Genomic DNA, 72,089 nt, shown 5'->3' with positions numbered 1-72,089 from the left:
CATTTCAGTTTGATTGTTGACAAACTGAACGGTTTGTATTACAGTCTAGTCCAACTTAACTGAACGCAACCATCTGGTACAATTATAGCTATTCTGAACTATGCAGTTTATGAAAACTATGCAGCCCCTTCAGCAACTGAAGAATTTGAAAGTAAATTAAAATTAAAATAAAACATGTCTTAAATTAAAATAAGTAAACTGTCACATTTGGACAGTGAAGGAATGTCAGGATTCTTGCTCAGAAAAAGGATCAACATGCTCTGAAGTCAGAGCACAAAAACCTTTTTTTGTAACAAAATATCGATTTCTGCTGTCCCTGTATCGATACATTATTAGCAGACAAAATATCACCATGCTACACAGTATCGATTTTTTCCCCCACCCCTATAGGTCAGCTAGGTTTTGGCAGTACTCATAATCTAGCAGACAAGTCTCTACAATGCAAGAAAGTGAACACGCTGAAACCACATTGCTCTTCCCTCCCAAACCTCATGAAAGAAACCCGGACTGTACAACAATGCAATCCACCTCTGTGACCATGAGGACAATTAAAGATGGGTAACTTTTACAGTTTTTCTCCGTTGCTTTGCTGCAGTTCTCCTTCTCAGTATTATTACACTCATGCGTAAGTTCAATAAGTCCAGTCTTCCGTCAGCATTCATGCCACATGCTTTAAATCTCATTACACATCTTCTATTCTCATTTGTAGACGCCGTCGTGCATGTGTGTCCTTGTCTTTGTCACTTTTGTGTACGCAGCATCATCATTGCATTACATCTGGCTAAAAACATGCTCCTCTCTGCAAATTCTCTCAGCAATGCCAATCAGCACCATGTTTTACAGGAGCCTTAACTTTCTGTCTCCTAGTTTTAATGAACACAACAGCACGTAAATCTCTCTCTCCCCAGGCTTCCGTTTCTCTTCATTTTGCATGCAAGAATTGAAGAATATGCAAGGTGAAGTCCAATTTAAGTCGTCTCTTGCTGCCAGTATGTAATTCACACACAAAAAAGGTTCTGAAATCCTCAGAGCCCTTTCTGTCCAGGGTTTCACATCTCAGTGAATCCTGGCTCTTCTGGAATTCCAACCAGTTCACCCAGAGCATGTGGCAATGATTAGTCAGCTATCTACCACTATGTAGTCATCCTCTTCATTTTGGTTGGAATTTTTTCTCCTGTCAACATATCTCAGTCAAATATGTTTCAGTTCAGTTCAATACTTGCTTCAGCCAGCCAGGCCGCGTTACCAAACTCAAATTCCCAGTCTGATCATTTACTTTCATCTAGAGTAAAAATCTCCAGCAATTCTGCGAAAACGACAGCAGTTCATCTTTCGCAGCTTCCTCCGTAAGCTCGCAGAGCTTCCAGCAACTTATTCAAAAGTGAGTACATTCAAATTTCATTTTCTCATGGGTTACATCTCAACCCTATAATAAGAAGGTAATGATTTAGTCCTCCCTTCAGCTCAGTCTTAGGATGGCAGTAGACCACACGTTCCTTATTAGTAACCAATGCAAAATGGGGAAATTTGGCTCACAGATACAGTGAAATCTATCTACAGTTATAAAAGTACAGGCAAAACAAAACCCTGTCCTACATTGTAGAGGCAAGCAGGAGTCACACAACAGACACTGTCTTGTGTGCAGAGTGGCCTTTTCTCACTAGAGTAGTTACCTGTGTCCAGTTTTTCTTTAGAATTGCTCAGTCAGGCTTTAAGCTACCTGCGCAGGTGAATGACCTTTTAGAGTCTAAGAGTCATGAGGTGTATTTCCCAAAGCCTGACCTGCACAGACCCAATCCACCACAATAACTTATCGGCGCTAAGGGTTTTACGTTTTTTCACTACCACGTTACACAAATTAGTGTAATTTATAGTCAAAGTTTATCTGTGGAATTGAATCAGTGACTTTATCAGGTGGTATATCATTCAGCCGTCACTGCTTCAGCTCGTCTTCATATCATTGCGTCATCCATTAAACATCAGCTGCCCCCCTGCTCGGCCATCTGAATTTCATATTTGTCACTGTATAAGTCATGTGTATTTCGCCTGATTATTCATCTCAGCTCTTGACTTCTGCTACTTTGTGCCAATGAAGGCTGTCTCAGAGTGAGGTATTTGCCATACCTGCTCAATAATTTGAATGGTATGTTCTTTTCTGTGACAAAGACAATAAGCCGACGGACCAGTTGCAGGAACCCAAACATGGCAGGTGTGTTTTATCATGATTCATATAATACTGATGACAGATTTTTAGGCTAACACACTTACCTCTCATCTTTTCTTTCCTCACAAAACCGATAGATCCTCCACTTCTTTTATGTGTCTCCCAGCGCAATTGTTAGCATGTTTTTGTTCCTGCAACTGGTCCGTCTGGTTATTGTCTCCCCAGAAACACTTCCTTTGTGCTTTTGGAAATCTGTTTTGTGTTTTGTGTACTTTTGCAGCGTTTTTTCTTATTGCCGGTGTTTTCTTAAGTTGTAGTCCGTTGGGCCTCTTAGGGCCACCGTAATTCACCCACCCTTGACAAAATGCAGTTACACTTCTCTTCATTGAATGTGGACTAAAGATGCATCTTTAAAAGGGTTTGTAATTATAACTAGTGTAATTATAACTACCTATTTAGTGTCGAGCTTTGAAACTCCACCGTGCTTAACAAACACAAGTACAGCTTTAAAGCTGATTACATTGATTACTTTCATTTTCATATTTCTGTGAATACACTTTTTACAGTATTTCATAAAGCACTCAGTTGAATGAACAGTACAGATAGCGATTCACTAGTTTTATATATATATATATAATATTCTAACTCACTCAAATCTTAAACTGTGTGGAGAGGGTCCACACCTTCTGGTTCTTTGTTGTCCTCATCTCCGCTGACATCTCCTGGACAGACAACATCACAGCGGTCATCAAGAAGGTCCAACAGCTGCTGTACTTCCTGATGGTCCTCACGAAGTACAAACAGGACCTCAACCTGTTGCCGACTTTCTACTGCTCAGCCATTGAGAGCCTGCTGACATACTGCATCACAGTATGGTACGGCAGCTGCACTAAGGCAGACGGAGCGTGGAACAACACCTTTTTCTCCTTATCTTTGCTCATGTGGTGCATTTTCCATTGTTATACCTCTCTGACCTGTCTTCCCCATGTGATGTTTGTGTAATGTATGTATGGTCGGAGGGTAAGATGGCGCCGCCATTGCATGCAATAGGTCGGCAGCCTTAACATGAAATTTCGCCTTGTGGGAATAATAAAGGTATTATTTTATCTTATTCAGAGAGTGGTCAGGACAGCACAGAAGATCATCGGCTGCCCTCTCCCCTCCCTGATGGACATTTATTCCTCCCACGTCCTCAGCAGAGCAGCAAACATCATCAAGGACAGCTCCACCCTGGTTTCAACATGTTCAGCCTGTTGCAACAGGTGCATCAGCGCAAAGACTGACAGATAAGCCATAACCTCCCTGGACTCACACATGCACTGATAAACACAGTTTCACCCCCCAGTACATGATTTCCCTCTTTAAACCAGTAGAAACCACCACTGAGCAATAACCCAAACTGGAAATACACAACACTATTTATTTAAGTATTTATTTCCTTTTTTTCTCCAGATTGTTGTTTCTCATTGTATCGTCTTGATGCATTCACAATCATCCAGGTAAGTAAATCTCCAAAGGCTGATTCTGTTCATCTGGACAGAATCAGCCTTTGGAGTTTTTCATTGTACATCTGTAGAGTGACAATAAACGCATTCTATTTTATTCTATTTTGCAACTCTATCTTAAAGCAGGCCCTCTACTCTCCCTCATCCCATGTTCTGGCTTTGTCTTGGCCTATCACAGGCTCTCTGCTCTGTGCTGCCAATCAGCAGCCTGCACATTAGAGCAGGCTCTTCTCACTCCTTGCACATCAGCTTTGAATCTATCAAAGGCTCTGCTTCTCTCTCTTAACTTCAGCCTGTTTTAATGTTTTATCTCAGTGTCTCTGTGCCCTCCTGGCCTCCAATGGCCCTTGAGCCTTTTTGCAATCTCTACTCTGCTTTGAACAACCCCTTTGCTTTCCAGACCTCTTGTAATACTGCTAACATTCATGGGTTCCATACCTGTAGGTCAAAATTTCCTGCCATATGTCTATGTTTCAGGTTGAGTCTCCACGATCTTGGGCCTTCCCAAGGTGTGGAGGCCTGTCTCCACCCACCACACTCCCTGCCGGTGGCTGTTGCCCACAGCTGTCGGTGCGGTGCTGCCAGCAGAGCCCACGGGCTGCTGGGTGACCCCACGTCTGAGGCTCTCCTCAGCTATCAGTCATGCCGTAGTAACAAGAAGAAAATGCAGCTGCTCTTTCTTGACAGCATGAGTCTAGCTCCAGCTTGACAGAATGTGTGTTGCTCAGGACTTTTGTTCCAATCCTGCTTCAGCAGGAATCATGTCCATGTCCACCTGCAACTCAGAGAAACCAGGGCCTTCCCATCACATTCTCTTGGAGATATTGTACCCTACAGGAGGCTGATCCACTGCTGTGGGATTTGCTATGTCAGTGTTACCATTTGGTAGAGAAAGATGGGATACTCTATTGCCGGATCTCACTTCCTGATGGGGGAACTTGTCCTCCCAGAGGCTCTGAAGTCAGAGACTCTGAGACAGCTGGATCAGGAGCTTGTGTATTGTGCTTGTGTATTCACAGAATAAAAGGCTGCAGGGAAGGCTGGGGGTCGGAGTCGTTTGAGTACAGGTGCAGAGTTGCAGCCTGATCCGATCGGCTTCCCTTGCAAGTTAAAATGTTTGTCTTGCTTTGTTCACGGGTGATAAGTCTCTGAACCAGCGGGGCCTGCAAGCGCAGACCCAACAAGTACTGTTACTGGCCAATGACGTCCTCTGATATCAAGCAGTAGGTTCAGGGTTATGAGCATTGTCAAATTGCAAAGGATTCGGGGCTGGTATCACATAGCTATATGGGCCATTCCTCCAGCAGTGGGCTTGAGAATGTCCTGGTTATGACTGATGTTTTCAGCAAATACACCGTTGAAGTCCTTACTCGAGGTCAGCGGACTTCTACTGTAGCCCAGGTTCCTCTGACAGAGTGGTGTTCCTAGCCGCATCTACTCTGACCAAGGCAGGAATTTAGAGTTTGTTGATGCACCAGTTGTGTGAATTATACCAGGTAGCAAAGTCTTGTGCAATTCCATATCATCCAGTGAATAATGGTGAATTGTTTAATAGAACCCTTCATAACATCTTGCACACCCTTCCATCATCCCAGAAACGGGATTAGTCTGTGCGTTTATGCACACATGCTCTTTTGTTATACCAGCACACCCCATCAGGGCACAAGGGAGTTGCCATTTTTCTTGTTTGGCTCTCATCCCAGGCTCCCCATTGACTTTCTTCTGGGTTGGGCTTCACTAGTGCCATCACCTCTTTACTCATTATCTACAGCTACATTTAATGAGCAGTATGGTGGCTTATTCTCAGCCCTGATTCACTTATTTTCAGCTGTTGTGGATAGGGCACCTGCACTTCTAGCAGGGGTAAGCAGCATTTGGCACTATTTTGCTACTGACTCCAAATTAGAATAAAACAACATGCTATATCTATTGTTATTTCCAGGATCTGACTGTTGCCAGCTAGAGCCTCTGTTCAGCGGTCAGTGTTGATTGTTTCAGTCCGGTCAAGTTGAGCGAAACTCCTGCAGCAGCTGCTGTTTTGGGCACATCCTTTGGTTTTGTTTTGTTATTATTGCATCTTTTTATTTCCTAGAGGTGAAATTCATGCAACTCCCTATCATAGCCTCTCCCTCCTCACTCCAGGGGGTCATGCCCTCATCACTATCACCGCTGGGTCAGCGTGTAAATATCTAAATACCAAATACCTCAAACTGAATTCTGTACATCAGTGAATCATGTTCAATTCCTTCTAATGATATTTCCTTATTGAACTTAATACAGTTCCTAAATCTGCACCCACCCATAACACTCTTTCTCACAGAGGGCCTCACTCATAAAAAATGAAAAAAAAAATGAACTCATAAATGCATTTACATTAGCAAATTAATTGGCAAGTTTTATTGCACAAACCAATATTGAAGCAGAAAATTCTTAATATTGATGCACGTTGCTCCTCTGGTCCTCCATATTGTCATGAATTCGACTGAGTGCAGGTAGGAAAGGACTCAAACGGAGGCAAAAAGTAAACTAAAAAAAAAGTCAGCTTTATTTGCTGAATGGCAAAACAATACAAAACTAGACTGGGACATATATAAACTGATACAGGTAGAGGCACACAGGGAAACACTCAGCCATGAGGGAGAATGCAACACCGGACGGAGGGAGACTCTGACCTAAATACACATGAGGGTAATGAGGGAAGAGAGATCACACAGGGAACACAGCTGACGCCATAGAGGAAGCAAAACAAGACATGCTGAACACGGAAACACGAGACCTTCACAATAAAACTGCAAACAGAGGAACACAAGACTGACACGAGTTTGACAAGGGGTGGAGGAAAGGCAGAAGAGAGGGAGCAAGGGAATATGAGGGAGAGGGAAGACATGCCGGGGAAACATGGATAAACATGGTGGACTGAAACCCAAGGAGGTCACAAGAGCTTATACAAGCACAGACTCACAGAGGGCAAAGACACAAGGGGAAAACACTAAGTAATCAAGCAACTAAACAGGGAATATAAGAAACTCAAAACAGGATAACTAGGCACAAAAGGATAAAAGGATTTTTTTTTTTTTTTTTCATATTTATATCCTGTTCATAGCCTGTACATAGCTTGTACTCACTACAGCCTGTACATACTTATAGTTATAGAATATTCATAACATACTTCATACCGTGTACATTATAACATACCATAATAGACCCATTTCTGTAACATACTTACATATCTATATTATTGCTAATATATATTGTAATATATCTATATCACTAAAGCACTTCTGGATGGATGCAAACTGCATTTCGTTGCCCTGTACCTGTGCATGTGCAATGACAATAAAGTTGAATTCTAATTCTATTCTATTCTAATTCTATAAACGTAAAACTAAAAAGGTGAACTTGTACATAAATCATAAGACAAAATGACAAAAACAGAAGAAAACTCAAAATGCTGGGTCAAATGACGCAGACCATGACACATATATTCCACACTGGTGACTGAAGTGATGCTATAACTATGGAGCGTGTGATTTGATGTGTGAATTCTTGAGTGTAAATGCAAAGCCAGCATCCCTGTCAGGGCTCTGTGTGCGGGCAGGCGGAGAGGAGGATCCAAACACAGGACTCGAACACTGAATTGTAACTCAAAAAAAAACCCCGCTTTATTTGCTGGCAGAAAACAAAAGATGAAACTGAGCAATGGTACTGAACATGAAAAACTGACACGAAAACACACAGGCATGATCTGATGGTACGACGCGACACAGAGCACGGGAAAACACAGGGCTTAAATACACAGGGTAGTAATGAGGGAGTGGGCAACAGAAGGGAGACACAGCTGGGAGAGATCAGGGCTAAGGAGACGGGGGGAACCAAGCTGCACACACTAACGTAAGACAAAGACTTTCACAATAAAACAGGAAACATGAATTACTAAACAAGAACGCAGACTCGACACTGAGAGACAAAATAACATGGAACTCAAGCAATACATGAAACCACAAATCCTTAAGCACAGATAAACAGAAACAAGAAACTAATAATAATCATCATTATCACTACAAGAGAATAAGAAAACAATCCATGAAGCAGAATTAAACCAAAATATAATAAACTCAAAATACTGGGTCCAACGGACCCAGAACCGTGACAATCCCCACTTGTCACTGTCCCACTCATTGGTCCCACTCATTACCATAGCTACATCCAGGATTCTCACACATAGCAAAGCCTGTGTATGAACTTCTCTAGCATGTAACTAGCACAACCTCACCAGAAGAAACCCAAAAGCAGTCAGCTGTCCTCTGGTACTCTGTGGAATGGGCTGGTGAACACCAGGGGTCACTAAAGCAACACACTGACATACTCACCCATCCTCCAATCTTAGCCCACCCAGACTTCCACTTACCTTTCTTGCTACACACAGATGCCTCAGAACAGATCCTTGGTCCTTGGTGCGCACCGCAGATGACGTCAGTGTGCACACTGTGTCTGAGGAGGATGTGCGGAAATGCTTCAGGAAGGTGAACGCACGCAAAGCTACTGGTCCAGACGGGATTCCCGGCCGTGTCCTCAAGTCATGCGCGGCTCAGCTGGCTGGAGTGTTTACACACATCTTCAACCTTTCCCTCTCCCTGTCTGTAGTCCCAGCCTGCTTCAAAATGGCCACCATCGTCCCTGCACCCAAATCCTCCACCATCTCCTCATTGAACGACTGGCGACCTGTAGCCTTGACCCCCATCGTAAGCAAATGCTTCGAGAAGCTGGTCAGGGACTTTGTTTGCTCTGCACTACCCGACTCACTGGACCCTCTACAATTTGCATACCGCCACAACAGGTCCACTGATGATGCCATAGCCCTGACACTACACAGCAAATCCAGCATGTCCAAATTAACCCTGTCAGATTTGATTTCAACACTATTAAAGTGTCTATATGGGTCCACACCAGAGAGTGTTAATTTAACTCTTTTTGGAGAGTTGGTATGTTAACTCTGATTTAGTGTTAAACACCAAATCTCTCTGGAGTTGATAATTTAACACTTGGTGTTAAGAGTTTATATATTAACTCTCAAAGAGTATTTTAGTTTAACTACGTAAGAGTTATCTTCTAATTAATTCTAAAAAGCAGGAATTTTACTGTTCTGAACTTCTAGAAATTTCTTTTGGAAATAAACATTTACTAAAAAGACGCAATGGTTTTTGAAAAACATTTATTCTGAACTGTGCACCACAATTTCAAAACATTTTCTAAAGATGTAACAGTGTACATGTTCTCACTTTCATTAGAATTTCGTTTATCAAAAGGTCTGACATAGGTGAGCTGGTAAATGCAAATAACAGCATTCTCATCACTTATTTCAATAAATACAAAATACAATATGCATGTCCTTCATTCATCACTTTGTGGAACTTCAACGCACTTCTGCTCTCCCCCATATTCCATCTTCACAAGCATATCCTCTGTGGAGATTGAATAAAAATTAGTTGACATTAATTAATGGCACAAATCAATTGCAGCACAGTAAAAAAAAAAAAGGAATCCTTTTTGAGACATTACTTGTGTAAAGTATTTTCCCAAAAGACAAGGACACAGGCAACAGGTAATACTGAACTAAATGTAAAACCTCAACCTTTTTCATTTTTACCTAAACCGTGTGCACAAAACTCTGGAGGAATCTAAACGCTAACGTAGAACCAGTCAGGACGTCTGCTACTGCTGTTTGCTCGTTTTTTATGGGAGATCATTTTCAGGCTTCAAGTAGCACCATTATACCAACATTTCACATTCTAGACATTGTTTTAAGTGTATTTGACCAAAAATTTAACTGAAAATTCACATGCAAGCTTTTTTTCAAGGCTGTGGTATTTGCCCGCAAACAATACCTTTCAGCTAGCTAAAACAGAATATTATGCTATCAGCGAGCAACATGGCTAATACCTTTCAGCTAGCTAAAACAGAATATTATGCTATCACCGAGCAACATGGCTAATGCCTTTCACACAGCTTTGTCTCAACTCCAAAGAGCCACAGAAGTAAAAGCTAATAATAATAATTGAAACAATCTTTGAAAACATGACTTACCAAGCATGGCAAACAACTCAAATATGTAGAGCAAAATGTTCTGAAACGGCTTCACTTCAGCTTCGATTGGAGCCTATGGTGCTGGGGGCGGAGTCTGTGAATTTACTCTATTAGTGTCATAGCCCCTGTAGGAGTTCAGAGTTAAGAGGTCAAGAGTTAATGTTTCCATTGTAACACCTCCAGATTTGACATAGAAACACTCATTTTTAACACTCGATTTTAACTACTATCATTTTACACCTCAGAGTTACATTAAAAGAATGTGAGTCTACTTAGAGTAAAATTAACTCTAAGACTACTAACACCAAAACATTTAACACTTTTGAATTTGCTGTGTACACACTGCCCTGTCACACCTGGAGAACATAGACACGTATGTGAGGATGCTGTTTGTAGATTACAGCTCAGCATTCAATACCATCGTTCCCTCGAAGCTGGACAGGAAACTGCAGGATCTAGGACTGAGCAGCTCCCTCTGCAGCTGGATCCTTAGCTTCCTGTCTGACAGACGCCAAGTGGTCAGACTGGGCAGCATCACCTCATCCCCCATCACACTGAACACTGGTGCACCACAGAGGTGTGTACTGAGCCCTCTCCTGTACTCACTCTACACCTACGACTGCACGGCCACTAACAACTCCAACATCATTGTGAAGTTTGCGGACGACACTACAGTGGTGGGTCTTATCACCAACGGTCAGCGCCCTGACCCAGTGGTGTCAACCAATCAATCAATAGGGGGTCATATGATTGTTGAGTGCATCACCACCTGGTATGGCAACAGCACCGCTTACAACCGCAAAGCTCTCCAGAGAGTAGTGCAGTGGGTCGAAAGGATAATTGGAGGTGAGCTTCCCTCCAGGACATCTACAGGAAGCGGTGCCTGAGGAAAGCGGGGAGGATCATCAAGGACTCCAGTCACCCCAGCCATAAACTGTTCAGACTACTTCCATCAGGAGGTTCTGCAGGTCCCGAACCAGCAGACTGAGAGAAGCTTTTTCCACCAGGCCATCAGACTGCTGAACACTTCATAGACACCTCAGCTTCACTACTGGAACTTCAACATTATGCACTACATACTGTATATAAATGTCACTTGTTTTGCACAATATCCAACTACCAACCTCTGTATATTTTATATATTTATTTTATTGTTTACTCTATTTAATTTGTAAAATATGTACACACACATATACACACACACGTAGAAAAGCATATTTAGTATACACATCCAGTAATGCATACACTCTTATATTGTACATATATTTATTACTCTCAGATTTAGCCATTCTTATATTTTGCTTGTTTTATGTTATTGTATTTTTTGCACACCTCTGTTGCTTGTGAAGCTCGCACACAAGAATTTCACTCGCATGTACTGTACCAGTGTACCTGCACATGTGATGTGACAATAAAAGTGATTTGATTTGATTTGGTCCTGTACTCTATCAGCAGCAGGACGGTATGCTGACTTTCTGACTGTATGGTTCCAAACACTATCACCAGTGAAAGAGGAAACCAGCGGATGTCGAGCTAAACAACAGCAACACGTTCAAGCTTGATCAGCTGTTGTTAGAATTTATTTAATATTAATTTCTAGTATCAGCTGATGTTTGCTGGAGCCACAGCTGTAAAGCTGCTGGTCATGATGTGGGTTTGGATATGTGGTGAGAGGGAAACATGAAGATGAAACCAGGAGATGTCCTTACTGAATCATCAGAGCTGAACAGGTGATGGAGAAACAGGTTTACCTTTTAGGTGACATGAATGAGTTGAAGGGAAGTTACTGTAACTGTGCAGGGGCGGGTCTAGTTCTGCCAGGGAGGCAGGTAGGACATTAACAGGGAAAGGAGGGCACAAAGAAATACTTTTATTTTTTATTCTCATTTAAAATGTCTCGCTTTTAATAAATAATGATCTGAATCTTACAACCAAAGTTTTTATCTGATATAAAATGTATAGAAATCACACATATACCAACAAGACTGTACTTCACTGTCACAACAGCTTTTCTGCTTTTGAAATGCAGCTGATTGAACTGAAAAGCTCGACTCTGTGGGGTCAAAGTTTGCAGAACTACAGACGCAATCATATGGCACACTGACTTCTGAGGGAATTTTAGATGCACTCATCATCAGAAAGGTTGCCGACCACTGTAATAGGCTGTGTCCCAATTCAGGGTCTGCACGCTTGAAGTACGCGTACTACGTACGGTGCGTACTATAAGTACGAGAAGTGCGGAAGTGAGAGGCGTGTGAAATGGAACGGTCTAGCCTTCGTCGCGTTGTTCAGGTTGCCTAGCAAACATGATACTAACCACGAGAAACGTTACATACAGCTTTGTGTGACAGAAATGAAGGAGAAAAAAATGTTTTGTTGGTCATTCATTTTTGTCATGACATCACTTTGATTAGTTGAGTATCTGAGGCTGAGACCACAGGACTGTAAAACATGATTGTTGGGCTTCATTTCTGTACCGAACAGTCATTTAAGATTAGCTAGTAAATTACAATTAGCTAATGTTGTTCATGAGACCAACGTCATCTCACTGTGGTAATGTAAATATAATATGGCCAATATTATAGCATTGACAGATTATTATGATATATATTTTTTTATATACATATATATATATATATATATATATATATAGAGAGAGAGAGAGAGAGAGAGAGAGAGAGAGAGAGAGAGGCTTTAAAACCAAGTAAACGCTGAAAGTACAAACATCACTAATGTCACACAACTTTGCCAACATATGGCCAACAGCAATGTTTTAATGTTCTTCGTTATTAAACATTCGCACATAATTAAGTGACGTCATATTCAGTACTTACTTTTGACAGTTCACTCTTCGGCCGCTCCCTTCTGTCGTATTTTGCGGCAAAATTATCCACACCCACCGCCGCGCTATGAATTGTGGGATATATGGGACCACGAAGCGACCACGCTTGATATTTGGGGAAATCGACGGCGCATTTGGAGTATGCATTTGAAGTACACTTCGAATTGGGACAGCCGTCGTCGCGTGGCGGTGACGTAATCGCACTTGAAATTAGTGATGGGCAGATGAAGCTTCATGAAGCACTGAAGCTTTTCATCCAATTGGTTCACCCCAGCGCAAAGCTTCTTCAAGCTTCATTTGCTCTAGTAGGACACCTACTGGACATAAAAATATTAGTTGGCATGAATTTGAAGAGTGTGGCCTTTTGCACACAGCCTGTAAATGTCAACAACAAAAGGAGTGTGTAAAACATCTATATTGTAGTGATGCAGTATACTGTGTATATTTATACTGGCAGTATGGAAAATGATCATTTACTGTGAGGTGTGGTTGGGGTGTGGACAGTAGTTGTGCTTTTGTAATGTTGAGGTATGGACAGCTACACCTGTTCACATTTTATTCTGTAAAAACTAAATTTTCACTGCTTTTATGACCTTTTTAGTGGGGAGAACATAGCTAGGATTTAATGATTTAACAAATCTTTTTAAATCCTTTGTGCTCAAACACCTACATTTTGAATGGAGTCTGAGGGGTTTATATCGCTGTCACAGCTCGCGGCAAAGTTCGAACCGCTTCATGAACCAGTCACGTGGTACAGCCGGGCAGCGAGGCTTCGGATGTCATCATTTTCAGCTCCTCCCATAAATGAAGCAAGCCTCGATACGCGCATCGTGGAAACGCCCCCTCCATTACTCGGCACAAGCTTCGAAGCCTCGATACAGAACGTCACATCACTACTTGAAATGCGTACTTCAAGCATGCAGACCCTGAATTGGGACTATAGGGATCCGTACACTGATATATATATAACGGAACAAAAAGTTCACCTGCTTTTCTAGCCGGAACTTTATAATGTGACACACAGAGGAAACAGAAGTCCTGGCGCTACGTCTAAGTTAGCCGCTTGTTGAAGCTGGAAAACGGTTGCATTCGCGTATAACAGAGAAATATTTGAGCTGTCAAAGTAACGATGTGTTCCGTTGAGTATTTGCGAGAGTTTGTTAGCGAGAGACTAACGGCTGCTGCTGAAGAGATATTCGGAGTCTTTGTTAAAACGATGGTCCAGAATGAGGCCGAGATCAGTCAGCGCAGACTGCAGGATATCACTGTGAAGTTCCCCAAAATAAAGTTACACAGAATCGGTAGGTAACGCTCCGATGGTGTTAATGAACCCAGAGTGGCACTGCTATGTGTTTGAGTACTGGTGAGCTGATGGACGGCGCTACCGAGCATGCTCACGTCTGTGATGTGATTCTTAGGTAAGCGTTAGTGAGGTTTGGGGTGTGTCCAAATTCAGGGGAGGCATCATTTAAAGGACCCGGCCTGCCCGTGCACGAAGGCCGGGAAGACCGGAAGTTAGCGGCTTCTGTAGGTCTAACCTAAGACGCGCGCCTCCTGTTGCCTAGCAACCGTGACAGTACCTGTTACACCCTTGGTGACGAGCATGCTCGACAGAAATAGAGAAAATCTTTATTTTATTACTTTTATTGGAGAAAATTGAGATGTTTCAGTGTCCTGTGATGATTCACCACAGCCATGGGCTGAGTCCCTTTACCCAACGGTAATGTTAACTTCCTACATTATTAAGCCTGCAGCTATTGATTATTTTCTAATGATTATACCATCAATTAATTCGATTAATCTGATAAGAAATACTTTTGTCATATTAATGAGCAGTTATAAATATTTAAAAGAGAAAAAAATGAATAGAATAAACTCCTCATTGGTTCCATTTTAGAAATTGCAATGTTTTAAACTACATACAACATTTGTACGTGCCATATTTAATAAAAACAATTCTTGAAAGAAAACATTTTCTTAAATGCAAAAAAATATAAATAATCTCAAGTATGGTCAAAATCTGTATGCAAACTAAACGCAGGCATAAAAAAAATTTGTGTCGAGGATTATTTATGATCACATTACTTGATGAATCGTAGTCCTTCGTCTCTCCCCTTGCAGCTGGACGCTTGCAGAGGGAAGTCAAAAATGGCAGTTGACCAAAAATAGCAGCAAACATTTATCAAGTATCAGTAAACTTGCAAGGTGAAAACACAATTTTGAGTTCGAATTGCATGGACTTATTTTATATGTTTTAAACAAAGAGAAAGGGGAAACGGGACATGGAATCCTGCTGATATGTTCAGGTTGTATGATATAAGCATGACAAAAACAGAACAGAAACTGGGTCAGTGCTTCTCCATTCACTGTCAGTCTTGTTATTTGTTGCTCTATGCAGGATGAGAGCACATTGAACTAAAACACAGCATGGTTAAGTTAGTCCTTTGTTTTATCTTGGGATAAGGTGGGGCCACAAACCCGAAATCAACTCTTTAAAGGGCCACACATTACACACCACGTTTTAGTTAGGATCGCTAATATGATGAGTATCACAGACACTCAGATTCATCCCATCACTGTCACTGACCACTAACACTACCATGCAGTGGTTTCTATCTTTTTGACATTACTCTAAGAAGAAGATTTCTTAATCATCAATCATCCTCACGATTTAAATTTGTAACGCTCTCAACCCCCAGAATTAACAAAATTTGGACAAACTGCCCGAAATGCATTGACAGAGACATTTCAGGGATATAGACCCAGTCTGCGCTCCATATGGGTTAATTGTTAAACGCGTTAGTTGTGATGACGGCACATTAACGCTGACAGCACTAAAAAAATTTGGGGATTTGGGACCCAAAAGTCCCCAATTTCGGATTTCTTTGGCTTTAAACCAAATAAAAGAGGTAAACCTAAGTGGTGTGCCGCTTGTGCAGACATATAGTGCAAGCAAAGCTCTCAAACACGACTAACTGGCATGAGCATGTACATGTCCACCATCCGGCTGAGTATGCCAGGCTATCATCAGCTTCTGCAGCTCCATCAACAAGCACTTGGTCGCAGATTAAAGAGGGTGCTGTTAAAACAGCGCTATTATTATTTTTTGTTGACTTCTATGAGCTCCATCATGATTAGCAAACCTAGTCATGGGAAAATAAATAAATAAATCGCCCTTGTAAACACTATCGTCAATAGTCGATATATTGGTCGTGTCCAAATTCATGGGCTGCATCCTCCTGAGGACCCGGCCTTCGCGGTCTACGTGGGCCGGGTCCTCAGAAGGTCGGGTAGGCCGGAAGTAAACGGCTGGGGAAATTGGACGGTCTAGCCTTCTGATTAGCGTCACTGTCACTACCCGATCCGTACCGGAAACCCGATCAGTACCCCGCATGCGCGAAAGGTGTCTACTTCCGGTCGTAGCGTTTTACGATAGTTATGGGTCAGAGTATCTGTTAAGATGTTAAGAATAATAAGTATCTCTTAAAATGTTTGCGATAATGAAGCATTTCAGTACAATGCAGACAAAACAAAAAATAAAAAGATAGTTATGGATCGGGACTCCCCGATCCTTACTGCGCATGTGCAAAGTCGGACCGTACAAATCGGGTCTACCCGATCCGTACCGCGCATGTGCAGGGGTTTTCTTCTTCTTCTGTTCGTTTAATGGCAGTTTACTCCCCAGTGTACAAGGATACTGCCACCTGCTGACTGAGCGAATGAACCCTATTGTAAACTGAATTGGCGTCATTACAAACGTGTGTTAAATTTGATTTAGTGATAGTCGAGTGTGTTTATGCTTGTCTGTGTGGAGAGGATTGTTGGAATAGTGATGATGATGTCCGCTATCACTGTCAATTGTCAGTAAACACTTAATCTGGCTGCTGAATCTTCACGTGACATATTACAAAGTCTGTATTATTAACTATGTAATTAGGCGCCATTCTTCTTATTTTACGGCGCTGTTGTTCAATCGGGGAACGCTCTCTGTTGAGGAGAAAAGCATGAATTTGTTTGTATACGGATTATCCATTGTTTAAATGTCCCGGTAGTCGGAAAGGAGGCAGAGCTGCTGAGAAATGCTAGGAGCTAACTGGGCGCTAACCGTATCATTCAAATATATTGGATGTCGCAATGTTGGCAAAGAGAGGAAGTGACGTGAGATTTGCGTGTGCGGGGAACCGATCGGGTTTCCGGTACGGATCGGGTAGTGACAGTCACCGCTGTCTCGGTGGAGTTTAATAAACTCTGCCGTCTGCTCGACCATTGTCCAATTGCCCAACCCTAGGCTGATCATTTTCATTTCTATCACACGACGTGGCATCCTCTTGGTCCTAACAGTCTATATTCCTTATCAGTATACATCAGTGTTTCAGTACTAAGTATGAGTGTTTTTCTATCATCACACATGTAATCTTGTTTTGTCCCTTTGTCTCGATAGACCTCCCACAACAACTTGTCATTAATAATAAAGATGAGGTTCTCATAGAGCAGCAGCAGCTCTGTAACCAGGAGAGGAACTCCAGATTGGTCCAGGAGGAAGCAGAGCCTCTCCTGATAAAAGAGGAGCAAGGAGAAGACTGTTGCAGTAAGCTGCTTGTATTAACAGGAGACCAGCACCTTTATGGTGACTTTAACTAAATAGGAGTGCTTGATGAACCCGACCCAAACGTTAACCAGTTCCTCTCTCAAACTTCTCCTGTAGTGGACCCCAAAGACCAGCAAGGAACTAAACATGTAGAAATGGGATCAACCACCAATGAGGAGCTGAAGCCAAAGACGAAATGTCACAGAACCAAAAATTACAATGTGGACATCTCTCCCATGTCAGGGAGTCACTGTAACATGGACACAGGTAAGAAATTTGTACATATAATGATCACTCCCAAAGCCCGGCCCCGGACAAGCAGCAGCAGGATTATAACCATGTTTAAGCTCAACTTTTTAAATATCGAGTATTAAGTGTCTTTGGTGCCTGGATGACAATCAGTCAGAGTGTAGCAGTTAGACATTTGGTGCTTTTCTAAACAAATGTTCTTGCTGTTCAAGAATTGGACGACTTGTTCCTGTAGTGTTTCTCTCTAAATGCTGCGTCCTCATCACCAGCTGTAGCCCTGGCATAGCTGCAGTGTGTCCAACCCAGTGAGGATAAGATCATCAGGATTATTGAACGGGAATATTGTTCATCAATCCTTTGTTCAGTTCAATCCACTGATCCCTTTGACCGTGGCCTCCTCCGTTAGGCTCATGAGGTTAACCTGCGGGTTTACACTGTGCTGACCACAACTAAGAAGCTCACGTCTTGGTTTCTTAGACATGTTTCATTTTGTTTTTCAGTCAGAGAAAACAAAATATCTACAATATTAAGTCAGGGTTAGAGGAACATTTCTCTGTAGCCACCACGTCACCATACGCTTCCCAGAAACCCCAAATGGTCAAAAGTAGAATTATAACATCACCGTACTCTCAGCAGTACTCAAATTTTAAGTAGATGGTTCAACAAAACTGGCAGCCATCTTGAAAACCCATCTTGTGGTTTGTTGTAGGTTCATGTTCGAATTTCTACATTTCCACAAAGGCTACGTTCACTCTGCAGGTCTTGATGCTCAATTCAGATTTTTTGATCAAATCCGATTTTTTTGTCTGCTCGTTCACACTACAAATAAAATGTGACAGCAAACGCGCTCTAGTGTGAACGCTCAAAGCGGCCGCATGCACAAAAGAAGACGTCACACACAACGCGCTCTGTTTAGACCCAGAGCAACAGTATTGTTTGACTGATGGACCTTAATATAAAGACTTCAGACTTCACGTTTCCCAATTTTTGCTTTAAGTTATTTTGTTATTTACATAATAATGTAAATAACCTAATAATGATCCTTATTGCTGTTTTAGAGGAGCGCTGCTTCAAAGGATAGTTGCAGATTTCTGTCAGAATCTGCAGATTATACAGAACAAATAAAATGTTCACGTTTCTCCAACGTTGTCTTCCCAACAGTTTCACTGGATGGACAGGAAGCGTTCACGATGTCTTCTCCGGCTTGCTGTCTGTCTTGTGTTGGTGACGTAAAAGACGGATTTAATGCGACGTGACCATCAAACAGCAGCTTTCTAAAACATCGGATATGTATCGGATTCAGCACCACATACGAAAGTGACCCAGATCGGATTTGAAAATATCAGATTTGTGCCGTTCACACTGTCACACCATGATCGGATATGGGTCGCAGAGGGTCAAAAAAATCGGATTTGATGCGCTTTCGCTTGCAGTGTGAACGTAGCCTTAGTGTCTCTTTGTAAGTAGTAATTAAGTGAGGTTTATTTATTAAGCGCTTTTCGTGGACAGGCAGTCACAAAGCGCTGCACACAAAGGTTAAAATAAAGAAAACATTAAGTAACAAAATAGACAATATAAATAATGCAAATTCAAAACAATCCAAAAGTGTTGATTAGCAGAAGGCCTGTTTAAATAATAAAGTTTTAACTGCTTTTTAAAGGATTCCACAGAGTCAAGCAAACGTAACTGTGGTGGTAAACTGTTCCACAGCCTTGGTGCCACAGACTGAAAGGCTCCGCCCCCTTTCGTCTTCAGTCGTGTTCGGGGAGCAACCAACAAACTCTGAGCCTGTGAGCGAAGACAACGAGCAGCAGAGTGTTTTATAAGAAGCTTGGATAAATAATCTGGGGCCATTTAGTGCTCTGTATGTTAAAACAAGAATTTTATCATCTATTGGGAGCCAGTGAAGAATATAAGATGGACTACAGTTAGCCAGAATTCATTTGTTTACATGTGACCAGCTGATAATAGTTAAACTTTAAACATAAAAGGAGGTGTTTCATACAGATTACTCCAATCAGAAACGTTATCAGATGAAAATAATAAAATGTTGATTAAAGATCTGTACAGAATATAAACAAATGTGTTGCAAATAAGAGAAAATTCATTCTGCAGGGAGTCATTCATCTTTGAGCGCGAAGCAGTAAAATAAATATTTCAACTCAAGTTGATTGTGTTATTCCTGCAGTTTATTTTTAAAATGACAGCTACACATTAGAGCGCTGAAGTTTGAACTAAAACATCGACCATAACCTGGACCTACAACATACTGCACACCAAACAGCTGAACCTTAAGTGAAACCTGAACCACTGGTGTTAACCATCCGTCGGCCATCACTTGTGGTAAAAAAAATTGCTTAGATGTTCATTTGTATATGAATACAGTACTGACTGTTTTTATGTGCCACTTTGTCTCTCCAGACCAGCTCCAGCAATATGTCTGCAAGGAGGAGGTTCTCGAGGACTTGTACCTCTTTAACCTGGAGAACTCTGGTCTGGATCAACAGGACGTTGGATCGGCTAAGATTAAGGAAGAATGGACGGAACTTTGCACAAGTCAGGAGAGACAGGAGCTTGTAATTGACCAGGAAACCAATCCATATACAGTAATTTATGAGGAGAAAAACTACGGCCAGCCGAAACCAAGCAGTCACCTGCTCCTCTCTCACAACTCTCTACATCAAAAAAGAACGTCCACAGATGAGAAACCATATTCTTGCAACACGTGTGGGAAAAGATTTAAATATGCATCAAAGCTAAAAATACACACGAGCATTCACACAGGTGAGAAGCCTTTCTCGTGTGACGCATGTGGGAAAACATTCAGGAGGAAGGATAACTTGTTGGTCCATATAAGAACTCACACCGGTGAAAAGCCATATTCCTGCAGCATCTGTGGGAAAGCGTTTAGAGACAGCTCAAATCTGATATATCACATTAGATTTCACACAGGTGAGAAGCGATACTCGTGTGAAACATGTGGGAAAAGATTTTACCATAAAGGCAATTTAACGGTGCACATGGCGACGCACACAGGTATAAAACCTTACCACTGCAAGATTTGTGGAAAAAGATTTGCTTGCTTAGCAAACTTGAAAATTCATGCAAGGACTCATACGGGTGAGAAGCCATATTCTTGTGCGACATGTGGCAAAACGTTTAGTCAGAGTACAAATCTGAAATTCCACACAAAAATCCACACAGGCGAGAAACCGTATTCCTGTAAAACATGTGGAAAAAGTTTCATTCAAATGAGGGATTTGACCGTGCACATAAGGACTCACACGGGTGAGAAGCCCTACTCCTGTGTAACCTGTGGTAAAAGCTTCAGTCAGAACAGCCATTTGAATGTCCACATGAGAACTCACACAGGTGAGAGGCCATATTCTTGCAAAAGTTGTGGTAAGACTTTCAGTCAAAATAGTCATTTGACTGTCCACATGGGGTCTCACATAAGTGAGAGTTCTTGCAAAGCATTTGCGAAAACTTTTAGTCAAAATGAGAACTCGCACAGCTGAGAGGCAGCACATTTGCAAATCTAGCAAAGGTTTCAGTTTCATGTCAGCAGTTAGCAAAGAACCACATTAAACTGGATCTCTACACCGTTAGCTTCTTTACTTGAATCTGTGGAACATGCCAATGACAGCAGAGTTTGACAGGCATAAGAGTATTTTGCACCAACAAGGAGCTATTAGCTAAAAACGTAGCATAGTGTGCAGTGTGTCCTTAAATAACTTGAAACTACACAAAGTGTGGCAGTAATAGGGTGACTGTCGAGCAGCCATTCTTAGAAAGGAACACTTCAAGGATGCTAAATTACACAAGAACTAGACTGAAAATCAGCAGCAGGGCATTTGGGACGAGACTCCAAATCTTGGGTCAAAGGTCATACATACATACAGGAGAGGGTAACAAAAGCCAGTTTATGCAGCCGTATGTAAAACAGGGTGGAGGCTCTGTGGTGATTTGGAGCTGCATTTAGGCAGTGGTGTAAGGGACCTTGTGTGGGATCATCTTATAAACCTTTTAAAACATGGCTTCAGTGTATATATGCATATACACTGAAGCCATTGTATGTAAATATGTATATACATCTGTATATACATATGTATATACCAGTATGGTACATGTACTGTATTGTCCCAGTGTAGGTCATAGTGTGAGTTGTCACTCACACTTTGTACTCAATTTGTACTCAAACACTAACTGAAAAGTGTGAATCTTGGAAACATTTATCTGTTGAAAACCTTTTGTTTCTGTTTTTCTGTGAGTTCTGAACCTTTTTGTCCCACTTTGTTCCAGACTTTGAGTATAACATTAAAACTTCCTTTTGTCAACGAGGTTTCAATATTTACTTCCTTTTCTGATGGACTGACTTCAAATCTTTCTTTCTGTGTTTCCAAACAACACTGGATACAAATTCATGTGACCATTAAGTTCTGTACGGTCAACGTACACTGATGCAAACGTAACATTCACGGGGTCCAATAAAAATAAACACTATGTAGGAAAATCAAGCAATCTGGGATTTATAATAAATCATCCTGAAATAAACCCGATATGTGTGATGATGTTTGTGCAAATCTTCGTTCAGATTGGCCGTTAAGGAGGAGATGGGGTGCGTACAGATGTGTACGTGCATACATTGTGATTAGGGCCGGCTCTACGCTGGGGCAAGAGGGGGCAGCGGCCCCTTAAACAAACATCCTGCCCCGTTAAGTCAAACTTTTAGAAGTTGAAGGAAAATAATAGATTTCCCACAAACTGAATATGGACAAGATTTACTACAGTAGCTCTCATTCGCTCTTTTCCTCCGTACTCTGTGTGCAGGCTCACACAGCACTCAGCAGAGATCCTCCCCCCAGCCAAAAATCCAATCACTGTCAGTATGCAAATGAGCCTGTGCCAGGTTTCTCAGTAGGCAGGGTAGAGCAAAATGAAGCAGCAAATCTCTGTCGTCTCGTGAGATAATTAACTAAAAAATACATCTATGTTTGTACAGTGTGTGACTATTGTTTGAGTACAGAAGTGTTTCTCTCTGTGAGCCTGTCTGCTGCACAGACGACTGGAGGACCTGTGTCTGTCAGACCCGACACAAAGCTGCCCAGCTTTCAGCTCTGCAATCAACAGTTCCCTCATTTCATATACTAAAGAAATCACAGTAATCACACACACACTTCCAGCAGCTCACAAAGGGAAGTTAAACCCCTGTCGTCACACCATGTCACATACAAGGAAGAGGAACTGGGTGATCTTGACCCAGGACAAGTCCGTGACATATAACTTGGATATGGAAGAGACATGGTGATTCGAAATTTTATTTAATCCTATTTTATTCTTACTTTATTTTGCATATTTATTTGAGAATTAGGCCACCCAATGAAGATAAATTTTATATTGTTGGTTGTAAAGATCTGGATGATAGTTTTATTTTTCAAGACTTGGTGAATTGACTTTATTTTTATAAGTTGGCCCTTTTTAGTTTTGTTAATATTGGGTTTGCATATATTCGATAGAGGCCATCCAATTAAAGTAAATGTTTTTAGTTGTGATAATCTGATGAAGAATATTTTGTTTTAGTTTTTGTTGTTTTATTTTTCAGTTTTCCTCCTGAGGGATTGCTGCCTTAACATGATCGGGGGTTTGCGAGCCTCAGTGACCCTGAGAGCTAGACCAGCAGAAGCTTAGCCTTCAGGTGGGACATGCAGAATGGTCAGGATTTTAGGTTAGAGGCCTGACAAAGTGCAATCCAATTACATGACAAAAACACTTATCCAAAGCACCCCACCCATTTTCCACCTCTGCCGCCATTTCTGTCTGCGCCCTCATATATGCCTGTCTTCAATCTATTTTTTTAATAAAAAAAAAAAGTTGCCTAAAATCACTACAGACTAAGCCGTCAGCACGCCCTACTTATTGAGCAACAAGCTGCAGACGCACCTGCACGGCATCCGCAATCACGGCCACCGTGTTAAAACACGGGACTCAGGGGTTGTGGTGAATAAAGATGGCTCAAAACGCAGATCTGTGGTCCCGTCATGCCTTAATCCCACCACACTGCTCTTATGCTGAGAACTAAAAAACGGTATAGGACATAAATGGTAATTTGGGATTATTTTTTTTCATTTCATTTAATGAGTTCTTTTTCTAGAGTGGAAGGACTACCTACTTTCCCAAACAGATTTGGGTGCACAAGTTTGAAAATTTTTTTGGTTGATGATGAATTTTGCAGTTGTATCATCTGATCTGTGGCCTTGTGAACCATTAAATAATTACCACCTGGTGCTCAGTTAGATCAGTTGGTGGGGATAAAATGCCGGACAGGCCTGGCACACCTAAAGCTATAGTGAGGATATGCTGGAAATACCCATAAAATTCTTTAACTCCCAGGACTTCAACAGCATTCCGAGGGAGGCTGGGGACATCGAGTCCGAAAGGACCAGTTTTCTAACCCTCCATTGCTGAGGCTGCTGCAAGGAGCTGCAGAGGTGGTTGGTGCCTGGTGGTTATCCCCGAACCAGATGGTGGAGACCGGAAGTGAAAGGAGCCATCAAGTGTGAAGTGAAAGGACTTCGGAGACAGCTCATGGGCACCAGCAGGCCAAGCGAACCGCAGCTCGGGCAATGGCTAAAGCAAAACTTGGGTTTGGGAGGAGTTCAGTGAGGCCATGGACAAAGACTTTTGGTCTGCCTTGAAGCATTTTGAACAAAACTTCAGGCAATTCAGGAGGGTGCTCTCCCCCCACATGCTCCAGTGGGCAGTGGAAGGAATCCTTTAAAACCTCCTTAACCGAACTGACACATCGTCTGTAGAGGGTACGAGGTTTCACTGAGGTGACAACAACTCTTGGGTTAACTCTTTGGTGGATGAGCCCCTGCGGTCGATCACTTTCACCCTGAACTAACTAGGATGACTCTTAAGTGATAAGCGAATTTACTCCCCCCTCCCCAAAGGGAGTAAAGTGATGATGACTCTAATGGTCAATGACTGACAAAATAGAACAGTCAATCAGTCCGTTTTTGTACAAAAGGTGCAAACCTACTGCCATAAAAGAGTGTTATACTCTTATTACTTATATTTTTTTTCTTAGCATTAATTTGTTTTTCTTTTTGGCAAAAAATAATAAAATCCCATCAGCCTCTACCACTTATCCAGAACGACACTGTAGGATGGGACCATGAAAAGAAAAGTTGGGGTTCCAAAGAAAAGACAAAAGAGAGAATGACACAATTTTATTTATTTATTTTTTTACCAAAAAAGGTTGGCCTTGTCTGTGGGTGATAGAAGTGAAACTCATAGCCAAGTCCACATGAAAGAAAATCTGTGACTTTTATATTTAATATTTTAATTTAATATTAGTGAGATTACTTAATGTGTCTCTTTGTTATTTCGCTGAACATCTAATCAATGCAGGCAAACACTGTGTACATGTGTTTATCACCTTTCCCTGCATCTGCCGACTTGGTGCCAGGCAAAAAAAGATCAAGCTTCTGGGTCAGGCTTAGCTGTCCCACTCCCATCTCCCCACACCCACAGTCCTGACACTGAACCAGCCCCACTGATATCTGGAGAAGTAGGTGAGTGGGGAAGTTGTTTTGATTCTAGATATTGTTTATTTGTAAATAATACCTTATCACTGCATCCCGCATCAACGTTTCTGGAGAAGTGTGCATTGCTCTCTGTATATGTTGCACTCTGCCCATGACTTGCATGTGATGAGAGAGCCTTCAGTGGGCTAAAACAGCCCCAACTGTTTGAGGTCCACTCTGTCTCAGAGGACAGACACGTTTCTCTTGGCTCTACTTTAAAAATTGATGTCCAAAGTTAAATTGTTCCTAAACTTAATTTTAAAAGTAAAAATGTTTAAGCTGTAAAAAAAAAAAGTATTATCTCAATTATCGTTGAGAATTTAAATTGATTTCAATCCAAAATGCTAGTTTATTTGTATTTATGTATTTGATCTGATATATATTTGATCCAGATAATGATATCTTTATTTTTTGGATAAGTTAATGTTATGTTAATTGTGGCCTGTATAGCACTTTACTAGCCCCTAAGGACCCCAAAGCGCTCATCCACACACTGGTGATGGCAGCTACATTGTAGCTACAGCCACCCTGGGGCGCACTGACAGAGGCGAGGCTGCCGGACACTGGCGCCACCGGGCCCTCTGACCACCACCAGTAGGCAACGGGTGAAGTGTCTTGCCCAAGGACACAACGACCGAGACTGTCCAAGCCGAGGCTCGAACCGGCAACCTTCCAATTACAAGGCGAACTCCCAACTCTTGAGCCACGATCGCCCGTATGGTGCATATGGACATGATGCTTGTGTACTGAGAGTCAGGCAACATCGTGGGTTAATTTACTAATAAGTAATGACCCTTTCCTTCTTGTTTCCTCTCCCCATGACCTGGCTCACACAGACTCCAGGTGTGTTGGAGGTGTGGGCGTTTGTGACACAGCCTCCCAACACCTACCACTGGTCCAGGAGGGACATAAGGTGCCAAGGGGGTTGTGGCAGGGGTGTGATCTTTGGCTCTGCTGCAGTGGAGGGGTGGAGCAGTGGGCTCAAGGGGAGGCTGAGGTGCAGGTGGAGGTAGTTAGGTTGATGAGCTATCTTCCCTTTTCAGTGCTGAAGCATATCGTGTGTGTGTGTGTGCCTGATTGAAAGTGCCAAAACAGCCAATTAACGCCGTGTGGTGTTTGAATCATGCACAGGGGTATATGCTTTGGTGGACTCAGGCAGCACGCTGACCCTAGTCAACCAAACCCTGGTTCGATCAGAGGCATTGCTGGACACAGAGTAGGTGGAGGTCACCTAACCTTGACCGTATGTTTCTTCAAGTGAAGAAAGAAATACTGACATTTATTTGCAGATACATTCTGGTGCATTTTAAATGTGTAACTTTTCACTGTCCTTTACACTTTTTACTTAAGAGACATTTCTCAGTACCGTAGTAATACACAGGACAGCTGAATGTAAATTGTGCCACATTTGCATAGCGTAAGCTTCTTTGTTTTACTTTATCTGCATATTTACCAAGTGGCAGTGGCTCGTCATGGTCACACGTGAAGCCCATTCGTTCAGCTACAGGACTTTGTAGTTTATCCTCTTTTTCATGGATGCCTGGATGTTAAACTTTACATCTGGGAGTAGAGCCACACTGATCATTTTATTGAACGTGAAAGAATTTGGACCAGTTTTAATTCTCTGTGATGACACAGCTTTTGTTTGAAAGTTTGGACAGTCGTTGGTTTGGACCTCAGACTTAAGAAGTGGATATTGTTATATTAACAGCTTTTCAACAACTAAAGTAGCAATGCCAGTATTAAGATTGACAGAGTGGAAAAATGGTAGTGGTGCAGAGAACAGAAAACCAAACTAACACCCAGAAAAGCAGGCAGATGAGTGATTACACATCTTCCTTATTGAAATTGCACATAAGCTTCAAGAAGAAGAAAAAAGATATGTATAAAGTTTTTCTATAAATTATATATGGCCTGTTACAAATGCTGTCATGTGTGACATCACTTAAATAGGACCTGCCTGACAAAGTGGAGTAGACTTAAAGATCCTAGAGAAACACAGTAACTGAGATCTCTCAGTCTGGATAAGGTTATAACACCATTTCTAAAGCTGTGGGGAACCATAGTGAGAGCAAAAAGGAACATAAAGGCTCATCTCGGTTTCGCAAAAAAACATCTTGATGATACCCAAGGCGAAACAAAAGTTACATTTTTGGAAGTTGTCCTATTACATGTGGTGTAAAAGTAACACAGCATTTCAGAAAAGGAACATCATACCAACAGTGGTGGTAGTCTGATGGTCTGATGAGTGTGTTTTGCTGCCTCACTTGGTCATAGTGCTGCATACACACCTATTTAGCACAACGCTGTGGTAAATAGGTGTGTCTGCACACCTATTTACCACAGCGGCTGTCTGTCTGCCAAAACATCCTGAAGGAGAATGTGCAGCCATCTATTTCTGGCCTGTAGCACTTGGGTTCTGCACCAGGACAACGATCCACAACAGACCAGCGAGTCCACCTCTGACTGAATTCTTTCCGTCGCTGCGCTTCACAAGAAACAACCCTTTCCTACCAAGAGCTCATGACCATAGGTAAGGGAAGGCATGTACACTGACCAATAAATCATCAGCTTAGGTTTTGTGTTTAGCTCTCTCTTCACCACGACAGACTGGAACAGTGTCTGCAACACTGCCACCCCAATCCATCTGTCAACCTCTTGCTCCCCTCACTCATGCACAAGACCCCCATACAAAGAGAGATTTCCCTTCCCACTGTTGCCAAAGCACTTGCTCATAGGGGCTCATATGGTTGTTGGGTTTTTGTCTGTATGTATTATTGTAGGGTCTACATTACAGTATAAAGTTCTTTGAGGTGACTGTCGATGTGATTTGGTGCTGTATAAATAAAACTGAATTGAATTGAGCCTTAATGCAGGCTCTCTCCTTCGTCTGTCCTTTGCTAGCGCGCAGGCTCTTGCAGGCTCTCTGCTTTCTCTCCCAGCCTTCACTGGCCTTGATCTCTATCACAGATCATGAGCTCGGTCTCAGCTCCTTAATGCTCTTCTGGCCACTGATGGCCCTTTTACTCTGCCCGCTCTGTGTCTCATTTACCACGATCCACTTCTAAGCTTAGAATAGAATAGAATTATTGTTACAATAAAATTGTGGAATTGTTTGATTGCTTTCTGTTTATCAATAAATCATGTTCCGTTCATCCTAAAAATCTCTGCTTATTGAAATGAAGCTTACACATGGTTCAATAAAGAAAGATCTGTATCGCAGATCTGTCTGTGTTTGTTGGCCAATCTATCCTTTTGATCACTTCCACTTTCCTGTCAAGCTCATTGCTGACATCACTGGTCTAGTCCAATTATCTTTCTGCCCAACTCATTCGAGCCGGCCCTCGCAGTCCTTGTGCAGACCAGCTCTTCCTCATCTCAGCCTCTCACATGTTACTCAGAGCTCCATCCAAGCCTCTTCATCTTCTTTGTGAATGTTTTGTCTAACTTCTGCCTGTTACTCCCAAATAATAATTTACATTATTTGCAAACACTGAGTTTAAAACTAGTGATTTTGTATTATTATTTTGTACACACTCATTTCCTGTTATGGCATTAAGTTTCTTTGTATGCACCACTGGCTGTATAAACATCACTGGATAACAGTCCTTTCTATAGAGATTGAAAATGTGACGTCATTCAAGGGTAAAACCGCAAAGAATTCTGGGAACTCGTGGCAAGAGGTACTAGCGCACGCAGGCTTTCAATTGAAATCAGTTACACAGCGATAAAAAGAAACAAAAAACTGTCAAGAAGCTGTTGTATTATTAACTGCAATAGCCGGTCGCATGACAACCACGGGAAGCCGACGGGTAAAGAGATCGTTTTTTTATCGGATTACGTCGTTGAAGAGAAATTATTCGAGCCATGTTTCTGAAGTAAAAAGAGGCGACAGATCGCCTGGATTGCAGCCATTCAAAGACCAAATATAACGTCCCAGAACACTCCAGCTCACAGGTTAGTCTGCTCCAAGCATCTCCACAAAGGTCAGTGTTTTGTAGTAGTTAATACGTCATTTTTCATAACATAATTGGTGATATAGGTTACAAGCCAGTCTGGTGCTGAACAGAAATTGTGGCGCTATGCTATCACTAATTGCCCCATACGATTACAGCGTACAGTATTATTGTCACTGCTACATTTCTGTAATGCGAACCAGAAATTATTTCCACTACTAATTAATTACCGTTGAGCTCAAAGGTCCTATTAATAAACGGTTAACGAATGTGTATTATGAAGACGATTTGTGAGACTGGTAAACTTATGATACGTACGATGGTCTTTCGTTCTACACGGTGCATTTCATGGTCCTGTACCCATCCGTCGGTAAACTGTTCCTGGGCTTGTTGCAGTGACCTGAAGTTACTGAACTTCATGAGTGTATGCACTCACTCCAAGAACCGTATAATTATAAATATGAGCGTGGTGAAAGTTGGGCAGCACGCTAACGTATTTTGTCCACTCTGTGTGCTCGTAAGGGTATAAACCTTTCACTCCTTTGATTTTTTCCTCGTATCTTTTCTTTGCCTTTTCATCAAGTCTGTCTTTGTACGGACCGGAATTGTTCTCCTTCGTTTTGTACATAACTTTTTTGGGGGGCAAAGAAAAAGCAAGAAGGTATTGGAACCGGAGAATGAACGTTTTGCGGTGCTGCAAATGCTTGCATTTGATGCGGTACTTGGATTGTTTTGCCACGAGTTACCGGCATGCAATGCGCGAAAGTCACGTGGTCTGTCAATCTCTATAGTCAGTGGTGCATAGGTTGTCATTTTTAAATAAAGCTTGTTAAAAATGCCGATGGGTTTTATTGTGAAAGGAAGGAACAGGAAGAAGTTCTTTTGCACATGCGTAGAACGTTTCTGGCTCTGCTCGGTAGTCGAAGCTGAAAACGGTTGTGTACTTTATAGCAGATAAATATTTGAGCTGCTGAAGTAACGATGTGTTCAGTCGAGTATTTGAGAGACTTTGTTAATGAGCGACTAACGGCTGCTGCTGAAGAGATATTCGGAGCCTTTGTGAAAACGATCGTCCAGAATGAGGCCGATGCCAGGCAGCGCATACTCCGGGATATCACCGTTAAGTTCCCCAAAATAAAGTTACAGAGAATAGGTACGTAACAAAACCACCGCTGCATGATAAAGCTGCGAACTAGTGGCTCAGTAGCATTTAAAGGGGTGAAACGGACAGGTAGATGTAACGAGGTCACGGAAATGCTGCTGTAAACTTCACTGGAAATAAATTGATGCCGTCGGGTTATTGTGAAGGAGCGCATACCTGAAACGGTTAACTGCAGGTTCCAGATGGCGTGGGAAATTGATTCACATTTCAGGCGTGGGTGTAACATAAAGAAGGTAACTTTATAGTTTGATATCGATCACATAACGCGTTTCTTTTGTTAGCAGTGCGTGTCTCTTTGTGTCTCTGCTTTTGGCCACATACTGATTTATATAACCCCACCCCCCATTCTCTCTGTGGGATACTACCACATCTGTCCTTTCAAGTTGTCTTTGTGGTAGCTGCGTTGAGAAATCTGGAGAAATTATAAAGTTAATGGACAATGGAGACATTTAAGGAGCAGCAGAAACAAGCACAGCGAGCAGGAAACACAGTATTATCCCAGTTATATTTTCCCAGTGCAGTAGTGTGTTTATTTCTAACATGACTGCAATGAAACTTCAACTGTATTCATGTAATCAGTACACGGTACTCAGTTTGTTCAGGTCCCAGTTGTCCCTTAAGATTGTCCCACTATTCAAATCAAATCACTTTTATTGTCACATCACATGTGCAGGTACATGCGAGTGAAATTCTTGTGTGCGAGCTTCACAGCAACAGAGGTGTGCAAAAAATACAATAACATAAAACAAGCAAAAGATAAGAATGGCTAAATCTGAGAGTAATAAATATATGTACAATATAAGAGTGTATGCATTACTGGATGTGTATACTAAATGTTTTTCTACGTTTGTGTGTATATATATACATATTTTACAAATTAAATAGAGTAAACAATAAATAAAATATATATAATATACAGAGGTTGTTAGTTGGACATGTGCAAAACAAGTGGCATCAATGTACAGTATGGAGTGCATAATGTTGAAGTTCCAGTAGTAAGGGTGAGGTGGGACCTCGCCTCGCCCTATCATGTGACTTATTTAGATCAACTGACGCAAGATGTGAGTAGGGGTTGAGGTGCCTGGGAAGGGATCTCAAAACTGGGATGTAGGTAGCAGACAGTTGGTGTCGTAAGCCCCGCCCTCTGTTCAAGGATGGTTTCTTTCACTCTTCTTTCAAACCATCTGTTTGTCCAAAATGTGGTCATTGGCATCCTCAAAGACTGACCTCTGACCTTTAGATGCAGATGTACAGCCGAGTCTTGTCCTGTCAAGGTGGCTCTTCTATACTAAATTCTTCATTGCAGAGGTCTGAGCTCTCCTAGTTGCACTCCACAGCATACACTGTGTTGCTTAGCTTGTGTTTGGGATGAACCAGTTTGTGTATGAGTGTGTGGCTCGTTGGTGTCTGACCTTCTTTACTCTGCATCTGTGCTGGTTGGATGAAGGCCCAGCTGGGATAACCACATATTTTGAAAGCTTTGTTTACGTGTGTGTTCCATTTCTTTGCCTCCTGCCCTGGGCGTGTTTTCTGCCCAGTGTTGTAGGGTCCAAGTTTGTGTTCCAGACGGTGGTGGGAGTCAAAGAGGAGGTAGTGGTCTGTGTGTGTGGGCAGCAGCTATACTGCCGCAGCGTCCTCTGTTGTTGTGGTTGTGTCACATACAAATGACATCACAGGACTTGCAGTTGCGTTGCTGTGACGTCCGACACACATTGAGGTGGTATTTAGTAGTAATTAAAAACAGTAACGGAGTCGAGTCAGGCTAAGTTGGTAATAACGGAAGATAAGCTGTTGTGGTGCAGACGTACGACTGTGTTGGTTTTATGGTTGTTTTATTGATGTATGAGTACAGAAGCTCAGAGCTTTACAGATTACACAGAGACACAAACACTCAGATGTCTCTGTGTCCAGTTTTTAACTTCTTCCCTTCCTCTATTTTTAATTTAACCAGGAAGATCCCATTGAGATTAAAAACCTCTTTTTCAAGGGAGACCTTGAAATTACACAATTAAACACCGGCACACACACACACACAAAAGCACTTCCTGTGTCAGTGCTTATGTGCTCGTATTGTCTGACACATGTTGTTGAGGACAACACTCCAGCAGCTTCCTGCGCCCTGACAGCAGGCATACATGGACGTGACTGTGTTGTGGTGGCCTGTGTTTTTAACAAGGCTAACACATATCCCCTGAACTATCACAGCCCATTCTTCTTTGGTGAATCTTTCAAGCCCCGGCAGATTTAATATTCCTCTGTTTCCGTGTTGCACTATGTTTCTTTGTTTCACTGTGTTTCTCTTTATGTTTTTCACTGTGTTTCTGTGTTTCACTATGTTTCACTGTTTCTGTTTCACTGTCTTTCACTGTTTCTGTGTTTCACTGTGTTTCTGTGTTTCTCTGTGTTTCTCTGTGTTTCACTATGTTTCACTGTTTCTGTTTCACTCTTTCACTGTTTCTGTGTTTCACTGTGTTTCTGTGTTTCTCTGTGTTCCACGTTTTGTGTGTTCCACTGTGTTTCTGTGTTTCTCTTTATGTTTTTCACTGTGTTTCTCTTTATGGTTTTCACTGTGTTTCGGGGTTTCACTGAGTTTCTGTGTTTCACTATGTTTCACTGTTTCTGTTTCACTCTTTCACTGTTTCTGTGTTTCACTGTGTTTCTGTGTTGCACTGTTTCTTTGTTTCACTGTGTTTCTCTTTCCGTGTTTCTCTGTGTTTCTGTGTTTCACTGTTTTTCACTGTTTCTGTGTTTCACTGTTTTTCACTGTTTCTGTGTTTCACTGTTTCTGTGTTTCACTGTGTTTCACTGTGTTTCACTGTGTTCCACGTTTTGTGTGTTCCACTGTGTTTCTGTGTTTCACTGTTTCCGTGTTTAGCTGTGTTTCGCTGTGTTTCTGTGTTTCACTGTTTTTCACTGTTTCTGTGTTTCACTGTTTTTCACTGTTTCTGTTTTTCACTGTTTCTGTGTTTCACTGTTTCTGTGTTTCACTGTGTTTCACTGTGTTCCACTGTGTTCCTGTGTTGCACTGTTTCTTTGTTTCACTGTGTTTCTCTTTATGTGTTCCACTGTGTTTCTGTGTTCCACTGTGTTCCACTGTTTCTTTGTTTCACTGTGTTTCTCTTTATGTGTTCCACTGTGTTTCTGTGTTCCACTGTTTCTTTGTTTCACTGTGTTTCTCTTTAGAACTGGGCGAAATATCGAGTTTTTAAAAAATATCGATATATTTTTATACGAGATATAAGATGTGACAATATCCTTTATATCGATATAGTCTATGTTACGTTATAACTATACTTGTGGAGCCGCAAGTTTGCCTCTCTTTCGTCCACTTTTGTCTTTACGCAACGTTACTCGGCCTCGCCCCTCCTTCACTGAACACAACTCTCCCTCCTCCCCCATCGCTTCACCTGCAGGAAGCGACAAGATGGACACGGCAAATCTCCGTTAGCGAGTTACTGCGCATCGCCCCGTGCGTGGGGCTGGACGCCGTCAACGTGTTAGCTAGCTAACCACGCTAACGAGCTAACTACGCTAACGCCATGCAGCCCAGAGGCGCTGCACAGCCTAAAATCCTTTCATTTTCTCAGAAGTTGACAGCGCGCCTTATGTATGAATTCTGGTTGTGCTTGATGGCCGCGAACCGATTTTATGTGGAACACAGCGCTCAGCAATCTGTCAAAAATGTTTTAGTACGACTTTGGTAAGCTACGGTGCTTCACCGGTTGATGGATTGTCAGAGCATTACGGCTACCGAGGAGCCTCGCGGAGTGATACGTACTGTGCTTCAACGTAATATTACCCTACTGTGTATAAGGACCATAAATGGTACCTGTTAAGAGACGTGGTTACAAAGAGGATTTCAAACTCAATGCTGTCAGTCACGCAGTAGAAGTTGGGAACAGAGCAGCTGTGAAATCTGTCTTTGTTACTATGCTCTGCGTCTTTTAGTTTACATTTTGACTGCACAATTGTGAGCTTTTTGTTATGCACTAAAACAACATTGTTTTCTTTTATTTATGGAGCATTATTATTTAATAAATGCTCATAATTTATTTTTGAGTAAATTTTATGTACATCTATGCTCTATGTTAATAAAAGTGCCTGTGTGACATCTGGGACACAGCTTTGACTAAGAAGTCTCTTTTTGTTCGTACTTTATGGCTTTAAAAAAAAATATCGAGATATATATCTTATATCGCCGTCCAGGTAAAAAATATCGAGATATGAATTTTGGGTCATATCGCCCAGCCCTATTTCTCTTTATGTGTTTCACTGTGTTCCACTGTGTTTCTCTGTGTTTCTGTGTTTCACTTTGTTCCACTGTTTCCGTGTTTCACTGTGTTTCACTGTGTTCCACTGTGTTTCACTGTTTCCGTGTTTCACTGTGTTTCACTGTGTTCCACGTTTTGTGTGTTCCACTGTGTTTCACTTTGTTCCACTGTTTCCGTGTTTCACTGTGTTTCACTGTGTTCCACGTTTTGTGTGTTCCACTGTGTTTCTGTGTTTCACTGTTTCTGTGTTTCTCTGTGTTTCGCTGTGTTTCTGTGTTTCACTGTTTTTCACTGTTTCTGTGTTTCTGTGTTTCACTGTGTTTCTGTGTTTTGCTGTTTTTCACTGTTTCTGTGTTTCTGTGTTTCACTGTTTCCGTGTTTTGCTGTGTTTCTCTGGTTCTCTGTGTTTCTGTGTTTCTCTGTGTGTAAGGAAGAGGACTCCCTTATTACATTTATTTATATTATATTATCTGTATAGCACTTTAGAGCACACCTTTCACTTTATTAAAAGCACTTTATCAAGCACTTTATTTAGCATTGCACTTGAAGCATGGATTTGCACACAAGAAGTTTAAATATTTATTGACTATTTATTGGGAATTTTAAAATCAGTTGGTAGCCTTGTTTCAGATCCTGCACAGCTGCTCCTTGTCAAGGAATGTGGTGGTTGTCTGTCAGGAGAAAAGAATGGTGATTGAGATTGTGATTAAGGTTTACCAGTAAGGAAAACTAATGCAAGTGTGTGTGTGTGCAATCTAGGAATAAAAGTGGTGCAAATAAGTGTAAGATAATGATTACTCACCTTTCTGGCCTGTGTCCTCTTCAAGGTGTTTGGGCAAATGTTTCCCCGGGGGTCCAGACACCATTTAAAGGTTCCGGGAGAGACCATTGGTAAAGAGAGTGTGGTGAAACATTTTGTGCTTGGGTTTCTGGGTTTTTATAATATTGGGTTTGGTGTAACATTAAAGTGTAAACTATTTATTAACATGAAAATGTGAAATGTATTTATGTATTTATTTATTCTAATTGATATATTGTATACTGTGGTGGAAGGTTGGGATTTAAGAATTGACCTGAGAGTGGAAGAATGGTTAAGTCTGTGACAGCTGAACATATTTAAGGCTGCCAGTTGTCATTAGAGGGTTGATTGTGCTGTGAAGAAGCTCAATGAGTTAATTGTTGTAAGGAGAGCTTTATAGCAAATAAATACTTTTGTTCCACTTTGCCTTGGTTCATCTCACTGTGTTTCCAGCCGCTAAGGGCCGCCCAGTTTCACTGTGTTTCTCTGTGTTTCACTGTTTCTGTGTTTCTCTGTGTTTCTGTGTTTCACTGTGGGGACAGAGTTCTTTGGGTTGTATGCACTCCTTGCTTTCTCCAAACATAAGCAGCATCTCTACGGCCAAAGAGCCCTAGTTTCATGTCATCTGCCCACAGGAGGCATTTCCAATATCCACAATCTTTCTCCAGGGTACTTTTCTCTTAGCGTACTTTATTCTGGCTTGAGGGTGAGGGAGATTTTTTTGTTGGTCAGTAACGTTGCAGTCCATTGTCTGGGTTTTAGTGATTGTATTCTTTGAATCTACTTTTCACAACGTGGCTAAGTCATTCACTCTAGTGTCTCGGCAGCTGTTCTTTCTTCAGGCATTTTCTATATTGTGTGGCACACTTTATATTTCTTGATGTGGCCTCCACCACTTATTAATGTTACTGAATCTGAGGAAGCTCCACCATAGCCACCACCAAACAACTGAGTTAGTTTTTTACACACCGACCAGCATCTGGCCAATCCACCACTTTCATTGTTTATACCGTTACCAAAAATAAAAAAATAAAAAAATCATCGGGCCACCAAGCAAATGCCCGGTATGCCCGACGGCCAGTCCAGCTATGGTCGTGCCATCAGTTAACCCTTCGCGTGCCAACTGTGGCACGCGTGTCCAGGGTTGCCGACCCCTGATCTACAGGATTGGTGCAGTACCAATGTACCATCTGGACCAATCAAAAAATGATACGGCAACATGGCATTTAGTTGTTTAGGAAGGGGGAAGTTTTAGGAGTGACGGCGGTGTTTTGAGATGTGAGAGATTTGCGACGTTTAGCGCAAATCTTGTGTAGTTAGTGTGTAGTTAGTGTGTAGTGTAGTCAATAGTTTTGTTGTGTGTCAGAACAATGAGGCGACTGCTGAATGTTACAGGTGTTACAGCAGTGATACATCTCCTGTTGTCAGGCCTGCAGGTATCAGGCTGTTGTTCTCCTTCATCTCATAGTGGACAGAAATTATTTTTGGAGTGACACAAATAATTTGTGTGGCATCAAATTTGATGCAGAACAGCTGATTGTTCTGTAAATAGTTTGAAATGTTTATTTAAAAAAAATGCCTCGGCTGCATTTTTAGGTAAACAGCTGCAAAAAACTTTGTTTGCAAAACTCAGTAGCTTTTTTGAAGAAGTAACTATATAATTAATTGCCCAACACTGGTCATTGTGTACTGTATTTTGCAGACAGAGGCTGTGTCCCAATTCAGGGTCTGCAAGCTTGAAGTACGCGCACTACGCGTACTACGTACGGTGCGTACTATAAGTACGAGAAGTGCGGAAGTGAGAGGCTTGTGAAATGGGACGGTCTAGCCTTCGTCGCGCTGTTCAGGTTGCCTAGCAACCATGATACTAACCGCGAGAAACGTTACATACAGCTTTGTTTGATAGAAATGAAGGAGAAAAAATGTTTTGTTGGTCGTTCATTTTGTCATGACATCACTTTGATTAGTTGAGTATCTGAGGCTGAGACCACAGGACTGTAAAACATGATTGTTGGGCTTCATTTCTGTACTGAACAGTCATTTAAGATTAGCTAGTAAATAACAATTAGCTAATGTTGTTCATGAGACTAAAATCATCTCACTGTGGTAATGTAAATATAATATGGACAATAATATAGTATTGTCAGATTATTATGATATAAATAACTGCAACTTGAATCTTTGACCCAGAGTTCAAGCTCACTGCTGTAATAACTTCTTATATTAGTAGGAGGCAAAAACACTTCACTGTGTGTGTGTGTGCTAGAAAACAGGAGTTATAATGGCGTAGATGTTAAATTAATGTTGATAATAATTCAGTGTCCAGCTTAACAGCCCCAGTTCAGTGACTTAAGAGTATTACCAGCAGTTTCTCATTTTTATTGGTCTTTTATTGGTCTTTTTTAAAATATTGCTACAATTTCATTAATATAATATTTTGTAATATTTCACTTTATATCTGAAAATTAATGTTTAAAAAAGCCATGAAATAAATATGGTTAAGTACTAGGGGTGCAAAAAAAATGTTCATGCTTTTTTAATTTGTCATTTATTACAGTTATAAATATATATTTTAACTCAAAAGTACAGTTTTTAAATTTAATGTTGCTGAAACAACAAAGTAATAAAATAAATCTATCTGATGGAGAAATCACTCATCTTTGGAAAAAAGAGTTTATTACAGAGAAATTTCTCTTTCCAAAATAAAAGCTCTACTATACGCTTCTTCTGGGCTATATTCTCAGCAGCATATTAAACATATCAGGTCCCCATAAGGAGAATCATGTGCTAACGGCTGTCTAAATGACTCGGGTAAAGTTTGTAGCATGCGTGCTTGTTGTTTTTGTCTGCTTCCACTTGTCTTTGCAAGAGGATGATGTCGGAGTAAATGTGCAGTCATATTCGTTGTGTTCCCACTAGTGCTGTCAGCGTTAATCTGAAGTGACGTTAACGCCACAACACGGCAAATCTCCGTTAACGAGCTACCGCAGATCGCCCCGTGCGTGGGGCTGGACGGCCAACACGTTAACGAGCTAACTGCGCTAACGCACTAGTTCCCACCCATGTAATTGAGCATTGCTGGCACATCCGACATACTGTTTTACTTTAGTCCATGACGCGCTTACCTTCAGGGTCATACGTCACATGAAAACCAAAATAGTTCCAAACGCCAGATCTGAATGAGGGTGGGGGAGGTTCAATTTGCCATGTTGCAACGAGCTTAGCTTCTGTCTTGCTAGCTTGCGCTGTGCTCAGTGGATCTGTGTTCGACTACTCCGCCTAGGCTGCACTGTCGAGCGCAGATCCACTGAGCGCTCAACACAGACAGCACCGTCAGAAGGAAAGTTGATAAAATAAATTAAAAACTTTGTATTGTTCGATACATATGCGTACCGAACCGAAAGCACTGTATCGAACGGTTCAATATCGATACGAGTATCGTTGCACCCCTACTGTCAGGCCTAGGCTGCTCACTAGGGCTGGGTATCATCACTGATTTCTATAATCCATTCGATTCAATTCAATTTTGCGTCAGACAGTCAGAAATATTATAATTCTGATCATTTATCGGTACTGATACATGTGAGACTTCATCAGAGGTGTGAGCATCACAGTTGAGGCCTTTGTGTCAAAGTAACTGAGGATAAAAATCAGAAAAACATGAAGGAGATTTTCCTGGCCTGGCTTTTTAAAGCAGATAACCGTAAAAATATTCTGCAGTATTGTATAATTTTAAAAAGTATACATTTCTTCAGTATTGAACAGCAGAAATTAGGCTTTCTTGTCCAAGGTCATTTAAGTAAAAAAAAAGAAAAAAAAGACAGCGGCCGACAGCGCTGTAAAAAAGGGTCGACTGGTGGGTGATAAGTGAATGAATAATGCAAAAAACAGAGATTTGAGATGGGAAACTGTTCTTGAAGTATACAGAGAAAGCGAGAGAGAGAGAGCTGTGCATGAAGTTTTTATCGTGGTGGAAGCAAAACAGCTAAAGTCAGAGGGAATAAATGACGACATTTATCAAATGTGAAGCGTAGTTTGGATCTTCTTTTGCTGCTGCTTCAGTGAATTTTGATTGGAGAGAGATAAAACTTGCAGCATCAGAATCTAGCGCAAAAAAGACGTAAACACAGCGCCGACCCGACGTATCAGAGTCAGTGAGCTGTCGGCTTTCAGCCCCGACGGCGTGTTCGTGTACATCCCACCCCTGACTATCTCTGGACGCTAACCCCCCAAATGTGAACAATCAGAGATTTGGTTGCACTCTAGAGCCCTGCAGGTCTATTTTCAGTTGAAGATATGGGTGAGTGCTACAGAGTGATGCATTAAATGAAGCACTGAAGCAAAGAGTTTGCAATGATGATGTTTTATAATTGAGTTAATACAATTACTCAGTGTGTGGCTGCAGCTCTACGTCCACTATAAACACACCGCTTTGCTGAGTGTCAACAACAGATGGTGCTTCCTTCAAAAAAAACCTACTCGTACAGGTAACTACTCGTGTAGTGCACGAATACCTAAATGCTTGCTCCATGGAGGATGATTGTTGGGATGTTCTCTTTGAGAGCTTTCATTCTTAAATATTTTCACCTGGTAAAATATATCCATCCATCTTCTTCCGCTTTATCCGGGGCTGGGTCGCGGGGGCAGCAGCCCAAGCAGAGAAGCCCAGACCTCCCTCTCCCCAGCCACCTCCTCCAGCTTATCCGGGGGAACACCAAGGCGTTCCCAGGCCAGCCGAGAGATATAATCTTTCCAGCGTGTCCTGGGTCTGCCCCGGGGCCTCCTCCCGGTGGGACATGCTCGGAAAATCTCGCCCAGGAGGCACCCAGGAGGCATCCTTGTCAGATGCCTGAACCACCTCAGCTGGCTCCTTTCAATGTGGAGCAGCAGCGGCTCTACTCTGAGCCCCTCCCAGATGGCTGAACTTCTCACCCTATCTCTAAGGGAGAGGCCAGCCACCCTTCGGAGGAAGCTTATTTCCGCCGCTTGTATCCGCGATCTCGTTCTTTTGGTCACTACCCACAGCTCGTGGCCATAGGTGAGGGTAGGGACGTAGATCGACCGGTAAACTGAGAGCTTCGCTTTTACACTCAGCTGTCTCTTCACCACGATGGACCGGTGCAGCGTCCGCATCACTGCAGCTGCACCAATCCGTCTGTCGATCTCCCGCTCTCTTCTCCCATCACTTGTGAACAAGACCCCGAGATACTTAAACTCCTCCACTTGGGGCAGGAACTCATCCCTGACCCGGAGTGGACACTCCAGACAAAGAGTGATTCAGAAGACCCCTATGAAAAGACCATTGAGGGAACAGTTCACCCTGCCCAGGATAGGGTTACCGGGGCCCCGCCCTGGAGCCAGGCCCGGGGAAGGGTGCCCGAGGGCGAGCGTCTGGTGGCCTGGCCGGACACAGCCCAAAGAGGGGACATGGGCCCATCTTCCTGCAGGCCCACCACCCGCAGGAGGCACCATAGGGGTCTGGTGCAATGTGAGTTAGGCGGCGGCCAGGAGCGAAGGTCTTGGCGGACCGATTCCCGGCTACCAAGACTGGTAAAGTATAAAAACTCAATATTGTGCAAAAGTCTTAACCTACTAAGGGTTTATGTATACTTTGCATAGGAGAGGCCACAGTTTCACCTACTGCGATATATTTTTTTGTTCTTTGGCCACTGGCTGATTTTAAAATCATTTTCAGTCCAATGCTGTACCAGAAGAGGAATGTTTTTCCAAACCCTGTTTTAACCTAGCAGCCATCCAAATGTGAAGTGTATTAGAACAGTGTAGATATGGGTGGGTGACTTTAATCAGCTGTTGTGGGGTGAGTTCAGGGTGAGCTTTGTGGGAGCTGTGAATGTGCGACATGGCACTAAACAAAGCAACCACATGGTGCCTTTTAGAAAACCGGACTGCCGATAAAATAATGTCTAGACTCTGTCGATTCCATAAATGTAATTTTCCTACTTGATTTACAATTTTGCTGAAACTAATTGTAAGAGGAGCGTGTGCTCCGAGGAGAGTCAGAAACACACCAGGGTAATAAGAGTGATATTGGATTTTTCATAAACACAGCTCTCCACTGGAAGCCAGGGATGTTCCTGACGTCTTAGAAGACGAAAAGAAAAGAAAAACAGACTAACTCGTCTAAAACTAAGAAACACTCAGATATTATGTTACATTTGGAAAAACCGTTAAGTAAACATGCCAAAAACTAATAACATTTGAACAACTAATCACATTCTTTATACCTGGCATTGTGCATTATGAGCATTACACACTATACTGCAGACAGACACCCAAGAGGAAAAACACACAATAAACTGATGTCAAACATGAAAACATGTTACTACAAAAGATGTTTGCATATTACTAAAATATGACAACAAATAACATTTGAAGCGTGTGGCACATGGTGCTGTGCGTTATGATTGATGCATGCTGTTCGAAAAAAACATTTCAATAAGAAATCCTGCAGCTGCTTCCTTCCACTGACCTGACGTCGGGTAGTGGGTGCAGCAGCAGGGATGCTCAGACTTTCCTCTCACCGGCTCCACCAGCTCATCCAGGGAAACATGAGCGAAGCTAAATAAACTCAACAGGCATATTTTGACCTGTCAGATCATTCAAGTAATAACTTCAGCTTATTTTCAAGTTACACTTAATTATAATTTCAACATGATGATGTCTTAACACCAGTTTTATTAATAAATACTGCACTTGATACTTTTAAGAACTGGATTTTAACAGTAGTCTAAAATAATCTTCTGTGATTCATTTTATTAAAGGACAAAATGTTGTACTTCCTGCAAAGAGGCCCACGTTTGTGTCGGACAGAGGGAACACAGGAGGTCTCACCCCCGTGGGAAAACCAGTGACCACCTCATTGTTTTTAACCCTCGGGTTCACATGTTTCAGCTTGGCGGCTCAAGGACCAACAACACGAGCAAGACAGGCCCGCAGACTGGTGCTAAGGCTAATACCTGGCACCAGGAGCAGCCTGTTTATGAATTCGTAGTCCTTTGAGAAGTTCTTGGACTTTAGACATTAAATGCAAACGATTTTCATCAAGTATCAAAAAGATTTCTTGAGAATTTGTCCAATTAATTTGGGCTAAAAATGGAGGACAAGAACAAAAAGATCTGTATTTCAGTCAGAGAGACTTTATTTATCCCCAAGGGGCAATTAAGGTAGATCAAGGGTCCCCAACCCCCGGGCCTCGGTACTGGTCCGTGAGTCGTTTGGTACCGGGCCGTGAGAGTTGAGGTTCAGGTGTGAAATGTATGGTTTTCAGGGGTATTTTGTTATCGTTTTTATCGTTTACTCGGTTTTCCTGGGTCTTTTCCCGTGTGTTATGAATAAATCTTCTTCTTTTTTTCGGTACCGGTACTAGTTTTATTTTGTTGTATTTATCCACGACACCTTAAAGGCCGGTCCGTGAAAATATTGTCGGGCATAAACTGGTCCGTGGCGCAAAAAAGGTTGGGGACCGCTGCGGTAGATGATACCTTGCCGACCATACATACAATACACAAACATCATATTGGGGAGACAGGTCAGGCTAGGTAGCACTGGCCGCTCGACCACACGAGCAGCGACCCAAACCGAAACCATAGAAAATGCACAACATGAAGAAAGACAAGGAGAAAGAATAACTCCCCCCACACTGAGCTCCAACTGGGAGATCAGTTTGAGAACAGAAATGGATGGTTAATGTACATTTTTAAAAAGCCGCTTCAATTAAAGCTGTCCAACAAATGATGAAACAGTGTGAGCAGCATGCTCTCACTGTAGAACCTTAAATTTACCATTTTTATTGTTGTTTTATCACAAAGAAACCTGTTTCTGTCACTAACTTGAATGTCCAATGATCAACCTTTGTCATGTGTACCTTTTTATTTCTTTTTTCTGAAGATCTCCCACAACATGTCTACAATACGGACGTTCTCACAGACCAGCAGCTCTGCAATGAGGAGAGCATCTCCAGTTTGGACCAGGAGGAAACGGTTCCTCTGCCGATTAAAGAGGAACACGAGGAACACTGCTTCACTGAGAATGAAGAGCAGCTTTTACTGAAGCAGGAAACTGACACCTCCATGGTGCCTTGCACTAATGAGGAAAGTGATGATAATGAACCCAAAATATGTTCTGACCAGTTCATCTGTCACAGCTCTCCTGGATCTAAGAATCATTACCAGGAAGTAGACAACCGTGTGGACACCAGCACAAAGCTGAAGCCAAAGAAGACACAACACAGAAACAAAGGTTACAATGTTCCCATTCGTCAGAGTGAATGTAACATTACTACTGAAAAAAAAGAAAATGGCAAATCAAAGCAGTATGGCTGATATTTCCTTCATATAACTCACCAACACATGCCTTCATGGAGATAACTCCAGCTTAGAGTTTGTCCTGGAAAAATAGTTTGTTCCTTTCTAACAAAAACTCGCTCACTAATACAAACCACTCCTCTTCTCTTCTTTTCTGCACCGTAGCTATGCTGACAGTCAGAGCTCTGCACAGCCCAATAACCGATTAACTTTAAGTAGTCATGACTTCATAAAATTCTTCACAAGCAAAAGAATTTAGCCATTCAAGAGAGGAAACGATCACATCCTTCCATGAGATCCATCTTCAACTTAAACATCCACTGATTTTTATTTAGACTGCTTCTTTCAGTCTCTCCAAACCATCAGTGTGTCTATTAGACCCAATAGAAATACAATGCATTGATATTAAAAGTGATAATTTTATCAGTGTTAACATTATGTACCACGGGTTTTTATGCTGCTGTAAATTAGAGCTGGGCGATAGAACGATAATGATATGTATTGCGAAATAACTTTCTCGATAGAAAAATTAAACTACTGCGATAGACCTCGTCAGAGCCGAACCAATCACAGCCACAGCGTCACGTCACGTGACTTGTTACGTACGGCACAAGTGCCAAGCCGCACATGTGTATTTGTTTGGGAAGCAGCCAGCCGCCGTGCCGCCCGGGTAATGGAGGAAATGAGTGTGCCGACCAGAGAAAAATCAACCGAGAGCGTGAGCGAAGGTTACCGAAGAGAAAACAGATGATGATTCCAATGCCGGAGAGATTGTCGAACGGAAGAGCCACAGAAGTTCTGTAGTGTGAAGATATTTCGGCTATTTCAAGTCTGACAAAAACAGAGTAGCCACTGTAAATTGTGCCGAAAGCAAGTCTGGAAATACAATAAAGCGGTACATGCTCGATCTCTGACTGGAAGCGCTAATTCATCATTCGGCTTTTGTCAGACTAAAGTAACTGGTAAAACTGTTTGAAAAGCTCAGCTATACAACAAGGAGAGATCGAGAATTTCCTTTTAGTGCTCAGTTTATTTGATGTTGACAAAAGTTAGTCAATTTTGTCTGTTCTTCTGTAAAACAAACTAAGATTTATTTTTAGAATTAATATTTTGTTTCTAAGTGGAATTGACAATTTAGTAGTTTTGTTTGTTCTATTTTGAAACTTAAACGCTTTAGCGGCTGCCTTTTGTGTAGTTTGCAATATTTGCCTTTATTTATCTGAAAAAGTCTCATGTTCCTTAAGTACATCTACCCTGTTGAACTTATTATGGGAAATAAATATTTAAATCAAAACAAGCTGCTGATTATTTCACATTTTACTTGTGAGCAACGGCACATTTAAATCTTACAGATATAGTTATTTGGCTTATATCGTGATATATATCGTTATCGCCTGAAATGAAAAGAACATATCGTGATATGAAAAAATCTTATATCGCCCAGCTCTATTGTAAATTAACCATTACTTTCAAAGCCTTTAGTTGATAAAGCTGCCTCAGGTCATTACAGATTGATTTCCAGCCTACCTATTTATTTTAAAAAAATGAGACCTGATAACAGAAATCAGTTAAACTGCAGGTTTGCATGTCCAGTAATTGTTTTTCTCCTAAATTCAGACAAAATGGAGCTTTAGAAACATGACGTTTACTCTGGTTTAACACGACTCCAGAAACACTAAAGAGTCTCTGAGTCATTTATAACCAGCATATGTCCTTTAATGTCCGAGTTAATGGTGATGGTGAAAAACTACACCACACATTTGTTACTTCAAGGCTGAACTATATTGACTCCATGTTGTTGGCTTTTTAAAGCCTCCCAGAAAAGCACAAGTGGATCTAAGACACTGCAGCAAATGTACAGCAGCACTAACAGGAACTATTTTTCCCATACTGGGTTGTCCTTACTGACTACCTATTAAATCCATAATTGAATTTAAAATCCTTCTTCTCACCTACGAAGCACTCATACTATCCCAATAGAGGACTCGCGGACTGCAGGCTTGTGTTTTTTAACGCACAAGCCTCGGCTGTCAGCCTCACCTGCACACACACAAATTGGTGGAAGCAAATACATTTAGATGGTGAACTGATAGAAAAAAGTCACAATATCATACACCAAATACAACAATGTCTAAGGTCATTATTGGTGTTGAAAAACGTATTTACCTCTCATCACAGTAGTAATGTTTTTATGTGTCCCTTTATTCCTTTAGACCACTATGCATGCAAGGAGGACATTTTCGATGACAAATGGCTCTTTAACCTGGAGAATAAATCTGGTCTGAACCAGCAGGACCTAGGACTTCTACCAATAAAAGAGGAAGAGGAGGAACTCTTCACAAATCAGGAGGGAGAGCAGCTTGTACTGGAGGGAGAGCAGCTTGTACTGGAGGGAGAGCAACTTGTACTGGAGGGAGAACAGCTTGTACTGGAGCAGCAAACCAATCCCTTCATGATCTCTTCAGTTTTTGAGGCACAGAGTTCCTGTAAAGAAGAGCCAAACAGCCAGCTCGTTTCTCACGACTCTCTATGCCAGGGAAGAACAGATGAGAAACCATATTCTTGTAACACCTGTGGGAAGAGATTTAAATACGTGTCAACATTGAAAGTACACACGAGCATTCACACAGGTGAGAAGCCTTTCTCTTGTGACGCATGTGGGAAAAAATTCAGGAGAAAGGATAACTTGTTGGTCCATATAAGAACTCACACCGGTGAAAAGCCTTTTGCCTGTAACATCTGTGGGAAAGCATTTAGTGACAGATCAAATCTGATATGTCACGTTAGATATCACACAGGTGAGAAGCGATACTCGTGTGAAACATGTGGGAAGCGATTTTATCATAAAGGCAATTTAACGGTGCACATGGCGACGCATACAGGTATAAAACCTTACCACTGCACCACTTGTGGAAAAAGATTTATCCGCTTGGAAAAGTTGAAGAGCCACATAAGCATTCACACGGGTGAAAAGCCATATTCTTGTGAAGCATGTGGGAAAAATTTCAGAAGACGTGACAAAGTACTGAACCACATGAGAACCCACACAGGTGAAAAGCCCTATCCCTGCAAGATCTGTGGGAAACCATTTAGGGACGCTTCAAATTTGATACGTCATGTTAGGTTTCACACAGGTGAGAAGCCATATTCTTGCGCCACGTGTGGAAAAAGATTTACACAAAGCGGTAATTTGACTGCCCACATGAAAACTCACACACGTATAAAGCCTTATCAATGCAATGCATGTGGGAAAAAATTTACCTGCTCAGCAAAGTTGCAAAGGCACACAAGAACTCACACAGGTGAGAAGCCGTATTCTTGTAAAACATGTGGGAAAGGTTTTGGCCAAATGAGGGATTTAACTGTCCACATAAGGACTCACACGGGTGATAAGCCCTACTCCTGTGTAACCTGTGGTAAAAGCTTCAGTCAGAACAGCCATTTGAATGTCCACATGAGAACTCACACAGGTGAGAGGCCATATTCTTGCAAAACTTGTGGTAAGACTTTCAGTCAAAATAGTCATTTGACTGTCCACATGGGGTCTCACACAAGTGAGAGTTCTTGCAAAACATTTGGAGAAGTCTTTACTCAAAGTGGTGGGAGTGTTCACGTGAAAAATCACACAGCTGAGAGGCAGCACCTTTGCAAATCTCCTGGCAAAGGTTTCAGTTCTGTGACGGATCACACAAGAATCCACATGGGTGAGGGGGTGAAATTTAGCGAAACTACAACAAGATGTGGTCAAAGTAGTGACTGACAGTGTACACAAGAAGTTGCACAAGTGAGAGGAAGTATGTTTGTAAAACCTGCAAGAAGAGGTTCATGCCACCATTGTCAAAGCATATAAAACTGCAAAATGTGGAAGATGTCAAAGTAATTGTCACTGAAACATTGATACAAATCACATGGCAAAGAAAAATTGTATTCAAATAATTATGTCACATGTTATTAAGAAATGGTCGGGGAGAGATGCATCGTCAGAAACAGGAAATGTGTCAAGAAGCCAATGGAAGGGAAGCGGGGAGAAAATCCTCCACGCTTATGGAGCGATAGGTCCAAATGTGAAAAATCCAGCTTGCTAGAGTGTTTGAAGAAGGTCAAGAAGAGACAACGGGGAGTGTTTTACAGCCATCGTTAAACACAGTGGGACTCTGTTTTGGTTTGGGGCTGCTTTTCAGCCACTGATGTTGGCCGTCTTGTCAAAACTGATGAATTTATGAACCTATTAAAGAAGTGTCTGTGCATCTGTAAAGCTGTAAAGTGTCAGCATGACACTGGGCCTCATTTACTAATGTTTACGTAGAATTACTCTGTGTTCACAAGCAAAATTATTGTTGGATTTATAAAACATACAACCGGCCTATTTAGTTCTTACTGCTTATGTTAATAAATCTGAAGTGTTCGGAACCAACAACCTTGTAGAATCTCCATACAGTTTGCATACTATCTGCAGACTGACCCGCCCCAGTTTTCTACATAAGGACACATTTCCCTCCAGATGAAGTGGTGATGATGTGGTAAAGAGAGAAGCCTGCACCTCTAGGCAGGAAATAAGGAGAAAGTGTGACTGCACAAAATTAAATAATAATGTCTGAGGTCCAAGGTGGAAGCTTTCCAAAGTGTTTCCACAGGAGTGATGACTTTTTAAAAATAAATAAAAAGCGATACTGAGTCTGAAATGCAGGAGTTCATTTCCCCTGAAACACTTATTGTCGCTCAAGTAAGAAAGAAAATTTGAAAAAGGCGCTGTGACTAACAGACGGAGGACAAGGACCACATGGAGTAATCTGTCAGCCTCATATGAGAAGCTCACTGCAATGAAAACAGAAAATCCAGATTCTTCAGTATCAAGGGTGTAGTACCAAAAACATATGTATTGTTAATGATCACATCCAGCAATGGTAGAAGTCATTTTCAGTGGAAAAATAAGAACATTTAAGAAACAATAAAACACAGATTAATGGAATATTTTTAAATTAATAGATGAGGCTGTGGATGCTGCCCGCCACTCTGTTGTGGTAAAGACAGGTTTGGTGTTCCCTCAAATAAGCTGGAGGAGGTAGCAGGATTGAGGGAGGTCTAGGCTGCTCTGCTTAGGCCTCTGTCCCACATAAGTGGAAGAAAATGAGTGGATGAAGGTAGACTCCCACACCTCTTTGCATCCATATATTTTTTGTTTGTTTGTTTGCGCTTATCCGGGGTCGCGGGGGGCAGCAGCTCCCTCTCCCCAGCCACCTCCTCCTAATCTCTTTAGGATTCCTGGGTCTGCCCCTCTGCCTCACCAAGGAGGCGCCCAGGGGGCATTCTTGTCAGCTGCCCTTACCACCTGAATTGCCGCCTTTCAATATGGAGGTGTAGCAGCTTTATTCTGAGTCCCTCCCGGATGGCCAGACTCTTCACCCTTTCTCTAAGGGAGAAGCCAGCCACCCTTTGGAGAAAGCTTATTCCGCCATCAAAGCTTGTGACCATAGTTGAGGGTTAGGGACCATTACGAACCGCGTCCACATCACTGCAGCCGCAGCACCAATCTGTCTGTCGATCTCATTTTCCCCTCTCCCCAAGACTTCAATACTTCTCTCCTTGGGGCAGAGTGGGCAATCCACCCTTTCCAGCTGAGGACCATGGCCTCGGATTTGGCGGTGCTGATTCTCATTTCCACTGCTTCACATTCAACTGCAAACTGCTCCGGTGCAGGCTGGAGGCCCCCACCTGATGAATCCAGCAGAACCACATTATCTGCAAAAGCAGAATGAGATTCTTCTGCCACTTGGCTATTCCTAGAAATTCTGTTCATAAAAATTATGACTAGAATCACTGAAAAATTGCAGCTCTGGCAACACCCACCGAGAACAAGTCTGATTTATTGCCGTGAATGTGGACCGCGCAATTGCAAGTCGTATAAGGACTAAATGGCTAATAGCAACAGGCCAGACACCGCTTATTCCTGAAGCACCTCCCACACAACACTAAGAAACAGTCAAATGCCTTCTCCAAGTCCACAAACACATGTAGGCTGGTTGGGCAAACTCCCATGCACCCTCCAGTATCCTTGAGAGGATAAAGAGCTGGTCCAGTTTTTCCACTTGGCCCGTTGGTACGAATCAATCAAAAAAATTAAATCCAAAGTCCCACAGGGTAATCAATCCCAATAGGACTCCTCTTTCTTCTTCCCAGCATCCTTTGGAATGCTGTCAAAGTTCTGCCCAATGTGGGAGTTGAAGATGTGGCATTCCCAGCACAACATCACTATATATTCATGTGCCCCACAGATCTCCTCCACCACTTGATCCAACTCACCAGGTGGTGATCAGTGCCTCTCTTCACCTGAGTGTCTAGAACATATAGCCAAAGATGGTAAATGGGCTGGTTCTTATATAGCGCTTTTCTACTCTTCCGAGGACTCAAAGCGCTTTACGCAACTTGTAAAGCATTCACACAAACACATTTTCTAAGTGCTTTCTAACTTTCACACACCTTCATACGCCGATGAATCCATCGGCGTATGAAGGTTAGTATCTTGCCCAAGGATATTTGGCAGCCAGGAATCAAACCACCAACCTTCCGATCAGTAGATGACCTGCTCTACCGCCTGAGCTACAGCCACCCTGATCATAGGATTACAAAGTCAATCATCGACATGCGGCCTAGGGTGTCCTGGTGCCACTTATGGTGTACTTATGTTCAAACATTGTGTTTGTTATGGACAAATTGTTATTTGCACAGAAGTCAACACAACACTTATTGTAGGGTCTACCTTGGAATATAAAATGCTTTGAGGTGACTGTTGTGTTTTGGCGCTGTATAAATAAAATTGAATTGAATTGAATTGAACACCGCTCAGGTTCAGATCTGGCAGGCCATTCCTCCCAGTCACGCCCTCCAGGTCTCACTTTCGTTGCTCACATGAGCATTGCAGTCTCGCAGTAGGACGACCCTCAAGCACCACACCCAGGTACTCCAAGAAGGCTGAGTACTCTAAGCTGTCAGTTTATACATGCACTGAATACAGTTTTCATTTAGTGTTTTTGTTCTCTTTACTTGTGGCAATTCAAATTCCTACAGCAGCCAGGCTGTGATTTGTTTGTTATCCATGGTCAGAGGGGTTACAACATTTGTTTGCAAAATACAAAGAAATTCGGTTATGAAAATATTGATAAATCACAGATTTTCCTGTAAAAAATTGTGCATTTGCACTGTTTGTAAATGAGGCTCGGTGATTCCAAACCAGTGAATAAACCAATAAAACCAATCCTGGTTAGCACACAGTGGAGCACAATCCCAGAATCCAGGGATTGTGTTGACAGCGAATGAAACAAAAGGCAGCCAACATCAAAAGAAAAGCTTATGAAAGCTGTTCGAGCAGCCTGGAGAACTTTTCCTAAAGACTTTCTTTTTGCCTTACTTGTAAACAAAATATAAAGAAGCTTGTGTGTGTGTGTGTTAACAGGTCTAAACTTTAACTTAAAATGTTGTCCTAGATTCAACGATTTAAACCTTGGGCGTGTTTTCGCTACTATAATCTATTACCAGGTTACCGGCAATGTAAGTCCTGGAGTTAATGACCCCCAATTTTTTTTTTTTCCCAGTAATGATGGAAATTTGGCTGTATAATAAAATTGAGAACAGAGTGAGAGTTCTTCAGCTTATGGCATGCATCTGCATGATTGCACGACATTTAGGATTTGTTTTCTTTATGAGAGCAAAACAAACTTTTTGAATGTTATTTTTATTGAAAAATGGCATGTACAAAATTCCAGAAGTGTATTTTTTGTCAATACATGTCAGAGATGTAACTGTCTAAATCTGGTGATTTTCTTTCTACCTCAGTAGTGTTTGAATTTTGATGCAAAGAAACCATAGACTTCTCCCTGATAACTAGACGTTAATGTTTTAGAACCTGTTTCATTTTGTATCTGTTCAATTATATAAACTGTGTTTCAGTGTGAGGCTAGCATACTGAAGATGTGTAAACATTATCTGCAGTATTGTCAAGCGTGCTATATAAGTGAAGTACAAATGTTTTTTTGTTTTTTTTATAAGGCTTTCCAAAATGAGTCTTTCCAATACAAATTCAAAATGATGTTTAGGAAATGTATATGAAAATGACTGTAACAATGAGCATCATCATAACTAAATGATGATATAGTACAAAGTGTTCAGTACTTGTTTTTGTGATCCAAAATATGTATTCTACCAATAAATATTCATAAAGACATTATGTAAGAATAACATACTATATTATATGATATCATACTATAAATAAGAACATACTACATTTTGAAGCTGCAAGCAATTAGTCTTCAATGGGTCCCAGACAGGGACATTCGAATTCTTTTTAAAATGAGGAACAGTTCATTTATAACATGCAGGGACTTTTTAATATCACAACTCACCTTCTGAAAGGTTCCAGACAGTATTATAGAATAAATTTGGTTCATTTCATTAAACTCTTGGTCTCAAAGTGAGCAATCGTAAGATGTCTTGAGACATTGTGCGAGGTGTAGGTTAAAACATTGTATAAAGTGCTTTCTCATCTGTAACAGCAGATGTTTTTTCTCATTTAAGAAGAAGGCAGTAAAGACACTTTGAATAAACAGAATTTGCAACATTATTGTTGCAATGTGGCACAGTCATTAATAGGATGAGGGACCTATGGAATCTTCAAGACCCATAGCACAAGTCACCATCAAGTGCGGGATCTACCAAGGACATGCAATGTCCCCACTGCTGTTCTGCATAGGCCTGAACCCCCTCAGTGAGATCATTGACAAGACTGGTTATGGGTACCGACTATGGAATGAAGCAGTTGTCAGCCACCTCCTGTACATGGATGACATCAAGCTGTATGCCAAGAGTGAACGAGACATCGATTCACTGATCCACACCACCAGGATATACAGCAATGACATCGGGATGTCATTTGGACTGGAGAAGTGTAGTCGGATGATAACAAAGAGAGGGAAGGTAGTCAGAACTGAGGAAATCGAACTACCAGAAGGCAACATTGCAGACATAGAGGACAGTTACAAGTACCTGGGGATCCCGCAGGCAAATGGGAACCATGAAGGGGCCACTAGAAAAGCTGCAACCACCAAGTACCTGCAGAGGGTCAGGCAAGTCCTGAGGAATCAGCTGAACGGTAAGAACAAGATCCGGGCTATCAACACCTACGCCCTGCCCGTGATCAGGTACCCTGCTGGGATAATAAGCTGGCCGAAGGAGGAGATAAAAGCCACTGACATCAAGACCAGGAAACTCCTAACCATGCATGGAGGGTTTTTCCCCAAGTCCAGCACCCTGAGGCTGTACGCTAAGGAAGGAGGCCGGAGACTGGTGAGTGTCACCACCATGGTCCAGGACAGGACTGGGCACATGTGCCAACTGTGGCACACGAAGGGTTAACTGATGGCATGCTGATGGATGCTCCTGAAGCATTTGCAGTGTTGGAATGTGAAAATTTCAACATCGCTTGAAAAAACTGCCAGCTAGCAACGTCCCTCTCACCAGTAGACAGTTATTTTTAGCCAATTACAAGTTGAATCTGGTAGTTGGGGTTGCTAAGATACCGTCATTAAGAAGCAGCACAACTAATGTGTCTATGCGAGCTAATTTGCGAAGTGCACCGCTGGCCCGGCCATTTATTTTTTAATGCTCCTTCTCAGATTAATTCACTGCGTGTCGTGCAAAGGGCTGGACTGGGACAAAAAAATCGGCCCGGGCATTTTGACTAGAGACCGGCCCCCCAGGTATTAAAGCCATAAAGCCTTTGAATGAAAACAGATGCTGTTGTGACAGTGATGTACAGTCTTGTTGGTATATGTATGATTTCTATACATTTTACATCAGAGAAAAACTTTGGTTGTAAGATTCAGATAATTATTTATTAAAAGCAAGACATTTTAAATGAGAATAAGAAAGAAAAGTATTTCTTTGTGCCCCCCTCTCCCTGTTAATGCCCTACCTGCCCCCCTGGCAACACTTTGCTAGATCCGCCCCTGCACAGTTACCAGCTGTCAGCTACTTAGAAAAGGATCCTGGTGTTATTTGTCTCTCAGAAACAGTTCATAGCTTCAACCCATTTATGTCACCTAAAAGGTAACATAACTAGCCACCTCCACAGGACAAGACTCAGCTGTCCATCTGCATCTTAAGGTCAAAGGTCACTCTTTCGAGGATGCCAATGTTCACATTTTGGACAGAGAGGACAGATGGTTTGAAAGAGGAGTGAAAGAAGCATCTATGTCCACTGTGAGCGACCATCTTTGAACAGAGGCGGGGCTTATGACACCAACTGTCTGCCATCTATAATCCAGTTTTGAGTTCCCTTCCAGACGCCTTAACGCCCACTCACATCCTGGACCATCTGACCTCAGGAATTCGCATAATAAGGTGGGGTCAGGTTTCACAATGAGCTCACCCGAAACTCTGGCTGATTGGGACCCACACCCAGTTTCACACCTTGGCTCAGGCGATTAGAGGATCATCAGGGGGTCCTTTTGTCCCTCTGTGGGGGGAAACTCCCACCAGGTTTATATCTGGGACTCCCCACCATTTGACCTTAGAACTGAAGAAGCTTCTCGGATGAGAGGTGAAACGTCTTCAAGCAACTTAAAGAAGTCCAGACGCTTTTCTTTGCAAGCTCCTTTGACTACGATGACCTGGATGACTGAGAACCTTCACAGACAAAAGGTAAACCTGTTTCTCCATCACCTGTTCAGCTCTGATGATTCAGTAAGGACGTCTTCTGGTTTCATCTTCATGTTTCCCTCTCACCACATATCCAAACCGACATCATGACCAGCAGCTTTACAGCTGTGGCTCCAGCAAACATCAGCTGATACTAGAAATTAATGTCTTGATGTATTCTCAATCATCCAGGGAAATAAATCTCCAAAAGTTGATTCTGTTCATCTGGACGTAGCGTTTTCTGGGAGAAACGTTTCGTCACTCATCCAAGTGACTTCTTCAGTCTCAGCTGACTGCAGGTTTCCCCAATCTTATAAACAGTACATTTACATAATGACTGAAACCAGCCCACTGAAGGAACAATGGGCTGGGAGGTCAGTTCCTTAATCATAATTATGCAAATTCTGATCAATGTTCATGAGTCCCATTCACAGAGAGTTGGGGAATGGCTGCAATCACAGCATTGTAAGATGGTGACAGATGGACCCTTAGGCCCCCTCCTCCATTCAGAGATGGTCTTTCCCTTTTCACGTAAATGGCCTCCTTGACTCCCCCCTCAAACCAGCGTTCTTCCCTGTCCAGGATGTTACATCCTCATCAGAGAATTTGCATAAGTATGATTAAGGAACTGACCTCCCAGCCCATTGTTCCTTCAGCTCTCTGAGCTCTCTCATTCTAGTCTGAACAACAGTGTCTCAGTAACTTTCCACTAGAGATGGTCCCCTCTTATGTACATTTTTCCAGGAAAGCGTGAGCGAGAGTCTACAGGACAAGGACACATGGTCTCATGCCTTTATTTTTCAGGGCTGTGTCCACTTAATACTACACTATATAACTTTATAACACTTATTAATAAAAAGTATAGCATTATTGAGGCACTGCAAATTACTGAATCCCAACAGTGTATATGTAGAGATATGTACAGAATTGCAAATTTACAGGTTAGGGGTAATTACAGTTGTATTATGTTGTGTATAAGTGTGCAAAAGTGCAAATTTACAGTTATGGATAAACAGTTCGACATAGTGATTCAGTAGCCTGATGGCCTGTGGATAGAAACTGTTTTTAGTCTGGTTGTCCTTGCTTTCACACTCCTGTAGCGTCTGCTAAATGGTAGGAGTGTTGTAAATGTCCTGTAGTGGTGGGAGTGGTACTCCACAGATGAGTTGTGCCGACACGCTGGAGAGCCTTCCTGTCCTGAGTGGTGCTGTTCCTGTACCACACTTTGATGGAGTTTGTCATGATACTCTCCAAACGTTACTGAGAAGTTTTGAGGTGAGTCCACATTTTCTCAGCTTCCTTAGGAAGAAGAGTCGTTGTTGAGCCTATTTGATGATCTACCGTGAGTTATGAGTCCAGGTGAGATCCTCACTGATGTGGGTGCCGAGGAGTTTGAATGTCTTCACCCACCTGAGTCCCGTTAATGCATAGTGGGGCGTGCTGGTCTTTCCTCATTCTTGTGTCAATAATCATCTCCTTAGTCCTCTCAGCATTTAAGGAGAGATTATTTTCCAGGCTCCAGGACACCAGTTGAGCCATCTCTTCCCTGTAAGCCGTCTCCTCTCCAGCAGTGATCAGGCCGACGATGGTTGCATTTGATGTTTTTAACGAACACCTTTTATTGCATGTAATGCACAGACACACCAACAGAGGGCAGTAATATCCCTTCAAGATACATTGTAAAATTACTATTACAACAGCGAACTTAATGATGGAGGTGTTGCTTTGGGGGCACAGTCATAGGTGAAGAGGGTGTGCAACAGTGCACTGAGCACACAGCCTTGTATGGGGTGCCGTTGGTAAACTGAAACATGCCGAAATTAACGGCAACATTTTTCTTACAATCTTACAAAAACATACATGTGCGGCTATCCTAAATGGGCATTCTTAAAGTCAGCAAAGAGGCACAGAAAAGAAGATCAGACACCAGCGAGGGAGGATAAGAAGGACAGACGCAACAACATTGTCATCCCCTATGTAGCCGGTGTATCAGAGAAACTCAGGAGAGTTTTCTCCAAGCATGACATCCCGGTGTACTTCAGACCCAGCAACACACTCAGACAAAAACTGGTTCACCCGAAAGACAAAACGCCAAAACACAGACTTAACAATGTGGTGTATGCCGTACAGTGCAGCGAGGAATGCCCAGACCTCTACATTGGAGAGACCAAACAGCCACTTCACAAGCGCATGGCACAACACAGAAGAGCCACCTCCACAGGACAAGACTCAGCTGTCCATCTGCATCTAAAGGTCAAAGGTCACTCTTTCGAGGATGCCGATGTTCACATTTTGGACAGAGAGGACAGATGGTTTGAAAGAGGAGTGAAAGAAGCATCTATGTCCACTGTGAGCGACCATCTTTGAACAGAGGCGGTGGTTTACGACACCAACTCTCTGCCATCTATAATCCAGTTTTGAGATCCCTTCCCAGACGCCTTAACGCCCACTCACATCCTGGGCCATCTGAACTCAGGAATTCGCATGATAAGGTGGGGCCAGGTTTCACAATGAACTCACCCGAAACTCTGGCTGATTGGGACCCACACCCAGTTTCACACCTTGGCTCAGGCGATTAGAGGATCATCAGGGGGTCCTTTTGTCCCTCTGTGGGGGGAAACTCCCACCAGGTTTATATCTGGGACTCCCCACCATTTGACCTTAGAACTGAAGAAGCTTCTCGGATGAGAGGTGAAACGTCTTCAAGCAACTTAAAGAAGTCCAGACGCTTTTCTTTGCAAGCTCCTTTGACTACGATGACCTGGATGACTGAGAACCTTCACAGACTTACAAAAACATGTTTTTTCGAGTCATTTTTTACAACATTTAGTAAAATATTTGTAACTTTTTATATTTAAAACACAATTTTAAATGTTAAATCTAAATATTATATTTAAATCTTAATGTTAACTCTAAACATTAAGCAGCAGGTCCGGACAAGGTGTGTCCGAGGATGCTAAAGGCGTGTGCTGCTGAACTTGGGGAGCCGCTACAACGAGTCTTCAATCTCAGTCTGCGACTGGGGAGAGTGCCCGCCCTATGGAAGACATCCTGCATCGTCCCGGTCCCCAAAAGGAACCGGCCCAATGAGCTGAATGACTTCCGACCAGTGGCACTGACGTCACATCTTATGAAGACTCTAGAGCGGCTCTTCCTCAACCTCCTCCGACCACAGGTACAACATGCCCAGGACCCACTACAGTTCGCCTACAAGTCGGGTGTCGGAGTGGAGGATGCCATCCTGTACCTCCTGCATAGAGCCCACTCACACCTCGATGGGGGAAAAGGCACGGTCAGGATCCTGTTTCTTGACTTTTCCAGTGCCTTTAATACCATCCGGCCCTGTCTGCTCCAGTAGAAACTGAACAGGATGCAGGTAGACCCCTGCCTGGTGGCTTGGATCTCCGACTACCTCTGACAGGCCACAGTACGTCAGGCTAAAGGACATCACGTCTGACACTGTGGTCAGCAGCACAGGAGCACCACAGGGAACTGTGCTGTCCCCTCTTCTCTTCACCCTGTACACCTCTGACTTCTGCTACAACTCTGAATTATGCCACATTCAGAAGTTTGCAGACGACACAGCCATCATGGGGTGTATCTGGGATGACCAGGAAGAGGAGTACAGAAGTCTGGTGAGGAACTTTGTCGCATGGAGTCACACAAACCACCTGCAACTCAACACCTCAAAGACTAAGGAACTGGTTGTGGACTTTGGGAGGTCCAGAGCAGGTCCACTGCCGGTTCAGATAGAGGGGGAGGAGGTGGAGGTGGTCAACAAGTACAAGTACCTCGGGCTGTGGGTGGATTATAAACTGGACTGGTCATGCAACACAGAGCACCTGTATAAAAAAAGGCCAAAGCCGACTGTACTTCCTCAGGAGGCTGAGGTCTTTTAACATCTGCAGGAAGCTCCTGAGGATGTTTTACCAGTCGGTGGTTGCTGGAGTACTGTTCTATGCTGTGGTGTGCTGGGGGAGCAGCACAGCAAAGAAGGACTCATCCAGGCTGGAAAAATTGATCAGGAAGGCTGGCTCTGTGGTCGGCATGAAGCTGGACACTCTGGTGTCAGTGGCAGAGAAAAGGACACTAAAGAAACTGCTGGACATTATGAACAATGCTGGGCATCCTCTGCACACGGTCGTAAACAACCAGAGGAGTCTGTTCAGTGACAGGTTGCTTCTCCCAAAGACAAGAACCAACAGACTTAAAAACTCCTTTGTCCCACACGCCATCAAACTGTTTAACTCCTCTCTGGAGGGGAGAGGGAGGGGAGACAGGAGGACAAAGGAGGGGGGAACAACTGAGCTGTAGTGCCTCTCCACTTCACTGTGCAATACTTTTTGTTAATAATCAGCAGTGCAATAGACTCCATACTGGAAATGTGCAATTCACTTGTATTTTTATTTTTATTTTTATTCCTATTTATTCTATTTATCCCCTTTGTATATTTTATCTATATATGTCTTTGTATTTATATATGTGTGTGTATATATATATATATATATATATATATATATATATATATATATATATAATATTCTTAACTCTGTAACTTCTGTCGGTGCTGTGCTTTTTGGAAAACAAATTTCCCAGAGGAACCCACCCGAGGGATTAATAAAGTTTTATCTTATCTTATCTTATCTTATCTTAAATGTTACGGGAAACTAAATATTTAGCTAATATGCAAATTTATTGTACGGGTCAACGGAAATACCAAAATAAAAGCTTCAAGAAAACCTCCCGCGCTAAAGTGCGCCTGTCGTGGTCAGGTTGTGTGTCTGCGCTCCTCTCACAGTCACTTTTCACTGCCATGAGCTGCTTCACCGATTCCCTACCAGCATGTCCAGCGATTTAGCTGAAAACATTGGAAGAGCCGTTTTGTCGGCCATCCAACGATTCAGCGGTAGTGCAGTCTCCACCTCGCAAACGCCGCAAACGTGGTGTGTGTGTGTGTGTGTGTGTGTGTGTGTGAGGAATGAGTCGACACACAGGACACTCTGATCTCTGAATGTCTGACTTTAAAGTGTATGACTTAGTAAAAAGGAGATATTATTGAGTAAACTGTGCTTAACAAACAGTTTTAAAGAGAAATCATTCTATATAACTGGATTAAAAGGGATTAAGCTGAAATTAACAGTCTTGTGCACAAAATGAAAACAAAAAATGAAAATGTAGAGCCTGCATGTTGAACTGGGATTTTCTGAATTAAGAACAACAAAGTAAACACTGTTTTAAATCCTGATACTGTGATAGATAGCGAGAGGATGGTGGCTGTACTGTATCTGCAGCTGCCAGTCAAAGCTGTCACGATCGTGGTAACAACATCAAGTTAGTAATTAGTATCAAACTTATAAGAAAGGGGACCAGTTGAACCCAAATCAGCATATTGAGAACTGCTAATAACATCTGAGAGCATCTTTGAGAAAAGTTTGAGAATGTTAGACAACAAGCTGTGAATGTGATGAAGTGTTGTGTTAACACACATGGAGCTGCTTCAGTTTGTTAGTAAATCTGTATTTGAACAACAAACCAATTTATGAAAGAAAATGTATCGAGAAAAGGCTTCTGTGTTTACTGTGATAGCCACAAAGAAGGAGACGTACTCAAAGATCAGTCCACAGGATGGCGCTACTGCAGCAGTAGACACATTAAGCCTCACAGAAGAAGAAGAAACGGAGGCGAGATTTGCAGCGTGTGAAGTCCGTAGGTCAGAGAGTCAGAGCCGCTTTTAGCAGTAATAGAAAAGAAAGTAAAGAAAAAGTCAAAGATGCTGTCTGTGCGTTTCCTGCGGTTACGCTCTCGAGCTCTTCCCCGGATTTTCAGTAACAGTCGGTTTAGTTTCGCGCAGCATCCCGCGCCATTCTCCGTGTGCTGTGTGCGCGCAGTGAGGAGGAAGCAGCTAGCTCCCAGGCTCCTGGCTCTCAACGAGGTATTTAACCGTCAGGTTCACGGATAGATACGTCACATGAGCGCTGCATCAGCGTCGTGACGCTTTACTGCACACGTTTAAGCTACGCTGATGATGTCATGAGTAACAATGCTGCTCCAGCTAACAGCTAACCGGCGTTTCTACAGTAACACGCTCACCGCTGCTCTGAAAGCGTCATTGTGAGTGAGTGACGTAAATGTGTCAGCTGAGCCGTAAAGTGACGTGGGCGGTGCAGGGAGGGTAATGTCAGCTGGATGGTGACAGCATGTGACAGATTGTGCTGACGTGAACATTTACAGAGGTCATAACAGACAAAAGCACATGGATACTGCACTCATCAATAAATGCAGACAGATAAACATGAACATGTCCGAGTATCCGGTAACCTTTATTACAGATTCACAGACTCAGCTGATACATGTTCGGATCCTTAGTCCGTTGGAACTGAAGAGTTGTGTTCTTGAAGAGTGATCATCGTTATGTTCTTAGAAATATTTGACCGTCGCCTGTAGAAAATACTTTGATGTGTTTTGGCTCTTTAATGAAGTGCAAACATTTACAAGTATAATCCAGGTTCGAATAAAAAAATGGACAGAAAGACAAGTGGCAGTTTCTATACATCATAAATGTTTTATTGACAGTACAACAAATATATCAGATGTTTAAATGGAGTGTGTGTGTGTACACGATCAGTCAAAAGTTTGGACACACCTTCCTATTTAAGGGTTTTTCTTTATTTTCACTACTTTGTACATTGTAGATACAACCTGAAGACATCAAATATATCAAGCAACATATATTATGTGTGTTTATATATGCGTTCTCTCCATGAGCTTCATGAGGTCGTCACCTGAAACGGTTTCCAACAGTCTTGAAGGAGTTCAGAGATGCTGAGCACTTGTTGGTCCTTTGCCTTCACTCTGCGCTCCATCTCATCCCAAACTATCTCCACTGGGTTTATGTCAGGTGACTGTGGAGGCGCAGCGCTGCATCACTCTCCTTCTTGGTCAGTCAGCCCTGACACAGCCTGGAGGTGTGTTTGGGGTCCACAGATGAACCCTGGCAGGCTCACCTGTGAGGTGAAACCGTTTCAGGTGACTATGTGAGGAAGCTCACTGAGAGAAGGCCGACGGTTTGCAGCGCTGTCAACAAAGCAAAGGGTGGAATCGTCAAATATATGAAGTAAGTAAGTATATATGGAATTATGGAGCAAAGAAAACAATGGTAAGTAACTCTAAATATGTTTACGTCTTCAGTTTGTATCTACAATGTAGAAAGTTGTAAAAATAAAGAAAAACATTAAATCAGAAGATGTGTCCAACCTTTTGATTGGCAGTTTGTGTATATATATATATATATATATATATATATATATATTAATATATTAAAAAAAAATGTGGAAATTGCGCAAATGTACTATTGTGGATGTAATATGTGGCTCTGAGTTTCGCAAAACATTGCATTCTGGTTTACATCTTGCACGACGTCCCATTTTTGGAGGCATTGCAGTTGTAAAATCGTCTCCCAGTGCCAAACACATGTTGTTCCTTTTGTTGTTTTTGACCAGATGCAGTCCCACGCTCCGTCCACCCGTGTCATCTCCACGGCGCCACCCTCCGAGCACGGAAACCTCATTTATACTGGCAGCCTGGGTTTAGCTGTTCGGGGTCAGTCACTTGCATCTTGTTGTGAAATATCATAACAACAACAACAGCTGTTGTTCAGCACAGGTCTCAGTGACAGTGTGTCCAATAACTGTAAGCCTGCAGACAAAAACAAACACAGTTAAACTCTTGTTCCAAAGTGTTCGTCTTCAAGCCCTCATTAGGCAAAGTTTGAGTTGGTGTGGATGTTTCATCATCGTGACTAATGTCAGAAAGGATTTCCTCATTTACTCCAGGAAACCATGACATCGAGTTAGGGCTGCTCGATTAATCGAATTTTAATCACGATTACGATCTGGGCTTTCAACGATCATTAAAAATGACTGAGCCGATTATTAGCCCCTCCCTCGTGCTTTACTCTCGCGCTGCTCCGTGTGGCAAATCGAGCGCACCTCTCTGCATTTCGAACACGTGTCACAACAATTAAGAGCAGCGGTCTCCAACCTTTTTTGCGCCACGGACCGGTTTATGCCCGACAATATTTTTATGGACCGGCCTTTAAGGTGTCACGGATAAATACAACAAAATAAAACTAGTTACCGAAAAAAGAAGATTTATTCATAACACACGTGAAAAGACCCAGGAAAACCGAGTTAACGATAAAAACGATAACAAAATAACGCTGAAAACCAATAAAAACCCTGAAAACTATACATTTCACACCTGAGCCTCAACTCTCGCGGCCCGGTACCAAACGACTCACGGACCGGCACCGGTCCGAGGCCCGGGGGTTGGAGACCGCTGATTAAGAGGACCCGAGGGAAGCTCGGAAAGCTCAGCAGAAGTTATTTGGAGAGGAGAGTGACTGCTGTTGGTTGAAAAGAGGTAAAAAACCTTCAGTGGTGTGGAAACATTATGGGTTCATGAGTCAGACGTGGATCAAGTAGACACAGTGTGTAAACTTTGCTACAGTGTTGTAGCTGCACCACAGAGCAACACTGCAAAGTTCACTAAACATGTTTACATTTTTCATTTATATTGCAAACATTTGCACTGTTATCAGTATTTGCACTATTTTATATTATTAAGTATTATTATTATTAAGTCATTATTCAACACATTGTTATTGTTAAATAAATATCGTCAAATAATCGAGATCTCAGTGAAAATAATCGTGATTATCATTTTTGCCATAATCGAGCAGCCCTACATCGACTTATATAAGCTGTTGAAACACTTTGGTTAGTAACTGGATGCCTGTGAGTTTGTTGGTGAAGAGCTATTGAGATTTATTTTACAATCTTAATCCATTCAACATTTAAAAAAAGAAAACAGCCAGGTGGACACCTACTAAAAAGTCCACTCTGCTCTGATTGGTCAGCTCCTACAGGACCTTTGCTGATCACGCCTTGATTCTGTTGTATACACAGTGCATTCGCACTATTGTTTGTTGTGTTGGAAATGTTGGCACAGATGCTGATGAAGAGGGGACGCATTGAAGAAGACTCCTATCAGGGACTTCTGTCTGCTCGCTGTATCTGAACGCTTGTTTGGGTTGTCTGTCTTCTGTAGGGTCTTTACAGTAATTCACAATAGTAGCACACTAATAAAACTGAATTGTGAAAGTAACTATGGCTACGTTCACACTGCAGGCGAAAGCGCATCAAATCAGATTTTTTGACCCTATGCGACCCATATCCCATCATGGTGTGACAGTGTGAACGGCACAAATCCGATATTTTCAAATCTGATCTGGGTCACTTTCGTATGTGGTGCTGAATCCGATACATATCTGATGTTTTAGAAAGCTGCTGTTTGATGGTCATGTCGCATTAAATCCGTCTTCTCCGTCACTGACACAAGACAGACGCCAATTATCAGCGCCGGAGAAGACATCGCGATCGCTTCCTGTCCATCCAGTGAAACTGTTGGGAAGACAACGTTGGAGAAACGTGAACATTTTATTTGTACTGTATAATCTGCAGATTCTGACAGAAATCTGCAACTATCCTTTGAAGCACCGCTCCTCTAAAACAGCAATAAGGATCATTATTAGGTTATTTACATTATTATGTAAATAACAAAATAACTTAAAGCAAAAATTGGGAAACGTGAAGTCCGAAGTCTTTATATTAAGGTCATCAGTCAAACAATACTGTTGGTCTGGGTCTAAACAGAGCGCGTTGTGTGTGACGTCTTCTTTTGCGCATGCGGGCGCTTTGAGCGTTCACACTAGAGCGCGTTTGCTGTCGCATTTTATTTGTAGTGTGAACGAACAGACAAAAAAATCTGATTTGATCAAAAAATCTGAATTGAGAATCAAGACCTGCAGAGTGAACGTAGCCTATGTAACATGGCTCTGATAGTGGGGCATGCTTTACTTAGACATGGACGTGTGGACTGTTGTTGGAAGTAACAGGGGTTGTGTGACTCTTGTTTTTCGGCAGGGGTGAAGATGTTCTCGTACAGCACTAGTGCAGCCAGTCTCTTCCTCGTGCCACAAATACTCCTGAAAACTGGACTCGGAGTCCAGAGTTTTGCCTTGCAGGCAGCTTTCTGTGGAGTCATTGGCTTTTTTACCTTCCTTACCCCCATCCTGCTTCACATCATCACCAAGGGTTACATAATCCGCCTGTACCACAACCCAGACAAAGACATGTACACAGCAGTCACCTACAGCGTGTTGCTCACCGAGAAAAAGAGCGTGTTCCACCAGAGCCAGGTGAGGATCCCGGCTGTCAGTAAGATGTTCACGACTTTCTACGCCGGGCAGGTGGGGTTCCTGGTAAACCCGGACATTTTCTCCGTCCCGCACGACTACAATCATCTGATGGGCTACGACAAACCGTTCAGTTTCAGAGCAGATGACATGGAGCAACCTGACAAGAGCTGAGACTTAAGGAGGAATGTTGTTGACCGAGTAAACCTGAGTGCACAGCTCAGACTGTGAGACAAACATCCACGGACAAAATGCTCCCACGCTTGTCTTCACTATGATAATGGTAATTAAGTGTTAATAAAATAAAGTTCTAACTTTATTATCCTGACTTGTGTGTGTTGCCTTTCTGAAGCTGTTAATTTCTGCAGTCTTTAAATGTGAGCAATGATGTCAGTTATCAAGAGTAAAGTCACAGAGCTGGATGCTCTGATACAGGCTGAGAGCAGGCTTATGTCCACAGCTATCATCATGTTAGCTCACGTTTAATTTTCATTCATTTCTACAACCAGTTTGATTGTTTGAACGTTGTCAGATTAGTTTTTGTTTCTTTCATCATGTTTGGTTGAGAACAGTTTCTCGTTCTCTCAGCCTTTACCTGGGGGCCGTCCTCTGTGTCTGCTGGGATCAAGCTGTGTGTCCTAGAACAGGACTGGGACAGAAAATCAATATACAAATGCATAACATTAAATGGCCTTCAAGTTTGGGTCTTCTATCATATTGTACTGGTTTGCTACTCTCCAGTATGTGCTCTGTACTGTCAGGTCCATGTGTGCAGACTTAATCAAAGGGTTAAACAAGACCACTGCATTCACTGTTTAAGAATTACACCTTTCTTATTACCTAGTCTTATATTTTCAGAGGATTAAAATTAATTGGACAAACTAACATAGTTTTATATATAAGTATTGCAAAAATAAATCTAGAGCTCATTAGCATCGCTAGATACTGTCTGCCTCTCCTGTCCAGAATTCAGCTGCTCGTGTTATCACTAGAACCTCTTCTACTCACTACATTAGTGATGTTCGATTCGTGAACGAATCGTTCAATACTCGAGAATCACTTTACTGACTCGTGAATCATGATTCACAAGCCCAACTGACTCACTGACTCATCCCTGTTGCTGTTAGCAAACTAATTCCATTAGTAGAAATAATTTATAATTATAATATAATAATTTTATAATTAAAATTGGGGGGGTGAAACAACAGCCAGTTTCTTAACAAAAGCATTTCTGCTCTGAACTGGAAGAAAAAACCCTGAGTAGAAGCTCACATCAAGAAAATAGTTTCTCAGTTCACAGTAGCATCGCTCTGCTAACATGCTAACATCGCTCTGCTAACAGCTGTCAGACTCCTGAACTCTGCCTCCTGACATCTGACCCACGTTAAACTCATGGACTGGACATACACACACCCACAACCACCTACACACACACAATGGACAACCGTACCCTCAAACACACAATAATAACATGGACTGAACCACCATTCACAATCACTAGCACTTTATATAGCCTCTGTAGAAATTATCCACATATCTCACTTATCTTAACTGCACTACTGTATAGTTCTGTGTAAATAATCATACGATAATTTTTAATCCTACAATCCTACAACTGTTTATAACTTGCATAGTTCACATTTCTGTATAACTGTATATCTCAGATTTCTGTATAGTTTTTTTTTATTTTCTTATTTTCATATTTATATCCTGTTCATAGCCTGTACATAGCTGTACATAGCTTGTACTCACTACAGCCTGTACATACTTATAGTTATAGAATATTCCTAACATACTTCATACCGTGTACATTATAACATACCATAATAGACCCATTTCTGTAATATACTCACATATCTATATTATTGCTAATATATATTGTAATATATCTATATCACTAAAGCACTTCTGGATGGATGCAAACTGCATTTCGTTGCCCTGTACCTGTGCATGTGCAATGACAATAAAGTTGAATTCTATTCTATTCTATTCTATTCTAACAGCACATTTGAGCTACTCACCCCCTCCCTCCTGGCTCACAGCTTCTTCTTCTTCTTGGTTGGCAACCAATGTTAAGGCGCATTACCGCCCCCTGGCTCACAGCTCAGTGGACATTTAGATGAGAAAATATATATTTAACACATTTAAGGAAAATACTAATAAAATACAAATAAACAAAATAAATGTTTATTAAGCAATTTTGAAAGGAAATTGCTTAATTTTAGAAATGTTTTTGCTCTTTTTTGCTCTATAAAATAGTTGTTTCTTTTAGAATCACTCATCTTAGCAGTAGGATTTACATGAAAAGAGAAACAAATTAAGTTTGAGTGAAAATGTAAATTTTTTGCACTCTCTGGTCAACTGACTCAGTGAATCAAATGACTCAAAAACCCGATTCACTTTGGTGAGTGACTCATTAAAACTCGATTCAGTAAAAAGAATCAAATTTACCATCACTACACTACTAGTGATGGGATTTCCGGCTCTTTTTAGAGATTCGGCTCTTTCTGTTCGGCTCACTAAAAAGAGCCGGCTCTTTCGGCTCCAAACCGGCTCTTCAGGTTGTTTTGTTGCTTTAATTAATTTATTATTAACAATAATATTAAATTATGCACAAAAGGAATTACTAACGTAAAAAAAGTGGTTTTATTTATATATGTTTATATATAAATATATGCGGTGGCCCCTAGAGACAAAACACGTACAAACTCCAAAACACATTTCTAGCATGAACTGAACTTCCAAAGCAGAGCTACTAGATCACTTAAATTACACAATTGAAAGCATGTGTGTATTGTTTGTGTATTTATACACAGGCACTCATATATATTCAAATAATTTAAAAACAATGTTCATTTACCTGTTACTACCACACACCAAATTCGGTCGTTGGTACTTGCTGGCTTGTGTAGCCACTAGGTAACAAAAGCTCAACACTGCGCCCTAGCATTCTGGAGCACTTCTGTTGACTTTTGTACGTGTTTTGAGTTCTTATGTGCTTCTGAGTTTTTACGTGCTTCGGAGTTTGTACGTGTTTTTACGTGTTTTGGAGTTTTTACGTGTTTTGGAGTTTGTACGTGTTTTTACGTGTTTTGGAGTTTGTACGTGCTTCAGGGTTTGTACGTGCTTCAGAGTTCGTACGTGATTTGAAGTTTGTATGTGCTTTGTCTCTAGGCGCCACCGTAAATATACTTTTATTTATTCACTCCACATAAAATGTAATAAATAAATCATATAATACAAAAACCAACTATTCACATTTCAACTTTTAACTATTTAAATTTTCAGCTTTTTCCTTTTACAAATTTAAAGTGAAACAACACAAAACACTGCAAACCACAACACAGTTAAATATAAATTAAAATATGAAAACAAAAAGAAGATGCACATTCTCTGTCATATGGACCTGCATGAATAAACTTTCTGAATCCTTTATCATCTGCAACTGAAAATAGTTGTGGATGATTACTATACCTTTCTAATGTGACGTTGTTTTCCCTGGCTCTCTCTCTCTCTCTCCCTCCCGCTCTGTTCCTGTGCTACTGAGTGTAACTACCGCCCCTCCCCCCTCTGCCCAGCGTAAAGCACAAGGCTCGCGTGCTGAGTGAAGCAGAAAAAAAGTGCGAGAGAGGCTGAGAGAAAGAAAAAGAAAAAAAAAAACACGTGACGGCTCGCGATAAGGAGCCGGCTCGCGTCGTTCACTTCAACGAACCGGCTCTAAGAGCCATTTCGTTCGCGAACGACCCATCACTATACACTACATCACTGTCATCAGCTTTCCAAGTGACCGATGTAAAAGCAGGACTCAAACGCAGGACCAAGTGACAACAGTGCACGTATCTACAGTCCATATTAAACACAGTTCACAAACAGCTGAGATAGTCCAGTTTCCTCGAGGCTTCCACAAAGTCCAGGCAGAATCCAGGACTCTCCGAAATCTTCAAACAGTCCCGAGCACAGGTTGTTTGTTTGTTTTTACTCACAGTTCAATTTGTGAATTGATATCACTTTTTTCAGGAGATTTATGTCTGCAGGATAATTCTCTCACCTGTGCAGGACAAAAACACCAAAGTTTGTGCAAGAATTAGGATCTGATAAAGGGAGTTACAGGATTCTTGAAAGGCTTTAAAAGGGATACAGACAGTGTTGGGGAGTAACAGAATACATGTACCGCCGTTACGTATTTAAAATACAAAATATGAGTAACTGTATTCCGTTACAGTTACCGTTTAAAAAGGTGGTATTTAGAATACAGTTACTTTGTTGAAATAAATGGATTACACGGCGGTACTTCCCTGTTTCATATTGTGGCGGGTCAGGCCTGTTTGGGTTTCGTTTGACAGCTACGTTCTGTTGTTCCAGGCAGCGTTACGGTTGCCATGGTTACAGGGTGACGCTCTCTCTCTGCGTGTTTCCTGGGTGAGAGAGGCCTTTTTGTTGTTGTATTGCTAAGCTAACAGGCAGAATGCTACAGGTATAGCTCTAAAGAATGTAGCATCATGGGCAGTGTAGTCCGTGCTGCAGGGAGAATGGACTGCCATACACGTTATGTGTCTGTGAGCGAGGGAGGGAGAAAAAGGAAAAGTACGAGCTGTCATCGAGCAAAAACGGGAGCTGGAAGCATGTAAATATAATAATAACCACTGCAGCCAAGAAGAGAGCCTGACGAGCCCAGCTGTAAGTAAGCTATTAAGACTCGACTGTACACCGTGTTCGTGTTTTCCTCTGAAACAATAAGTTCTGTTGGAGCAGCCTTTCAATGCCTCTCTCTGTCTCTGCTAGCAAAGTCGACCCAGACAACAAAGTAAAGCTAGTTTTCAGCTACGAGCCGACACAGAACCCACCGTATTAGCCAGAGGTCCCTTTACTACGGTTCGGAGCCGCGGACCTTCAGTAACAGTAATAAATCACAGCAATAGTACATTCATGTAGTTGTAAACAGCATGATAATATATTAAGTAATCCAAAGTATTCAGAATACGTTACTCTCATTGAGTAACGTAACGGAATACGTTACAGAATACATTTTGGGGCATGTAATCTGTAATCTGTAATGGAATACATTTTAAAAGTAACCTTCCCAACACTGGATACAGATAGCTGACAACATTAAGGGAAACCTGAATGCACGTCACCTGCGGACCACCTGCTAGCTGTGTTATGCTGTACATGGTTGTCGGGGATTTGGGGGACTTTGTTTTCTTCTACCTTAGAGCGAGGGAGGAGGGAGCAAATGAATCCCAGCTGACTGGGGCTGAAAAAATAAGCTTGAAAGCAAAAAACTGTGGAGATGTTCTCTGTTGGCTCCAACGCTGAGCTAACCCCCTGTGATCTTATTCACTGTCTAATATAGAACCATTAACACCATATTTACAGTCTGGCATACAAAACTGCCGTTTCTTTTCTTTCCTTGGAGCAAATACACGATTTGTGTTTTCAGTTAGAGCAAACATGGCAGGTGTATGGACACAAGGCTGACTACTCACATCAGCTCACCTTATTCATAAATATATACAGAAACATAACACTTCCCCATCAAAAAAGTTAATATATTTTGAAAGAATGGGGCTCCAATACCTTATTAGGACACTTAAAATGAATTATTTGTAGCATTTTGAATAATAATGTCTTTAACATTATAGTTGTATATAAATTAACATCACATTAACATGAAAAAACCTGTTGCAGATGTTGGATGTGCTGCAATAACGTGAGCTTCTGAGTGCACACAAGGCTGTGGCAGGCAGGGATGTAGATGAGTCCACTTGGGGCAGGAACTCGTCCCCGACCCAGACTGGGCACTCCTCCCCCTTTCTGGGTGAGGACCATGGCGGTGCTGATTCTCATTCCTGCTGCTTCACACTCGGCTGTGAACCCCTCCGTATCGAGCTGGAGGTTACCACCTGATGAAGCCAACAGAACCACATCATTGAGAGATCCTGGGACCACCTCAGTCGAAGCCTTCTGCCACCTAACTGTGTCTGGAGACTCTGTTCATAAAAATCATGAATAGAATCGGTGACGAAAGGCAGCCCTGGCAGAGTCCAACTTATTGCCTGCTAGGTGGGCCAAGCTCTTGCAACAGCTGTGGCTCGTAGTAACTGACCCCGTACTCCTGAAACACCTCCCACAGAACATCCCGAGGGACACCGTCGAATACCTTCTCCAAGTCCACGAAACACATGCAGACTGGTTGGGCAAACTCCCATGCACCCTCAAGTATCCTTGAGAGGGTAAAGAGCTGGTCCAGTGTTCCACAACAAGACAAAAACCGCATTGTTCCTCCTGTATCCGAGGTTTGACTAATGGATGGACTCCCCAGCATCCTGGCATAGACTTTCCCGGGGAGGCTGAGGAGTCCCTGTGCAGTTGGAGCACACCCTCTCCACATAATGTATGTGTCATGTGGTGGAAAGGGACAAGTTACCTAGGGTTTTTATTGTGCATGTTTTGCTGTGTTTTACTTTTTTAATATTTTAATATTGTACACTGGTTTATTTTTATGAGTTTTATTGCATGTTTTATGGTATTTATTGGTGACTTGTCCTGGAAAGACTCCGCCCCTACCTGATTATGAACCTGATCACACCTGGGAGGTCCCAGAGGCCAATAAGAGGGCCTGGCAGACCACAGAGAAGGAGGCTTGAGGGGAGGCCTGAGAGACAGACAGCAGTGGCAGAGTGAATGGTGTCAGGTGGCGGCGCCTGCAAGCCCGGAGGGCTGGTGAAGGCTGGCGTGGGCGGTGAACGAGGAGACGACGCCAGCGGTCTGGCTGCTGGAGTAACTGGAGGCCAGATCACGCTTCTGTGGGGAACTAGAGGGGGCAAGACAGTGCTCTACCTTCCACGGCGAGACGGGCCGGTGCCGATTGGCGCGTTACAAGGAAGGGGCGGGCAGAGTTAAGAGAACGGTAGCCGCTAAAGAGTAGTGACTGTCGCTGCCCCTTTCTTTCCAGCGCGCTGGAGCGGAGAAGCTAAAACCTAAAAATAAAAATCAACCAAAAGCAAGTTTAAAGAGATGAGAAGGAGAACATGGACAGGAAGGCGAGGACGCCGCCGGGTCTCCCCCTTCTACACTGCTTGCCTGGATTTTTAATTTTTAGTGACTTTTATACCGTGGCGGACGCCACTGTGTTTTTAATGTTGTTTTATTAATGTTTACTGTGTTGTTCCCTGGCCAGGGTTGTTTTAATCCATCTTATAATTCTTAAATTTATAATTTAATTTATTTTATTTGACTTATTTTTATGTCTATATAAGCATTATATGACAGTATGTTTGCACTAAGTACCGCAGCAATTTCCTAATGTTGTAAACCTGCTCAACATTTGGAAATAAAACCCTTTGTGATTCTGATCTTACATTTTTAACTGTTTGAATATAATAAATTATATTTTAGTCATACAGTTTATAACTTCCCTTGGCTGCTCCACTGCTCCGTCCGTTTTTGAGGGTTTCCCTCCTTTAGTAACACTTGTGCTATAATCACTCCGTTACATATGTATGGTCAGAGGGTAGGATGGCAGCCTTAACACGAAATTTCTCCTTGTGGCACTAATAAAGGTATCTTATCTTATCTGTCAATGGGGCATTGGTTAATCTGGATGGTTTTA

The 72,089-nt window shown here is 42.1% G+C and overlaps 3 protein-coding genes across 4 annotated transcripts; all 3 read left to right on the top strand.

Moving 5' to 3' along the window:
* The first annotated feature begins 13,620 nt into the window (after positions 1-13,620).
* Positions 13,621-21,971, top strand: LOC102783364 (uncharacterized). Its single transcript, XM_006806175.3, has 4 exons — positions 13,621-13,896; positions 17,037-17,183; positions 17,301-17,450; positions 19,854-21,971. Exons 1-4 carry the CDS (start codon positions 13,725-13,727, stop codon positions 20,948-20,950), a joined length of 1,566 nt encoding a protein of 521 aa, XP_006806238.2. The 5' UTR covers positions 13,621-13,724; the 3' UTR covers positions 20,951-21,971.
* A 7,908-nt stretch (positions 21,972-29,879) lies between these two features.
* LOC102783074 (uncharacterized) lies at positions 29,880-47,359 on the top strand. 2 transcript variants are annotated; one of them, XM_087850615.1, is made up of 3 exons: positions 29,880-30,130; positions 43,118-43,468; positions 45,747-47,359. In XM_087850615.1, exons 1-3 carry the CDS (start codon positions 29,959-29,961, stop codon positions 47,291-47,293), a joined length of 2,070 nt encoding a protein of 689 aa, XP_087706741.1. In that variant the 5' UTR covers positions 29,880-29,958; the 3' UTR covers positions 47,294-47,359. The 2 variants fall into 2 exon arrangements, with proteins under 2 accessions (XP_087706741.1, XP_006806237.2); XM_006806174.2 differs by lacking the exon at positions 29,880-30,130 and adding an exon at positions 30,333-30,372.
* Positions 47,360-59,891: 12,532 nt separating this feature from the next.
* Positions 59,892-64,659, top strand: tmem70 (transmembrane protein 70). The gene is made up of 3 exons (XM_087850614.1): positions 59,892-60,154; positions 61,722-61,821; positions 64,206-64,659. The coding sequence occupies exons 1-3, from the start codon at positions 59,993-59,995 to the stop codon at positions 64,649-64,651; spliced, it is 708 nt and encodes a 235-aa protein (XP_087706740.1). The 5' UTR covers positions 59,892-59,992; the 3' UTR covers positions 64,652-64,659.
* The last annotated feature ends 7,430 nt before the right edge of the window (positions 64,660-72,089 follow it).

The sequence above is a fragment of the Neolamprologus brichardi genome, chromosome 14 (assembly GCF_056152115.1).
Source record: "Neolamprologus brichardi isolate AB-2024 chromosome 14, ASM5615211v1, whole genome shotgun sequence".
NCBI lineage: Eukaryota > Metazoa > Chordata > Actinopteri > Cichliformes > Cichlidae > Neolamprologus > Neolamprologus brichardi.
This window is presented reverse-complemented; position numbering and strand designations above follow the sequence as displayed.

Excerpts from the sequence above, each read along its gene's own strand:
- LOC102783364 (XM_006806175.3), top strand. The coding sequence starts at position 13,725 with ATGTGTTCCGTTGAGTATTTGCGAGAGTTTGTTAGCGAGAGACTAACG. Across the intron at positions 13,897-17,036 it reads AATAAAGTTACACAGAATCG|ACCTCCCACAACAACTTGTC; the intron begins GTAGGTAACGCT and ends TTGTCTCGATAG. Across the intron at positions 17,184-17,300 it reads GCAAGGAGAAGACTGTTGCA|TGGACCCCAAAGACCAGCAA; the intron begins GTAAGCTGCTTG and ends CTTCTCCTGTAG.
- tmem70 (XM_087850614.1), top strand. The coding sequence starts at position 59,993 with ATGCTGTCTGTGCGTTTCCTGCGGTTACGCTCTCGAGCTCTTCCCCGG. Across the intron at positions 60,155-61,721 it reads GGCTCCTGGCTCTCAACGAG|ATGCAGTCCCACGCTCCGTC; the intron begins GTATTTAACCGT and ends GTTTTTGACCAG. Across the intron at positions 61,822-64,205 it reads CCTGGGTTTAGCTGTTCGGG|GGGTGAAGATGTTCTCGTAC; the intron begins GTCAGTCACTTG and ends GTTTTTCGGCAG.
- LOC102783074 (XM_087850615.1), top strand. The coding sequence starts at position 29,959 with ATGTGTTCAGTCGAGTATTTGAGAGACTTTGTTAATGAGCGACTAACG. Across the intron at positions 30,131-43,117 it reads AATAAAGTTACAGAGAATAG|ATCTCCCACAACATGTCTAC; the intron begins GTACGTAACAAA and ends TTTTTTCTGAAG. Across the intron at positions 43,469-45,746 it reads GACACAACACAGAAACAAAG|ACCACTATGCATGCAAGGAG; the intron begins GTTACAATGTTC and ends TTATTCCTTTAG.